Source organism: Ananas comosus, linkage group 21 (genome assembly GCF_001540865.1).
Source record: "Ananas comosus cultivar F153 linkage group 21, ASM154086v1, whole genome shotgun sequence".
In the NCBI taxonomy this organism is placed as follows: domain Eukaryota; kingdom Viridiplantae; phylum Streptophyta; class Magnoliopsida; order Poales; family Bromeliaceae; genus Ananas; species Ananas comosus.
The window spans coordinates 8,396,843-8,468,931 of record NC_033641.1 but is presented as its reverse complement, the minus strand read 5'-3'; the positions used below and the strand labels follow the sequence as shown (position 1 = coordinate 8,468,931).

General features: G+C 35.6%; 4 protein-coding genes across 6 annotated transcripts in view; 1 reads left to right on the top strand and 3 right to left on the bottom strand.

Annotated features, from left to right (window-relative positions):
* Nucleotides 20,378-21,323, top strand: LOC109726233 (calmodulin-like protein 3). The gene has a single exon (XM_020255729.1). The coding sequence runs from the start codon at nucleotides 20,645-20,647 to the stop codon at nucleotides 21,242-21,244; it is 600 nt and encodes a 199-aa protein (XP_020111318.1). The 5' UTR covers nucleotides 20,378-20,644; the 3' UTR covers nucleotides 21,245-21,323.
* On the bottom strand, nucleotides 22,261-24,152 carry LOC109726832 (two-component response regulator ORR41-like). Its single transcript, XM_020256634.1, has 4 exons — nucleotides 23,928-24,152; nucleotides 23,378-23,524; nucleotides 22,844-22,963; nucleotides 22,261-22,607 (listed from the first exon to the last, which is right to left on the bottom strand). Exons 1-4 carry the CDS (start codon nucleotides 24,048-24,050, stop codon nucleotides 22,548-22,550), a joined length of 450 nt encoding a protein of 149 aa, XP_020112223.1. The 5' UTR covers nucleotides 24,051-24,152; the 3' UTR covers nucleotides 22,261-22,547.
* LOC109726192 (eIF-2-alpha kinase GCN2) lies at nucleotides 29,580-57,267 on the bottom strand. 2 transcript variants are annotated; one of them, XM_020255671.1, is made up of 30 exons: nucleotides 56,842-57,267; nucleotides 55,101-55,172; nucleotides 54,926-54,985; nucleotides 54,742-54,847; nucleotides 52,897-53,001; nucleotides 51,408-51,884; nucleotides 50,104-50,232; nucleotides 49,928-50,011; nucleotides 49,750-49,836; nucleotides 49,536-49,650; nucleotides 48,419-48,533; nucleotides 46,573-46,627; nucleotides 45,325-45,491; nucleotides 43,019-43,206; nucleotides 42,145-42,290; nucleotides 40,581-40,827; nucleotides 39,794-40,073; nucleotides 39,211-39,304; nucleotides 38,418-38,498; nucleotides 38,211-38,267; nucleotides 37,313-37,444; nucleotides 37,152-37,235; nucleotides 36,170-36,278; nucleotides 35,950-36,086; nucleotides 32,619-32,717; nucleotides 31,712-31,812; nucleotides 31,493-31,595; nucleotides 31,264-31,386; nucleotides 30,732-30,876; nucleotides 29,580-29,950 (listed from the first exon to the last, which is right to left on the bottom strand). In XM_020255671.1, the coding sequence occupies exons 1-29, from the start codon at nucleotides 56,967-56,969 to the stop codon at nucleotides 30,766-30,768; spliced, it is 3,792 nt and encodes a 1,263-aa protein (XP_020111260.1). In that variant the 5' UTR covers nucleotides 56,970-57,267; the 3' UTR covers nucleotides 29,580-29,950; nucleotides 30,732-30,765. The 2 variants fall into 2 exon arrangements, with proteins under 2 accessions (XP_020111260.1, XP_020111261.1); XM_020255672.1 differs by lacking the exons at nucleotides 54,926-54,985; nucleotides 55,101-55,172; nucleotides 56,842-57,267 and having other exon boundaries at nucleotides 52,897-52,979; nucleotides 54,742-54,813.
* LOC109726880 overlaps nucleotides 68,475-72,089 on the bottom strand; it is a 4,922-nt gene continuing 1,307 nt past the window's right edge. For both annotated transcript variants that reach the window (XM_020256714.1, XM_020256715.1), the window contains exons 3-8: nucleotides 71,809-71,871; nucleotides 71,339-71,405; nucleotides 71,145-71,245; nucleotides 69,827-69,871; nucleotides 69,269-69,739; nucleotides 68,475-69,024 (exon numbers count right to left, since the gene is read on the bottom strand). In XM_020256714.1, the coding sequence (XP_020112303.1) occupies nucleotides 68,854-69,024; nucleotides 69,269-69,739; nucleotides 69,827-69,871; nucleotides 71,145-71,245; nucleotides 71,339-71,405; nucleotides 71,809-71,871 (918 nt within the window). In that variant the 3' untranslated portion in view covers nucleotides 68,475-68,853. The remainder of the gene's footprint in view (nucleotides 69,025-69,268; nucleotides 69,740-69,826; nucleotides 69,872-71,144; nucleotides 71,246-71,338; nucleotides 71,406-71,808; nucleotides 71,872-72,089) is intronic.

The window sequence follows — 72,089 nt, the reverse complement described above, 5'->3', positions numbered from 1 at the left end:
ATCAAGTTAGTACCCTGTAGTTTCGCACTTTATCACTTTAGTACCCTATGATTTCGCACTTTATCACTTTAGTACCTAGTGGTTTAAAAACCACAAGATAGTAACTTGATACAAATATAAAACTACAGGATACTAGCTTGATATAAAAATAAAATCATAGAGTACTAATTTGATACACTTTAAATCACAGGGTACTAAAGTGATAAAGTGGGAAAGCACAAGGTATTAACTTGATACACTTTAAACCACAGGGTACTAAAGTGATAAAGTGAGAAACCACTGCGTACTAACTTGATACACTTTAAACTACAGGATATTAAAATGAAAAAGTGTAAAACCACAGAAGGGTTTTTTGAAGTTTTTCCTTTTTTTTATCCAACACAGCTAAGGGTGGACACGTTTGTTTCACCGTAAGTGAAGAGAAAAAAAAATAATTTTCGGCAAAAACTAATCATTTTTACTGTTGGATTCATCGTATTATTATTATACTCGAAAGCTCAGTTCATTCGAAATATTAAAATTGATTTTGCATTTTCATAGGAGGAACTCAATTTCGATGAAGTAAACAAAAAAAAGATGAAAACTTAATTACAGTAATATTTAGGATTATTCTTTCATGGGGTGATATTCTTGAATAATGCTAGTCATATTTCATCGAAATATATTTAATTGTGAAAGTAAATAATTTTTTCTTTAAATTGTATGTATCACATATGATGAAATTGGGTTAGTTAAGTTTTAATATATTTTTTATTTAATTTATATATTAAAAAAAGATGAAAATTAATATGTTAAATGTTAATAATTATTTGACTTTAGAATTTTTTTATTGCATTATTATAATTTATATACAAAAAATTAATATAATTATTTTAAATTTTATTTTATAATTGTATAGACATATATTTACATTATTTTTTATTTATTATAATTTATTATTTATTAAATTAGAAGAGAGATAATAATATTATCTAGGAGGTAAGTTTACTATGGTGAGGAAAATGAATAATTTTCGGTGAAATAAACAGAAAAAATAAAGAACTGCACTATTTACGTCATTCACTTTCTACCAATAAATAGCAAAATTAGTAGAACTTTACTTCCACAGTTAAAAACTAATAGTCGAGTTGAAATATTTTTCACCTGAACTTTATTTCAATTCAAAATCCACTTCAACTTAAAGTCTACTTAGGTTGAAACAAACAGACAGTATATAAAAAAAAATACGATACGAATACGAAGTGTATCTTGAAAACACTTTTTTTTCTTATTTTGTACACGATATAAAAGTTACGCGCACCGGGTTCACAACGTTAAAATGAATATCCAACTCAGTGTAGAAAGCCATTCGGTTCAACTTTTAAATCCGATAAGTCAAATTTTTTTGATCAAACATAAATCAAAATTGATTTGGACAGCTATTAAGTTCAATAAATAAATATTCATTATGTGTAGATCAAACTCAAACCCTCATTTCGGGTCTCTATTGGATCCGGATCCGGACCCATTGGGAATAAGGTGCCCGGATCTGGATCCGGTTGGACTTGACTTTAGATGAATTTTTTTTAAAAAAAAATTAAAAAAATATAATTTTAAATTTGTGTAATTAAAATGAAAAAAACGTAATTATAGAGTTTGAACCCGGTCGATGAAACCCACTGGTCATAAAATCCGATTGGACTCGTAGGGGCATTTTCGGAAAGTCAATTCAAATCCCCACCGACTCAAAAAACCCTAAACCCCGCTCCTATAAATACCCCCCCTTTTTCTCCTTCTCTTCGTCCCTGTAGCCCCTCCGCTCTACGTACGACGCTAAAACCCTAATCCCATCTCTTTTTTTCTTTTTTTTTTTTTTTCTCTATTTGTTGATTAATTGATCAAGTATTCAGCAAGATCAGCTTCTTGTTTGGATCTCGAAACCCAATCCGATCCAAACAATCCATTTTTTTCACTTGCGAGATCGATCGATCCCAGCGAGACTCGCCTGGATCTGAATCCACTCCGTGATTTTCCGGGTCCTTCTTAGCTGGTACATTTTTTTTTTTTGAAGTAGTAGGTTTTTACTCATTTCTATTTGTTTCGATCCTAATTTCCACCGATTTTTGGGAGGTTTTTTGGGGGATTTTTCTCAATTTCTGTCGATTTTTTGTAAAATTCGGATTCTTTTTCAATCTGCTACACAAATTTGTGCAAATTTGCAAACGCACTCTGTCCCAAAACCTTTTTTCTCAATGTTTTGAGGCAATTTCTACGTTTGCGAGAGGGATCGGAAATTTCATTTCCGATTCCACCCTTCTCGTCCGTGATGGAGTTGTTGCGATGATCTTTGCGGAGGAATGGTTGGATTACAATTTTTTTTGTCCTTCCAATTTTTTCAACTGGAGTTTCTGATTTAGTAGGGCTTTTTTTTAAAATTTTTCTAGTGTTGAAGTAATATTATTTTTATTAGGATATATCCTATATTTGATAAAATTCATTTCTTTTTATTTAATTGAAATTATATATTTAAGCTTTTATTCGTTTTGGCTATGTTAGGTTTGAATTTGATGAACTTTTAATTTATGGAGTAATTAAATTTAATGGAAATAAGAATGAAAGCTTAAATATATAATTTCAATTAAATAAAAAGAAATGAATTTTATCAAATATAGGATATATCCTAATAAAAATAATATTACTTCAACACTAGAAAAATTTTAAAAAAAAGCCCTACTAAATCAGAAACTCCAGTTGAAAAAATTGGAAGGACAAAAAAAATTGTAATCCAACCATTCCTCCGCAAAGATCATCGCAACAACTCCATCACGGACGAGAAGNTTTGGGCTTTTAACCTTAAACAACGAAAATTATAGCTTAAACCATATAATTTTTACAGATATTCATTTTAATTCTAAAATTTTTATCTTTTATTCATCCAAATTAGGTCTCTCAAAATTTTATAAATATCACAAAATTGTCAATATTTGTTGTTATCTTGCAAAATTTACTCTCCTCTCCATGGCAGTGGTAAAATTAATTAATATGTTTGGTGTTAGCTAATTGTAATTAATATTTTTAACTATCTGAACACTGATAAAATTATTGTGTCTAATTGCTCATTAGATGTGAAACGTTGACAAAATTATTTTGCGTCTAATCGCTGATTAGATGTTCATATATTCGTGCCACTGAACTCTAAAATTTAAAAATTTGAAAATCTTAAAATTTGAAAATCTTAAAACCTTGTATAACCTTTAAAATTCTAATATCCCAAAAGATTTTATGCCTTAAAAACTTATATGGCTTAAAAATCTTTTACTTCTAAACTTAACCTGTTGAATGCTTCAATCTAGTGAAAGGGTTTGCTCTGCTTAGGGCATGTTTGTTTTATGAAAACTGAATTTTTGGTTGAAATGAATTTTAAATTGAAGTAAAAAATTAATTTTTTTTTGTTGTTTGTTTTCTAGTTATGTTTATGTAAGTTAAGTTTTATTAGTTTTACTGTTTGTTTGAAAATTTGGTAAGAAGTATATGGTATAAAATTATAATATTATATTAATAATAAATAATTTAATAAATAAAAATAATATATAATTTTATTTTTATATATTTAAAATTTAATATAAAATAATTATATTATTTTTTTATACATAAATTATAGTAATACAATAATAAAATTATAAAACAAAAAATATTAATACTTAATTAATTAATTTTTATTAATTTTAATTGTATAAATTAAATAAAGTAGTAAAATTTAACTAATTAATTTTTATCATATTTTAAAGGCCAAATTGTATAAAAAATTCACTTATTTTAGGTTTTTGCAAATTCGGGCCACCTTTTTCGTTTTTGTAGATTTGGTTCGTTTTTTCGACCATCGGACCAAAATGCCTCTCGAATACAAAAGCTGACCGCGTATTCCTCGACATACGTATACCCTGCTGCCGTACTGTCTAGCGCTCATTAAATGCGCCGCGTTCGCTTTACGCAACCTCTTATCCCTCACTCATTACTCAGAACTCGGACCACTTCCGCCCCCGCTATTCGCCCACTCTGCTATTTCCTCTTCGGTTTTAAGACTTTACGAAATTTTCTGAAGCTATTGAGAATTACTCCGCGCTCCGCAACAGGAATAATAGTGCAACGCGAAGGAGCTACGATAGGAGAAATGGTGCAAGCGCCCTCTATAACAGTACAATAGTAGGAAAAAGAGTGTAACTAAGCTTATAAGGGTACAATACTTTATTTTTATCAGTGCAATGATTTGAAAAAGAGTACTACTAAATTTGTGATGGTACGTTCGAGAGGTATAACATAACGCCTGAAGTAATAAAGAAGATATAAGTCGAAATAATAATATAATGGTTAGAGGAAATGATGCAATGAGAGCTTTGAATATACATGAAATTAAAAATTTCACTCTTTTTATTTCTTAATGTAATCTTAAGCTGAATAGTGCAAAAGAAGGCGTCCCATCCAAATGCAGGCCAAGAGTCGGCGGGGCAGGAACATCGTCGTTAGAGATAGAGTTCGATATGCCGAGATATCTACTAGCTCGGCGGCGGTGTGGAATGGTCGCCGGCGGCGTCCGGAGTTTTTTGACGACTTAAAGTACTTAGGAAAATCTTACACTATTTTTGGATGACTTAAAGTATTTAGGATAATCTTACACTATTTTTGCACTCTTTTATTCAATGAGTTCGTGTGGAAAGGAAAAATAGCGCAACGTATGGTAAAGGTCACCAATTACGAATGTAAAAGTGCAAATCAATTGACATAATAGTGCAATAATTCGAAGAAATTGGTGCACTGTTTAGGACTGTTGCACTATTTTATTTTCATTTCCAAACAATGGGTCTAACCATGCTATACTGTCTGGCGCTCATTAAATGCGTCGCTTTCGCTTTACGCAACCTCGCTCATTATTTGAAAAACGGACCACATCCGCCCCGCTATTCGCCGTACCCGCTGTTTACTGTTCGGCTTTAAGACTTTTAGATATTTTCTGAAGCTAAATGACATTAAGTGCACGCACGCAACTGGGATAATAATGCAACAGAAAGGAGCTACAAGAGAAATGGTGCAACCGCCCTTCTAACAGTGCATCCGTAAACTCGTTCCAGTGCAACCTCTCCATAACCTACTTATTTTATTTCTTAATGTAATCTTAAGCTATTGTCCAAATGAAAGAAAATGGGGGTCGTCGAATAGCAGGGCAGAGTAGGAGGAGGCTCCACCACCTCTTTATCCGCCGCTGCGCTACCTCTAGCCGCCGCCGCCGCAGTGTCGAATTCGCCTCTGTGCCCGAGGGATATTAGTGCAACGAGAAGGTTCTACTGCAGTATATATGATGCAATGACCACTATAACAGTGCATCTGTAGTCTCGTTCCAGTGAAACCTCACTTAACAGTCAATACTTTGAGATCCTCGTTACACTATTTTTTAAATATGTTGAACTGTTATCCTCTATTTTATACTATTACAAAAATTTACTTAATCAAATTATCTATATGTACACTATTAACATTAGCCTCGAACTATTACAATAAGACGTATGGATTTTTCGATGTTTCCTGCGGTGCGCCCGCGGATATCGTCGCGCACGGCTGGTTTACTCTAGCCACAGGAGGGTTCTTGCATGACCTTTTGTTGTGCCCCTATCTCTGGCAATTCCGGCACCGCTTCTTTATTAAGCCGTTAGCAATAGACTCTCGCCGCGAAACCTTTCTTCTGCCCGGTTGTATGCGGACGTTTGGCAGCCGCGGCGGAACAACGTTACTTGGTATTGTAGGCCATTGCTCTTTGCTTCTGGTGGGGGGACGCAATCGTTGTAGGTTGCGCGATAAGTCGAGGTCTTGAACCAGTCATCGACAAAATCATAAGGATCCCGTAGCCTAAATAAAATTACTACCATGGCGTGATTACATGGAATGCCGTCAATGTCCCATCGCTTGCAGGAACATATCTTTTTGGAAAGATTCATAACATCCGTACGGTCGGCTGCAATTACCTGAAAAACAACAAGCCAGTCCAAAGGGTGGGACAAATAGTGTAATGACTACATGTAACCGATTGATAAGTAGTGTAATATACTGATTAAATGGGGCAAAATAAATGATAATACCTGAAAGAGGACATCGGTCGAAGGATTCAGCGTGTAAAAGCGGGACGCTTCCCTCGAGCTCCCTAAAATCTTTTCTGCATAGGGTGTTACTACACTGGTAATATTCTCCCCATTAATTTTCCTCTGGTAAAAATAACAAGCTGTTTTCTTTCGTGTTTCCTCGACGAGGTAGGTAATTGGAAGGCCCTTTAAATGTCGAATTACACTGTTTATCGTCTTGGGACAGTTGGAAGTGAGTATTGAATAACGCCTTTCCAGGAAGCAATGGATAGCCCACCTATGCCGAGGAAGGTTGACTACATACTTGTAATGTTCGGGGTTCAACTCCTTAATCTTCTCCATGTGTTCGTTGAACTCCGCGACAGTGTATGCGCGCGCCGCTGCCCAAAATTTTCTCCACGCAGGTGTATTCTTTGGCGCGTGCAGAAGATTGGTAGACACATGGTAAATGCAATAACCATGAGCGGCGGTGGCGCCGTGGAACTTGAGCCACAACACCCACCAGGCGTAGTTCCTCCGGGGAGAGGTCGAGCCTGCGGCGGCATGTAGTGAAGTTAAAATCCTCCTTCACTCTCGATGATCCCCGCGAACGACGAGACCATCTAATCGTATCCCATCTCTGGACATGAGGAAATATTGCACGACGAAAAAGCAGGGGACATCTATATCCAGTGTGCTCGTATATCCACACCTGAATGTAAAGACAATATTACACTAGAGTTCACACAGTTACTAGATTTAAGCATACAATAGATTATTTTTGCACGATTACACTACAAATCTGTACACGCATGAACAATTGAAAGCACATAATAATTATCTTGCACGATTACTTGAACAATATACACTTACTGGGAGAAGCGGGGTGCATCCAAGAACGTATCCTACCCGCTTCGAATTAGCTTGTAATTTGGCCGCGGCGGAGCATAGGCTGTCAATTATAAGCCGGTATACTGCTTCCGGCCAATTGTACCGTGACAGTGCGGGGAGATAATCTACAATCCCCACCAGTCCTTTGGGGCAGAGATTATTGGTATTGGTAAAAAGAATACAGCAAAAAAAATAAAGAATAAGTAATTTGATGAAGTCGATAATGTCCTCTTCGCCCTGCTTATTTGACATCTCCTTCAACACCACCTCCAGGTTCTTGCGGTCAGCCTTCTTCCCCTCAAGAAACCGATTCTGAATACCCGACCTTAAATTGAGGGTTAGGTCTAGAGCCTGGCCCGACAGGGGTAATCCAAGAAGAACTGCCACCTCTTTGGCCGTGAAGCGTATAACTTGAGGGCCTATTTCGAATTCTACACCCTCCTTCAAATGTCGGAGGATGAACTCCAGCATTGGCTTATCTGAGGTGATGTCGGGGAAGTGTATGATATTACCGAATACCGTCCTCTGAATAATGGGGAGATGATGCGGTTTCACGACAGACGCGTAAGTCTTCCTGTACGCTCCGACGAAACACCGCGAATTCACAATGAATCTATCGGCGGGGCCGCTGGCAACCGGCCGCGAAGGTGCCTTGCGGCCGTCGGAAGCCGATGAATCAGTAGAATGCGACGACTTCGACGCCATTACAAGCTACTTAGATTTAGATAGGTCGTTTCTTGACCGATTGGATTCGAAGCAAAAGATGGTGGTCACAAAGAGTTATGCGGTTGCTAGGAAAAATGGGGGTTGAAAGGCAGTTTGCTTCGCAGTGAAGGTTTAGAATAGGGTAATGGGGAGCAACAGCAGTTTGAAAGTTAGTGGGATGCTAGTATGGGCCAACCTATTCAGGAAACAGTGTAAGAATCCATACAAAGCATGAAACGTAAGCACTACAAACAAACAACAGCGAGAAACGAATAGCAAACACCGGCAATGGCGAATAGCATTTCACACGCCAGTCGCATTAAATATTGCGACAGAGTAAGTACATTGATGTGAACTTTATACTCGAGTGGGTGAGCGAAAATGGCGGTGGCCGGTAAGTGAGGCGAAGGGACACCGGCGGACACAACGAAGTTTCCTCGGGAAATGTTGCACTGTAAAAAAGGTTCGAGTCGTTGCACCATTACTTTAAACCATTGAACGATTACTATGATATTATTGTACTAAAACGAACATGGTTGAGCTCGTTTACAATGCGTTGCACTTTTTAATCGTGTTAAACAGACAAAGAATGGCATATTGGGACGAAAGTAATAGTGCAAAATCGACTGTAATAGTGCAAAAATGCTCAACGCGGTGCAACAAAATAATGAATTATACAGATGTATTTAGATCCACGACGTAACAATGTAAAGAAAGGGATCTCTTTATTAATATAGTATAAAAATATTCATTGATTTTAACGATAATACAAAATGCGGTAAAAGAGTGCATGAAATCTTCCTAATGTAAAATTTTGATTGGTTATTGAAATGTTGCACTGGAACGAGGCTACGGATGCACTGTTAAACTAGTCGTTGCACCATTATCCTGCCGTAGAACCTTCGCGTTGCACTATTATACCTGGCGCGCGGAGGTGAAGCAACACGGCTGCGGCGGCGATAAAGAGGTGGTAGAGCCTCCTCCCACTCCGCCCCGGTATTTTCGACGACCCCCATGCCCTTTCATTTGCACTATTAGCTTATGATTACATTATGAAATAAAATTAGTAAAATTTTGAATGGTTATGGAGAGGTTGCACTGGAACGATGCTACGGATGCACTGTTAGAAGGGCCGTTGCATCATTTCTCCTACCGTAAAACCTTCGCGTTGCACTATTATCCCTGGCGCACGGAAGTGAAGTCGACACGGTGGCGGCGGCGATAAAGAGGTGGTGGAGCCTCCTCCCACTCCGGCCCGGTATTTTCGACGGCCCCCATGTCCTTTCATTTGCACTATTAGCTTAACATTACATTATGAAATAAAATTAGTAATATTTGACTGGTTATGGAGAGTTTGTACTGGAATGAGCTACGGATGCACTATTAGACTAGTCGTTGCACCATTTCTGTTGCCGTAGAATCTTCGCGTTGCACTATTATTCCTGGCGCGCTAAGGTGAAGCGACACGGCGGCGGCGGCGATAAAGACATCGTGGAGCCTCCTCCCACTCCGCCCCGGTATTATCGACGGCCCCCATGTCCTTTCATTGCACTATTAGCTTAAGATTACATTATGAAATAAAATAAGTAAAATTTTGACTGGTTATGGAGAGGTTGCACTGGAACGAGGCTACGGTTGCATGTTAGAAGGTTTGTTCCACCATTTCTCCTGCCGTAGAACCTTCGCCTTGCATTATTATCCCTAGCGCGCGGAGGTGAAGCGCCACGGAGGCAGCAGCAATAAAGAGGTGGTGGAGCCTCCTCCTACTCCGCACCTAGTGTTTGTTGTTCGGTCTCTTCTCCGACGCCTCCGCTTTCTAAAACCATTGAATTATTCTGTCGACCACATTGCACCATTACAATCACAGTTGTAGTCTTTTACGTTACGTTGCACTATTAATCGCCGTACACGTCGCACTGTTAATCCCTGTCGCATTTAATGCTAGTGGCAAGCACGAAGAGTGACGTGTACGTTATATTCGGTTAAGTAAGGCGAAGAGGCATCGGCGGGTTGGTCAGCGGACGATTCGTTTTGTTTAAATATGGGTTCTTCAGATGCATTCCCCTTTACGGAGACACTACCTTTGGTGAAGGAGGTGAATCGACAAGGGCATTCCTCGCAAGAGGAAGCGCAGCGTCGAAGCGCAGTTGCACTGTTAGAAGGGCAGTTGCACCATTTTTTCTGGCGTTGCTACTTTGCGTTTCACTATTATCTCTGTTGCGGGTAGTGCAGTTTTTGTCATTTATCTTTAGAAATTGTATTAAAGTCTTAAAGCCGAACAGCAAACAGCAGGGCCAGCGAATAGAGGGGCGGATGTGGTCCAGGTTCCGAGAAATGAGCGAGATTGCGTAAGGCGGAAACGGCGTATTTAATGCGCGCCAGACCGTAGGACAGGGTAGTATACGTATGTCGAGAAATACGCGGGCGGCTTTTGTATACGAGGGGCATTTGGTCTGGCGGACGAAAAAGCGGACCGAATCTGCAAAAACGAAAAAGGTGGCCCGAATTTGCAAAAGCCCAAAATAAGTGAATTTTTTATGCAAATTGGCCTATTTTAAATATGTCAACGAAATAAAAAAATAATTAATATCATAATTAAATATATTAAAATATAATTATTTTATTTAGTATATTATTTTATTTTTTTATATTTTTTTTCACTGTAATTGACTTTCGGCTTATGCCATATGTCATTTTATGTTAACTCGAATTTTAATCGTAACTTATTTACGGCGGATCAAACAACAGAAATGATTGTTTATGGCGAAATCAATTTTTCTCCTCTCCACTTTCAATAAGTGTTCTTTTGGAGAGGTTTTTTTTTTATATTAATATTTTTGGGAGTTAAGAAATTTTTTTTTTGATAAATAGGTAGCATGGTACTCGTTTCGTTTATTTTATTTAGAAATAAATTTAGCTGAAAATATGAATTAATTAGGATTCAAATTTTAAATTTTGGGTATTAACCACTAAGTTTTTTTTATTACTTGTGCTAGATATAGTAGGTTCTGTGTGGGCGTAGGTTTCGGTCAAATTACATAAATTTTTTAAGGCTAAATTACAGAAAACCCCCCTGTAATAACCCGCTTTTTTACTTTCCCCCCTGATATTTAAAAACCTACACTTTGCCCCCTTGTAAAATAAAAAATGTGCACTTCACCCCTACCGTTAGGGTTCCGTTAGGGGTTCTGTTAAAAAATATTTTTTTATACCGAAAATACCCCTCTGCCTCTTCTCTGATGCTTCGCTCCCTCCGGCTCGCCGGCTCGCCGCCTCGCCGTCCTCCACTGCTTCGCCCTCGCCCACATCCCTTTCGTCCTCCTCCGCCACCTCGCCTTCGCCTTCGTTGTCCCTGCCTACCTCTCCATCAACACCCATCTTAGTATCCTCCCTACTGTCGCCAAAATCGATGGGCGACGATGGTGTAGGAGGAGAAGGGGAGCAGGTGGAGAAGAAATTGGAGAGGAATCGTGGCCGATTGAGGTAGAAATAGCGGCGGATCGAAGGGGCGGCTGAGGAAGCTCAGGAAGAAGACAACAATGGCAAGGGGCAAAATGGTCATTTTACACACCGTGACCTCCCTGTGAACATTTTTCATTTTACAAGGGGGCAAAGTGTAGGTTTTTAAATGTCAGGGGGGGAAAGTGAAAAAGCGGGTTATTACAGGAGAGTTTTCTGTAATTTAGCCATTTTTTAATTATACAAATTGCTATAATTTTTTTTTTTTGAGAGAGATAGGTAGCACGCTGTCCGCTTCGTTTATTTTATTTAGAAATAAACTTAGTTGGAAATGTGAATCAACTAGGATTCGAACTTGGATCTCGGGTACCAACCATCAAATTTTTTATCACTTGCTCTAGGGACAGTTGGTATAATTTTTTTGTGTTATATTATTATCGCAGGCGTGTTATCGCTTCAGTACTCTATTGGATTCTTTTCCCAACAAGTAGTACTTAGAAACATTGAAAAAGTAGGGGTATCTACACAAATCAAACAAGCACAGCAAATGAGTCAGAGAAAACATGTTGCGGTCCTCCGACCGTTGACATCTGTTGCCATCACGGGTTTGACCAAAATCCTTGCAAGTGCTAGCATGTCACAACCAAATTATAAATCACAACTTAAATCATAAATCTAAAATATAGGACGTTTTCAAAAACAAACCTTCATTTTTTAAAAAAAAATGAATTGGAATATGTTCGGTAGCTTATCACGGACTTAAAAAAAAAAAAGAAAAAGGTCAAACTCAACCGTCGACTCGGGGACGATATCTTTGGTGGCCATATATGATTGGATAAATTGTGCTTTTGATTCTCAAACTATAAGTCAAGCGTCTTTAAATTTAAATTTATTATCCTTTTTAGTTTGTATTTTTGTAATTATTGTAATTTAGTTCTAGAGTCTAATTTAATGGGTGAAATTTTATCAAATTACAAATATAGAAGTGTTCTGAAAGAATAATATGGTAATATTTAGTCAAGTAAATTGGAGTGTAGGATTTTAATACAATAATTTTTAAAGTTCGAATTAAAATTATAATAAATTAAATTTTGAGATTTAAAATGTTATGTTAGCTTTCTTATAGGTTGTGGATCAAATATGCTATTTATTTTTAATAAGTAGTGGTCGCATCTTTCCCTTTCTACTAAAGTTGAAACAAAGTATGGTTTCGGTAAAAATGCATGGAACTTTTTTGGCACAAAAGGATGGTGAGGGTGATAATTCGGAATACCTCGACATTTTGAGAACAGATCAGAGTCAAATAACAATGATTCTAGTCAAGTAAATTGAATATGCTTTGATCAAATTTGTTGATAATTTTACTAGTCTTATTGACTTCAGTTATTTTTTAGAAAACTATCTCAACTCTAAATGATAAACAAAAGTTACAAATTGAGGGCCCTATTTCGAAACGGCTAAATATATATTTTCTACTACTCAAAAGATCGATCTGATAGGAAACGAGCTTAGAAATATATGTTGGAACCCTCGCTCACATACAAATTCGTTAAATATCAAAAATAAGAATTGAATCCACAATTTTATAGAACAAGCAAATTTAGAATTAACTCTGACATTATATTGTCTAGGAAAGCGTTTGATTTGGGAACAAGGGGGAATGAGCCCTTGTTCCGCCCTTTGTTCTAAAACGTAAATTTTTGTACTCGAGAATAGTAGTTTTTGGATCTCTAGAATAAACTGGTATAATCTGGTAGTTTTTGGATCTCTAGAATAAACTGGTATAATCTGGTATAAGTTTGGAACTGTCGTTCCACCCTTTTCTCTAGAACAAGTTTGTTCCCAAGTGGAAACAAGATTAATTAAAGTCTTGAATTTAATTTTAGTTTTGATATTAAATCATTAATGAATCTAATTAATATATTTAAATTATTATCCATTACTTAAATAATAAAGTAGTTAATTAATTTATTACTTATAATTATTTATTAATAATTTAATGTGTTTATCCATAAATTATTATTTATATTGATCAATCATTAATATTTTTATTAATCTAATTAATTTTTTTGCTAGTTATCTAACGACAATAATTTAGTAATTAATTAGAAAGTTAAATTATTTTTATAATTAATTAATTAATTAGTATATTTTTATTATCTTATGCAATATTCATAGCTAACGAATTTATTAATTTATTAAATTATTTTTAATTAATATTTTGATGTTAATTAATGAGATAAAATAATATTAATTTAATATTATGATTTTTATTCTTCTTGTTCCAATTTAACAATCTAAACACTATTTACTTTATTCTCAAGAGCAATCCAAGGAGAGAACGCACAAGCTTTTATCTGCATCATGGCCTGCCAAAAGTCGAATTAGAAAAAGCTTTGGGAGAAAGGTTTTGAACGTCAGGGACCTTCTTATCCCGCGACAGGTTAACTAGAGAAATGCAAGGTGATTCAGGCCTCGGCTTTCAAGAAACCTGACTTTTTGAATTCCATATTCGAAGTTGTGATCGGATCTATTCATTAAAAAGAATCGATTCGATACATTTCTTATGTACCCGTACCGTAGGTGCTATATTGGATTTGAATCAGATTTCGGAGGCAAAAGGCATGCACTAGGTACTGCCGATATGAATAGCTAACATAGTAAGAATAAGAACGGTTATTTTGCCCGAAGAGTTTAGGGCAGAGTCTCATTATGCTCCTAAAACAGTTCACGCCAAACGTTGGACTTCCCAACTGGTAGAAAAAAAAAAGAACCAATTTTTTTTTTCAAATATAAAATTGGTCTAATTTTTTTTAATATATGAACTTATATCTATTTTTTAAATAAGCAGTTTATCCATTCGATAAGAGTGGTGTCTAGAAATATATTAACATTTTATATATTTCCCCTGTGATAATGCACAGAGTCAACTCTAGACTGTTACATCTCACACTCACACAAAGCAAAGTTGTCCACAAGATTCTTAATCCAACCATTAATTACAGGTTGCTGCACAACCCTCACCCAGCTCAATTCCAGCTTTTCCAGTTGATATAAGCTTTGTTTCCATTGTCCTTGAAGTATAATATAAGTTATGAAACATTCATATGCATAGAATTGTAGGAGAAGATAAAGCTACCAACGAGAAAAGTTCAGAACAGCGTCGTATTTAGAACAGTTATTTAATATCTTTTTTTTTTGGATAACAGATTATGAATTTGAATCCTCTTTTATGTATGCATATAGGCTTAATTACAAGTAATTTTATTTTTTTTAAAATATATATATATATATATATAATTTTAGGACATCACATAGAAACTTTTATTTTACTGTATGAGAAGTGCTTTTAGTAGAAGCAGTAGTTATCTTGTAGACAGCATCTTGCTGTCTGAAATTATAACCTCAACTTTCTGAACTCAAAATATACATTCTGCTTACGATCCCACAGCTGCAGTGGAATAAGATCATTCATGATTTATTTTACATTAGAAGAAGATCCCTGAGAGAGGGAAAATCCTTTAGACCTTCCTCTTATTGGTGGAAAGAAGTTCTAAGCCAGAGTGAAGTCTTTAAATGGGGAGTATCATATAAGCTAGAAAACGGGAGTAACATTGATTTTTGGTCGGACCGTTGGTGCGGAGAAGTCACGCTACAATCACTATTCTCAGAATTGTATGATATGGTAGAATGCAAAAACATGCGAGTTAGTGGTTGTACGACGAGCGATGGGTGGAAATGGAACAAGATCTTGAGAGGTGTCAACAACACTAGTCTCGGTACGAGAGCTAGCTCTTCTGTACTAATGGATAGGAGTTCGGAGATTAGAGTAGAGCAAAGAACCGGATAGCGTGACTTGGCATTGGGATCCTGATGGTAGATTTACGGTGAAATCGACCTACTTAGGGCTGAACGACGGGGGTACGAGGGATGAACGAATAAGTAAAATCTGGAGGCTTCGTATTGTTAGAAAATTGCGTATGGTAAAAACGCAGTGGAAAAAGAAATCAAACAAATTTGATTTTTGAAAACTCTCGAGATTAAATCTCAAAAACCACGCAATTAGGATCTCTCATGTTCTTTAAGATTAAAGGAGAAAAGTAAGATCGAATCTTTACCTTATTCGCGGATAAATCTTCGCCTCAATTTGATGATTATGGAATTCGGTTCTCTTAAAGCCGCACACGCATCCGGCCTCTATAGGTATCCACACGAGCTTCTTGATTTGATCGATGTCCTCACCGGGGTGCTAGCTCCCTTGCAAAAGGACGTCTTTCTTGCTAGAAGATGGAAGAGAGAAGAGATGATAGATGACGGCTAGGGTTTTCTAAAAACTCCCGTATATTATATATAAGAATATAATCCTATTCCTAATAATATAATGACAATTAAGGATAAGTATAAATCTAGATTAAATTTATCTTTTCCTTAATTGGTTAGATCGATCAAATCCTAATTTGATTCGACTTGAATTTTATATTAATTTGATCTTATCAAATTAATAATGCAACATTTGCACATAAGTCCTCTTATAATTTACTAACTATTAGTAAGTTCTCTATTGTAATATTTGCACTTTAATATCACTAATTTGTAACAATTACAAATTAGTCCAATTATCAATATATTGACAATTAGGTCCTCCGGCGATTCAATAATCGCAATCTAGCTATCCGATCAATCATAACCTCTTATGTGTGTGACCCCATAGGTTCTATTCTATCTGGTAGTGAGATATATTTTGATCACTATCAACAATATCACTGAAACTCCTTTCAATGGATTAGAACAATTCCAACTCAGCCCAATAAGAATTATTGATCATCTAGATAATTTTCATGAGTCTCACAATCCACCAGTGACGCCTAGCAGCATGTAGTGGCATTCCAGTAGAATGGAATACTGAACCTCTTGGTGCAGTTACCATGTGATACAATTCTTCTATCATGAGTCCCGACTAGACGGAAGTTATGGAATAACTCGTCAAACCCCATCGTCTGTCATATATTAAATTTATTCGACTCGAGTTTCTAATATCGGAAACCCTTTTCCGCTATTAACTCTGCCCTGGCCAAGGTCTTCTAAACTCGGTCTCATAAATCACATAGGACTAACACCCCTATCTACCAAGGGAGATAGATTTCATCTAAGTGCGCACCCTATTCCTACTATGAACCTACTGCAGCCAACATGCACCGCAAGGACCCGAATGGCTAGGGACCAAGTGTATGTACAGTCAAACTACAGTAACCTCATTGTGAACAGCCAAGGCACCGCAGGTCAAAGGACCAGTCACACTACTGCAACAATTGAGTAAGTCACTGACGAGTGAGTAGACATCCAAGTGACTTCTCGCGTTGGTCACGCTCGGTACCCTTGTTCTCCAACAACCACCTGCATATTCGCTTCAGTGTTCCCACACTGTCGGCTCGAGACTCGTCTACCCAGAAAGGGAAGCGACCTATGCACCAATCTCACCGGATCAATCACCGTCCCCGTGATGATCCATTGATCGGGAGCATTTAGAAATTAATCACCAACGGCACATGTCTCAAATTCTCAATACTTGAGAATATATGTCATCATCTTATTAATTTCTTGGACGATTCATGGACACATACACAATATGAATGAAAATAATAACCCAAATTTATTCATAATATTTAAAAGTCAAATACAAATTTATGTCCTAAAAAGAATATATGTGTCGGCCTCGTTGGCTTCTAGGGCATACATCTAACAATCTCCCACTTGCACTAAAGCCAATCAGCCATATACCTAAGCCCCATCTTCTCAAGGTGGACTTCAGTCTTCTGCTGGCTAAGTGGTTTAGTCAATGGGTCTGCCACGTTATCCGTGGAGTCTACTCTCTACATCTCGATGTATTTTTGTCGAGATAGTCGCGTATAATATGAAACCGCCACTCTATATGCTTTGACCTCTGATGAGATCTGGGCTCCTTAGCTAGAGTTATGGCACCATTGTTGTCGCAATATAGTGGTATGGCATCCGATAGCATCACACCTAGTTCTGCGACAAATTTCTTGAACCAGAAGGCTTCCTTTGCAGCTTCAGATGCGGCGATATACTCTACTTCCATAGTAGAGTCAGCAATAATTAGTTGTTTGGAACTTTTCCAATACACAGAGCCACCATTGTATAAGAACACACATCCTGACGTAGACTTTCTATCGTCAACATCAGACATAATGTCTGAATCAGTATATCCTTGTACTTTCAACTCTCATCCTCCAAAAACCAAGAACATATCCTTAGTCCTTCTCAAGTACTTGAGTATATTCTTCACAGCAGTCCAGTGCTTCTCGTCTGGATTAGATTGATATCTACTTGTGACACACACAGCAAGCGTGATATCAAGTCGTGTACATAGCATGGCGTACATAAGACTCCCTATAGCTGATGCATAAGGGATCTTACTCATACGTTGAATCTCTTCAAATGTATTAGGGCACATTTTCTTAGAGAGATAAATTTCATGTCTAAGAGGTAAAAGTCCCCTTTTGGAGTTTTCCATGCCGAACCTCTTCAGCACCTCTTCTATATACATTTTCTGTGAGAGGCCTAGCATCCTTTTAGATCTATCTCTATAGACCTTTATCTCCAAAAATAGAATGCTTCCCCTAAATCTTTCATGAAGAACCTGTGAGGATAATTTTCTTTGTAAAACAGGATGTACATTTTCTGTGTGATCTTTAAAAGGATCCAACCAAACCCCCTACTAGCAATCTCCAAGATCAAGCAGTTAAAGAACCTGTGGGGATAATTTTCTTTGTAAAATAACACTAAAAGTCTAATGATTTTTTTAAAATTTTTTTTAATTTTTTATTTATTTTTTTTTTACGCGTTGCCAAAGGCCGTCCGCTACCTCACTCATGTAACCTAATTCATCTATCTTATGAATGAAGCGGATAGTATGCTATCTCTTTCTCAAAAAATATATATATATACATTCTGCTGACTCTTTTGAAAAAGTTCTGTGCGTCTTTTTTTTATAGGGAAAACTTTAAAAACCTTTCATGTGGTTTCGTACTTTTTTATTTTAATATTACGTGATTTATAAAAAATCAAATTTTGAGGAAATTAAATACAAAAAAAAAAAGCCCACGTAAATCGGAAAATGCTCCATAGGAACGTGGTACCACATTTTAACGGCCTTTTTTTTAAAAAAAAAAAGGAAAATGCTCCACAGGAACGTGGTACCACATTTCAACGGCCATTTTTTTTAAAAAAAAGGTGCCCCATCTCCCTGTCGCCCCTCATCTTTCGCCACGTGTATTCCCATCCCACCGACCACTTCAGATCCAACGGCTCTCCGCTGCCGCCCCCTTCAACTTCCACCTACTCTTTCCACCGATCCGCTTCCAACGGTCCCTAAGATTTAGTTCCTTTCATATTCTCAACGCGCTTTCTAAAATGGTCTAGGGAGTCCCTGTACTATCCCAATATCACAACTTGGTTCTGCAACTTTTGCCAACTTTAGAATTCATCTGATTTCATGGATCATTCCGAATCAGCTATTCAATCTCTCAAATATTTCGATTTTACTACTAGAGTGATTTCTCTCCTTTCATATTCTCAAGGGCTTTCTAAAAATGTCTGGGGAGTTCTTGTACTATTCCGATCTCATAGCTTGGTTCTGTAACTTTGTTAACTTTTTAAAATTTACGTGATTTTATGGATCATTTTGAAACAGCTATCCAACCTTTCAAATATTTCGATTTTAGTATCCAACCGCCCAGTTTGTTTGATTTTAGTCGGTCGTTAATGTTTTGGCTTCAAAATCTAGAGTCCGGCTACTATACTCTTATGAGTATAGAGCCTCATGTACTCATAAATATTTTGCCGTTAGATTTACCTTTTAATTATTTTCACCCGTTAAATTATACTATTCAACTAACCACCCACTCAATCCTAAGGAATCCACTATTAACCTAACCATAACCATTCTCATTCGAACCGCATATTTTTTCATCCCAATGGCTGAAAACTTATGAGTATAAAGGGCTCTATACTCATATGAGTATAGTAGCCCCAGCCCAAAATATATACTAATTACTTTAATAAGTGTATAATTAAAAGAATCGTATAAAACATACTAACTAAACTTAATAATATGATAATAACAACTAAATAAAAATTTCTATAATTCACATACAATCCTAATAATTTCATAAAAATTATTACAACCCACATATAAATCCTAGAAATGACAGTAATATTTTAAGTTTTTAATCAGTAATATTTTAAGTTTTTATTAAAAACAGTGAATGATTTATCATTTTTCAATTCTCTTTTCACTGTGACATTGAGTTGGATAAGATAAGATTAGTTTATCAATTAAAATTTTGACAAAATGATTTAGTAAATTATAATTTTTTTTTAAGAATTGATTAAAAAAAATTTGTCTGTGAAATATAGGATAAGAAGGATATAACAAAACAAACCTCCGCATTTTAAAAAAATATCTATATTAATAAGAATACAAAAACATATATACTCATAAGAGTATAATAGCCGAACTCTATAAGTGGTGATACCAAAATAGTACAGAGACTACCTATGCATGTGTGATGCACCTTTTTTTTTATAACTTTTCAAAAAACCTTCGGATACATCTTTGTGGTTTACTAATTTTTATTTTACTTTAGCATTATGCGGTTTTAAAAGTATAATTTAAATATTTTATCATTTTCTTTTTTATTTTTTGCAGTTATCGACATTACTTCTTTCGTTAGATCTGTCATGTGTCGTGTTGTGCAAGTGCGTTTGATATATTTCATAAAAATCAATAAGTTGGACCCTCCAATGGTCAATCCTCATAGAAATCAATAAGTTGGACCTTCCGGCGGTCAATCCTTATTGTTTTCTTAAAAAAAATTTTGCTATCCGATTCGTTTATTTTTTTCAGAAGTAAATTTAACTAAAAATGTAATTCAACTAGAATTCAAACTTGAAATCTCGAATACCAAATACCAAATTCTTTGCCGCTTATACCAAGGATGGTCAGTATGGTGTACACGTTCTTTGGGATAACTGAATAGCGTTGCTCCTAAAATAACAAAGAATTAAATATGCGATAATTCACAGAAAGCACACGAAGTTTTTCCTAATTACTTTTCAGTCCCTCGACGGCTTAACCGCGTGGGGACTGGGGGACGCGGGGAGCTATATATATATATATAATTAACTAAAAACACCCCATCCTCGGCCCTTTCCTTCTTTCTCCCTTCTCCTCACGCGTAGAATCCGCCTCTATTCTTTAATTAAAATTTAAAATTTAAAATTCCCACTCCCTCCTCCACCACTCTCGCCGTATATTTCTCCCCACCGCTCTCTTCTTTTCCCTCACCCCGACCCGGAATTTCCCTTTTCTCCTTCATCACCACCACCACCACCACCACCCCCTTCCTTCGAATTCTTGGATTGATTTTTTTGACATAATCGGCGTCGCCGGTACCGGCCGCTAACGACGACGTCGACGGATGATGGCGTCGTCGTCTTCGTCTTCGTCGTCGTCGTCGGCGTCGTCGACGAGGGATCCGTCGGAGCTGCGGCGGGTGTTCCGGATGTTCGACCGGAACGGGGACGGGCGCATCACGCGCAAGGAGCTGGGCGACTCGCTGCGCAACCTCGGCATCTTCATCCCCGACGACGACCTCGCCGCCATGATCGCCAAGATCGACGCCAACGGCGACGGCTGCGTCGACATGGCCGAGTTCGGCGCCCTCTACGACTCCATCATGGCCGACAACGAATCCAACAACACTAAGAACGCCAACAACGATGGCGATGGCGACGACGACGACGGCAAGGAGAAGGGGGAGGAGGAGGAGGAGGACATGCGGGAGGCGTTCAAGGTGTTCGACCAGAACGGGGACGGGTTCATCACGGTGGACGAGCTGCGGTCGGTGCTGGCGTCGCTGGGGCTGAAGCAGGGCCGCACCGTCGAGGACTGCCGCCGGATGATCCACCAGGTCGACAAGGACGGCGACGGCCGCGTCGACTTCGCCGAGTTCAAGCAGATGATGCGCGGCGGCGGTTTCGCCGCCCTCGGCACCGCCACCGCCGCCGGTAATAACTAACTAACAGCTACATATATACACAACAAAGATAATATGGGGAAAGAGGGAGGGTAAAAAAAAAAACAAAGAATGCATGCAATACATACATGCATTCTATAATATATGCTGAAGAAGCAGAAGAAACATATATAACGGGATCAATATTTTCTTTCTTAAACATAACGAGATTAATATTTTCTTTCTTTCTTTCGTTTGGAGAGAGAGAGAGGTGTGTAGATAGGTCAAAATTATGATGTATGGAAATTCTTTTTTTTTATCTGGTTTTGAGAAATGTGTCCAGATTTACCCATTTGTCTTATTATTATTATTTTTTTTACAAGAAAATCTTTTAGATGATGGAGTGTAAGATGTACGTTCGGACATTTTGTTCGGATAATTAAATTAATAATAATCTTATTAAATTAATCCCCGATTGTTAAATTTCGTGAGTTTTACGATTTGTGGATCTTAATAAAATGTCCAATTTAATCGACTAGAATGATTTGTATTAAAACACATGGGAGTTGAAAGTGCGGCGAATACTTATTTACGAATTATTCGAAAATATTTGGTTTATTATTGAAACAAAAATCGGAATTAGACTCTACGATTTTGCAAGGAGATTTTCATTAAGAGAGAGAAAGGGAGAGGGGGGAGGTGTATATAATAGAGGATTTTGGATGATTTCCTCTGGAATGGATCAATCCGGAGTTCAAAATCAGATTGAGCTGTATATGAATTTGACTATTTCCATTTCGAGTGGAATAGGAATCGGAATCTGATTTCTGTAAAACAAACAACATTTATCGTAATCAACGAATCTCATTTCGATTATAAAATCTAAAATAGGCGAACTAAACATGCCCTTATTGTCCTCTTTTATAAACATGAAAATAAATAATAAAGAATCGTAAAATGTCCGGTTTTAAACTCGGATTCAAGTCATGCTTCAAACATAAACAAAATGTGTACGTAAGTGATAGCCTCCTGATTTATTAAAAAAAAAAATTATATTACTTAACTATGAAAATATTTACATTGAAATGATCAGCCAAAAGAGATTACAAGGTAATTTTGCACATGAGTACCTATACAATTACATATTCACATAATACACAACCTTTACTTTACAATACTCCTTTCCTTCACCACAAAGGTCCAGTTTAAAAAGTCTTTGGACCTCAAAATACTAAACATACACAACCATAAACTTCTTATGCAATGGTTTCTATTGATCTTTAAAAAAACCAAAAAAAAAAGAAAAAAAAAAAGAAATACTTTGCTATGTACTTGGCTTGTTACAATCCATCATAGGAATTGTTGGTTAGTCATAGTCCAATCCATACCTGGAAAAAATGTTGATCAGCTTGTCCCTTGTAAGTGGCTGCTCACAAAGAGGATTAGAAAAACTAGAGTCAAAAGTGGAATCATCTAATACCCAGAGAAGCAGTTACATTAAATCAGAAAAGAAAAACAGAATAAGAGCATCTGACAGAAATGTTCTTCAGATAATGAAGTTACATAGTTATAGATTTGATCAATAATAAAATTCGCAATTACAAAGAAGATGAACTCAAAATTTATGATTCATCATGTATGTATATGGCTACAATTGCATACCTTAGGTTGGAATTCGTCAGCTCCGGCTTGGAGGAAGAGATCTCTGTCAGATTCGAGGCTGTCGCCGGACAAGGCCACGATCGGCGTCGTCACCCCCAGGGAACGAATCTGTCGCGTCGCCTGTCGTTTTAATAACCATCAAAATTAACCAAAAAATAAAGGTTTAAGAATGGCAAAACCAGGTGAATCTGTAAAATTCAGAAAAGTATTACATTTGTGAACAGTTCAATTGGGCATATTGGCTTACAAATCTCTCAAATTTGAGTTTTCAGAATCTGTAACTTAATCGACATTTCCGGTTACAATTTGGCCTTGACAAATCCACTCAACTCAAAAGAAGCATTATATTTCGGCACGAACGAAACTAGTTGAAAAGGATTGAAATGAGAGTTTGTTTTCAATTGAAAGATTGACGACTTGGAGGCCCAACGGTCGAATTTTACAAACTTTAGCTGAATTAGTTTGCGTAAATTGGATTCGAAAGATAAACGAGAGAAAAAAAAAAAAAGGGTGACACAGTGAGAACCGCAATACCTCGTGGCCGTCCACGACGGGCATCTCCTTGTCCATGAGGATGAGATCGTACGTCCGCCCTCCCCTGATCAAGTCCACCGCCGCCTGCCCGTTCTCCGCCTCCTCCAAGCTCACATTCAGCTCCCTCACCAGCCTCCTCACCACCACCTGCATCCGAAACCAAATTCGTACAAACGCAATTAGCGCTCCGCACATATACGCGCTTAGGGCGGTGTTGTTGTACAAAAATTTCTAGCTATTTCAAGAACCACGGCATATTTACGGGATTTGATCTGTACCCTTCTGGAGTACTACTAGTAGGGCAATTTCAAAAAGTGATTGACACCCTCCCAACTTTCAATTCTTTCAATCAAAAGCATTTCCATCAATCACATCAACGGTTTTGCTCGATTCGAGATTGATTTTACTAAGCTTAGCTGTTCCGAACACCTTTTTCCAAGATGATAACTAACCGAGCCATCAATTTCAACAAACCCCGAATCGAAATAAGAAAGAACTACGACTCAAATCAATCAAATCAATCGAAAGAACAGCACAAAGGAGCCATTACCCTATTCACCTCAGTATCCTCCACAAGCAAAATCCTCTTCGCGCCTTCGCCCATCGCAAGACCGAATCGCCCCAAAGTGTTCGACGAAATGATGTAGCGAAAACGAGCACCGCCGAGGGCCATCTTTATAGGCTCCAAATCCCACCACGAAAACACGCAAAACCCCGAAATGGATACACCCTTTCAAAACTCTATCTACTAATAGCAAGGAGTACTTCATGATCAGTGCATTGTTGCATTTATTTTCCTTGCAGTGTACTCAGCAATGATGGGGCGGTGGAGGCGATAAGATGGCGGTGGGGATACCGCACGGCACCGCCGAGCCCCGACGATTCACCAGCTGTGGTGTCAAATGCTGTTGGAGTAGGAGAGGATGCAAAATTTAAGATGATTGAGGGGGAAGTGATGTACATAAATAGAAGTTGGTCAAGGAGGGGAATTAAGAAAATGGAAACCAAGTATTAAGTGCATGCCAATGCTATTTTGAGTTTTTGAGTCTTGAATTTTTTACTTTGCTGGGTCTTTCATGCATGCATATGTAGTTGTGCATGCCCCACCCATGCAGAATATAAGAATCAAAATAATGAAGTTGCACACAAAAGGGAAAGCATGAAATGCCTCCAGGGATTGCTGATGCGCTGGCAATACGCTTTTTAGAATATTGCTTGCGTAAATAAACTCGAAACCGATCTTTACGTTATGTAGCTCGTTTGCTTGAATTTTTACCTGTTGCAACGAATGCATGTTCCACTGAAATTGAAATTGTTAGCACATCAACTGCTTATAAGAATGGTATTTTTTGGTGGACTCGCTGGGGGTAGTAATGATATGTCGTGTTTGATAATATTTGTCGTATTTCGTTATTTCCATAAGTTAGTTTAATTTGCTTAACAAGTTTTTAGATATATATGACTATAGCTTCTGTGATTGATTGATTAGAGTCTTTATTTTGAAGAGCCCTTCATACTTATAAGTTGTTTTCAATGATTCAGCTTCCGAATCGACGATCCACTCCGTTAAATATGATCTAGAGTATTTGAAACATTTAGAAAATAAATTTTGTAATTTTTCGAAATCATAATAAAGTTTATCAAGCGGGTACAAAATGAACGGTCAAAATCGAACGACGTCTTAAATATGGATGATCGGATCCTTCAATTTAAGATCGGAGCTACTGATCTTTATCTATACAGTGAATAAAATTTCTATCAAAAATTCAACCAATTTCGATTCTTTTATACAGTTAAACTAGCAAATATTCCATATCGGCCGTTAAAAATTGTCAATTTTGTGACCTTTTGATCGTAAGGTAAATGATGTCGAAAAATTATAAAATTTTATTTCTAAACGTTTTAAATGCTCTAGATGACATTTAACGGTGCGGATCATCGATTCGGAAGCTCTATCATCGAAAATAATTTATGAGTACGAGGACGATCGTACTCATAAGAGTATAATAGCCGGACTCTTTTATATATNTCGATTTTTTTATACAGTTAAACTAGCAAATATTCTATACCGGCCGTTAAAAATTGTCAATTTTGTGACCTTTTGATCGTAAGGTAAATGATCGATATTGAAAAATTATAAAATTTAATTTTTAGACGTTTTAAATGCTTTAGATGACATTTAACAGTGCGGATCATCGATTCGGAAGCTCTATCATCGAAAACAATTTATGAGTATGAGGACGATCGTACTCCTAAGAGTATAATAGCCGGACTCTTATATATATATATATATATAAACTGAATTTGAATTCGAATATGAGAAGTTCTTTATTGTTAGCATTGAATTCGAATTTGAATCCGACCGAACAGCCAATTTTGACATCCGAATTCGACTCCAACAGAATTCGATTTCGAATCATGCATGAAAAATGGAAGTAGCAGTGGCTAAGTTTATGCAAATAGCATGCAATTATTTGACCTCCTTCTTATAGCTGCATGATCACATGCCTGTATCTTGGGTGGACCAGGTCCTAGGATTGCATTGCCCTAATTGCAACGTTATTCTACTTACTCCGTGGTACGCTACACTAGGATAAGGATATATTTGAATCAAAAGAAAAATGTATAAATAGTCCCTGTACAATCCCAATATTTCGATACTCTAATTTCTGAACTTTCGCACATATTATACTTTAATCCGAACAGAATTGACGAGACTAGTTAACACTAAAATTTAATTTTCTTTTTTATGTTCACCCCCGAGGAACAATGTACGTGAGAATATTCAAAACTATTATTATTATTATTATTTTTATTATTATTATTATTTGAGTTAAAAGTGTTAGATGTGACTCGAAATTGATAATCGACTTCAGTTCGGAATTTCGACTCGCCGATAGTTTCACGGTGCGACCAAATTGAAAAATAAGTTGCGGAAGAAAAATGAATGTCAATGGTGGGTAGCAGAGGGCTCAGGCCAGTGCGAGAGGCGGAGCCCTCCGTGGTACAGATCAGATCCGAAACCCGTTAAGAATTTCCTTTGTCGTTTTTGCCCTAGAGGCGACAGATTGAAGTTGGTTGTACTCGAACATTGTATTTTTCCTTTTCTAATAGTGAAGTTCTCTCCTCCCTTACCCATAGTTTTTCCCTACAAAAGGTTTTCAGCGTAAATCTATGTATTCTTTTTTATTTCTGCTTGTGGTTTGATTATTTCGTGTTTGTCATTTTCGTTTTCGTTTGTGCGTTTGTCGTAACAAAAAGCATGTAGGATCCATTCCAAAAATCCTTCCTATAACAGGTTATAAGATAGAGATAAACACATACAGAACTTCTCTGAGCTATAGATCGTTTTAAATTTACTATTTAATCATTTAAAATTTTGAATTTACTATTCAACCCTTCAATTTGGTTGACTTGAGTCTGTTGACGGTACTTTGACTTCAAAATGTGAATATGTTGATTTTCTTTATAGGTTGAATTAGTACAATTATTCATAAAATTTTCACAACTTAAATAATTAATTAGCTTAAATTGTAAAGTCAAATAGCTATTGACCGACTCAAATCAAAAAATATATATATAGATTGGGTAGTAAAATCAATAGTTTGAGAGTTTACTTAGCCGAATCAAAATGATCCATAATTCAGATAAATTTTATATATTTTTATCTAAGATATATTAGTTTTCTAAATAGTGGGAGGCTTGAAAAGTTTCAATATTAAATGCTGAAATCAAATTCTGACCCTTTAGTCAGCACACAAAGTATCAAACAACTGTACTAGACAGTGGTAGTTCCATTCTGCTAAAATAGGAGAGAGAGAGAGAGAGAGAGATAGAGAGAGAGAGTGAGTGAGTGAGTGAGTAGGACAAGCCACTTATGTGCATCTGTTTCTGACACCATTTATTACTAACAAAACTTGCACCACTACAGCTCTTTCCTAAGTATGTGCTACATATTATTATAAAAAGGAAAACCAAAATGTAGTATCCTCAAACCAACTCCCCAATCCTTGCAACCAATCCCCCTAACTTTTGTTTTTTATTTTTTTTCTTTTATACAATAAAAGTTTTAACTTTTAAAATTAACTGCACGATTTGTTCATAACATTTGCTCATTTTTTTCGCTTTAGTTCCCCACGTTTTATCAGCTCACATCGCGTCAAATCCAATCTCAGCAACCTCAATATCGTTTTCTGTGTTTATGACCATCTCAATCTCATATACGATATTTACCGTCTTTTTTGGAGTATCTAATATTGTGAAAATCGAGTCAGACATATCACCAATTTGTTTTAAAAAGAAATAAAAATATTAATACTAAGATAGATCGACCGATCATTGTGCTATTGAAGTTGACGTGGCCTGCTCCATTAAGACAAAAATATGAAGATTAGAACTTAAAAATAGAAATTAAAAGATTAGGACTAGAGATCAAAAAAGGATAAAAGTTAGGGACCAATCGTACAATTCAACCATTGAATATCACTACCTCATTATCGGTGCATAACATCATGTCCCGGCCCTTAACTTATGTAGTTGTGTGATACCAACACAAATTCTTAAGTGAAAATGTAGGGAGACCCCTCAACTATAGACAATTTTGAAAAGGATCCTCAAATTTTTTAGGCCACTCTGAAGTCTGAAAGAGTCTTCCGATTTTTTTTTTATATAGCCTCTTAACTTTTGATTTCTTTTAAAATTGAATGATTTTTAACCAAATAAATTTGGAGATGTAATCAAATTTTCTATTAATTTCATCAAAGTTAGTAGCTTTAATTATTTCGTAATTAACTGCTAATAGCGAATTGATCCATTAAAGTAATCAAAGTTCTTTCTTAATTAAATAGAAAGAACTTAAAATAAAAAATTTAGAAATTAAGGGAAGCGGACGACAGGAAAGTTTTTTTCTTTTTATTTTTTATTTGAGAGAGAGAGAGAGAGAGAGAGAGAGAGAGAGAGGAGGGGTAGCGAGCTACCATTTCAAAAATTGTCTATAAAAATTTTTATCAAATTTAGAACGTGCTACCCCATTAAATGAGAAAATGCAAGTTAAATAATATCAAAAAAATATATAATTTAATTCCTAAAAGATAACGATTAGATAATTTCGGAGTCCGAAATCTTTTTGAAGTATTCTAGAAACTAGACTTTCGGATTTGTTACGTCAGATATTAATCATTAAGCTTTTAACCAACCGCGCTGCGCATGGGAGCAGCTCGCGTAGTTCGCCGGCAGTCGGCGGGTTCAAGGTCGAGACCTCGTGCTTAGCCCTCGGAGCCAATTCTTTTTCCAATGTTACAGATCCATTTTGCCGACTTTTCATACCTATATTATTCTGTCAATCAGAGACGGTTCACCCCACACTAGGTGCAGTTGATCGGTGGACGAGAAAATATACTATATGACAGTCACACCATATTATTTACATCTAGCCAATCACATCTCTTTTTAAGAGAAAAGTATAATAAAAAGATAATTTTAAAACCTATGATGGGATGGAAAAATATAAAATTTACACATACATACAAGTGTATTGGTAGCATTTTTCAACCTCTTCTTCCATATAAGCATCTATCGCGTCAAGTCCAATCACACCACCCTCAATAATATTCTTCACACCTACAACTACCTCGACCTCGTAGTAAGAACCGACTGTCTCTTTCGAAGCATCCAACAACAAATGTTAAACGAGACTGAACCATCAAGCTCTTTCAAAAACTTACAAACAGTCGGTGTCAAAATTGCTCGAAAACTATGCATACTATGATCATGATCTACACGAGAAAGCTGAGCTTTATTAGTGTTGACATAGCCTACTCCATAGAGAATATTAACACAACTGTTCGAACCAATTACAAATAGAAATCCAATAGTGAAAAGACACATATAGATTAACGACGACCACAGTGAACAAATACGATGAAAAACAGAAGCCAGTAAAGCAATTATAACCCAGCAAGTACCTGAGTACGTATCCCAGAAATGCTGCTTTTTTACCTCTTGCTGATGTACAGGTATTAGATGGAAAAATAGGTTTTCTTTTGGTTTGGATAAAAATAGGTTGGGTCACCAAATATGTCGCTCAAAATATTGTTGTTCATTTTTGGGCTAGACGATGGAAATTATATCTTAATTGAGCCAGCGGGATCCTGAACCGATGACTACTGAATTTCTCCGGGATCCTGAACCGATGACTACTGAATTTGGAGAAGGTTTCTGTCGAGATAGCGCAACAAATTACATGGACAGAGATTGCAACATCTCAAACAACTTCTCATGATAGATAGTAACTGTCCCTAATCACACTCAAAAAGGAGAGCTTTTTGCACCCCATCTACATTGTTTTTAATCGAAACAAAGAATTAAATCACCCTTGTAAATGAAAAGAGCCAATCTGAAGCAGCAAAGAGCATCAAAATTGCTATATCTACAGGAAATTCGATTAGCATCAGCAGAGAAGAAGCAGCAGCAGCAGCAGCAGCTCCTTACTAGGTCTTTGTGTCTCGATTTCATTGCATTCCCGTGTGCTTCTGGTTACATGATTTACAATATTTACAGCTCTGGGCGAGGAATCTGCGAGAAAGAGAAAGAAGAAGTTAGTGCATATTCACTCAAAGAGTTGGGAATTTAATGTTCGATTAAGTTTTAGCTGCTTTACTAAAAAACAGTACTGTGAAGAGAATAAAATAGTTACTGATACTGACGGAAATTACCGACATGTGTTCTAAAGCGAACTTGAAGAACAAATATGCAAAATAACCAATAAAAAACCTTATGTGATTATATATCAGAGAAATTTGTCCCACAGTAAATTTTCTGCAATTAGTCTGTCATCAGTGCAATTATGTCAGGTTATATATCCGAATCAAATCTTACTACCTCCTATACTTCTGCATGAATTCCAATATAACCCCAATAGATGCTAAGTATCAAATGCAACATGAAAAAGTAAAACCATATTGCTCGCTATACCATGATAATTATACTAAAATCGATAGCACCCAATATCATGATAATTATATTCTTAGGACTATCCCTAGCACATTATATCAATACTTAGGACCAAATTTGCCTAATGAAAATGCTCTTAAATTGGTGTTAAATTCCAATTAAAGCACAAGTTGGCAACTAAGCAGTATGACAAGTTGTTAAACACTTCATCTGCGGTCTTCATTTATCCAAAGCGCAGATGAATTGAATAGACAAATAAATAAAGAGTTTGTAAGTGCCGACACTAAGAAAATATCCTAAATCAACATTACACTATGATGTGTAGGATCAATTTTACCAAATTCTTATGCTCGGATTGACAGAAAGGCACGGAAGACTAATTTTAAGGGGTTTAGGAATAAACCTGGAAGAAAACTTCGCCAAAAATGCAAACAAAATCAACTCCAGTTTGCAAGGTTTCTGAATTGTGTTGATATTGCCTCCAACAGAAACTTTACAATGTCCTCTCTCTTAACCTCCTTCTCTTTCTTCAGCTCAAGATGTCGAAACTGAGGAAAAGGATGTATCGTAAAAATGAAAACAAATCAAGCAAGGTTAGGTATTAGCTAGAATTAACATGACGAATGCTTAATGATGGCAATTAACACTCAGCAACTGAAAGATCCATAATATCAGTAAACATTCTCTACATCATATAAACTAATTATTGTCATAAACAGAATAAGCCGCACGAAATTAACTAAAGCAACATATATTACGCAAGCAGGTCAGCTAAGCATAAGCAAGAGAATCAACTTGGACAGAAGTCCTGTTACTTAGCTTTGACCGTTGTAATTGTTGCTGCTGATTATGCTTACATTGGTTATATAAGAATGTTCACCAAGAGTAGATAACTACTCAAAAAAGAACAATACAATTAAGGATAGATACCTTACCTTTACCATTTCTGTTTGAGATAGACTAGCTTCAGTAATAATGATAAGACATTTGATATCATGGTCACTTGCATATTCGTACTGTTCTTTGAGGCTTGGGTCTGGCTGGGGAACAAACTCTGCCTGTGAATTCATCGACTCTTAATGGTCAGTAACCAAGAAGGTTCACATCTAATAGCACTTAAAACTCTCCTAAATATTTTCTTAATACTATTTATGCAAAACAAACCTTTATGTTGGCTTGCCAAAGTTCTGCGACAAACTCCATGCGCTCAAGTAGCAGTCCGCCACTACCTCTTGAACAGACAAGCACACTAATGCTGGGTTCAATCCTGGATAGTCGAAGGAAAATATACAATGTTATTACGAGAAAAATTTATTGGAGATCCTTTTCAAGGATCCTAGTTAGATTAAAGAAGGAAACTAGCCAACAAAATGGAAACTGCACCTTGGCGGCCTGATATCTACCGAACAATGCATAGGAATTTTCTCCAATGCGATGCTAACTCCAACTGCACCCGATGGATTAGTTTTCTGGCCAGATATATGCTGAGGTCCAGTTTAAAGTAAAAATCAATGATAAAAATTATTAAGAAAAGAAAAGAGAGAAAATGTTCTGATGTCTGCACTGAATATTTAATTGATTAGCAAACTTCGTCCTGTTTGAACTGTTCTACAACAAAGTAAAACAGACCAACTAGTTCAGAAACCCCCATCACATTTATTGCAAGAGCAATTTATCTGTTAGTGAATCTGGGAAGACTAGGCAATTTTTTCCCCCCCTGTTCATAAACATTTTTCTTTCTTTAAGAAAGTCACAGCAAAATATTCTATTCTCCCCAACCTTCAATTGTTTATTATCCTTTAGCTAGCTGCTCTATTAGCAAAATTTTTTTGCCATGCCCTAGACTGAAGCAAAACTGGGTCGGTGTTGGTTCAGCCAAGAAGAAGATAAACTCAAAGTTGATCATTAATACTCACTTTTCTGCTTAAGCTTTTCTAAGGTGCATGGCCTAAGACTACTCCAAGTTGTCTGATAACTTGATCACTATACTCTCTTTCAGAAAATGACTTTGGAGTGATCAATGCCGCGGGATAGGACAATCGTAGAAAAGCGATGTTTGTGTATAAATGTTTGAAGCAGCATTAACAATTTTCTCAATCAAAATGTCATAAAAACTTCTTTGTTGCAGAAAATGTAGAGGCTTCAAATTGGAGCTTCTATTTTTAGGACATGCAATATAAAAGCTCGAGACCTTTACTCGCCAAATGGCTGGTAGCTGATCTCCAGAACAGAGCAGCTACTCGGAAACCAGGCCAAAGAGGTGCAGGCGTATGAGTTGTAACTTACATACCTGATCCCAATATTGCTGCATCAGATGATCGTATCGGCCGCCAACAGCTAGCAAGGTTGCCTCAGTACTTGATCCAGGAAGACTCTCTTTTAGGTAAACCTGCATCCGCATGTCACTAGTCATCAATTAAGGTGGCAAGGCGATTGTGATACAACACCAAGAAACTGGAGCTTCTATGTTGCCCCAGCTATATAGTCATTTCAATTTATCCAAAATGTATTTCCAGGACAATATAAACCAACGCAAACACATAAACTTTTACAAATTGTATTTATGCCGTTTTTTTTCAAGTACAAACATTCAACAAATAAACAACGAGCTAATCATCACAGTTCTGAAACATTCCACAAGATACGGGATCAGCTGAATGCGATTGAACACATATGGGTAGTGAATTCTTTTTCCATCGAATAATCGAGTACGTTTTTTATTGACTACATGTCATGCTGAGGACCATTAACAGTGTGCAGATTACCATTAAAAGTGTGTAGATTAAAAAATAATAATAATAAAACTTACAGATGGTCGTAATCTTAACTAGAATAACAAATGCCAGGTATCAATAGGTAGATCACCATATTTGACTTGGTAAAACAAAGAACCAAGGGACCCAGCAAATCAATATATTTCGATCTCATGTTGAGAAGCGATCATTCATATGATATACTTCTTAAGGCTTAAACTAACATAAATTCTAACTCTTTGTTTCAGTGTGAGTTTCATGTTTCTATGCAATTGCTCAATTTCTAGGCATACATGAAACTGAAAAGCCAGTATGGAAGAATCAATCAATAGGACTAGTAATATCTATAAAATACATAAGTAGATGACTATATATCTGCACTTAATCTTTCTATGTAATAACAGTTAGTCCACAGATCAGAAGCCAGTGATCTCATACAGGAAAGAGCAAGGTTTAAAGTACCGTGGCACGGAAGCGTGCCGCTGTCTGCCTAGTACGATACGGCACCGGCACACTTTCGTGTCGACACATGATACGCTTGCATGTCGATACATAGTACGCTTGCGTGTCGATGGATACGCTTGCATGCCGATGAATATGTATGATTTCCTACTAGCACGCTTTGGCATGAACTTATTTCAGTTTTTTTTTATTCCAATAAGTTCTTATAATATTATTTTGAAAGACTTAATCAAATAATTATGAATATTTGCTATGTATAACTTACTATACTCATCAATTAACATACTTGTAAGCTTTTTTATATGTAAAGTATAACTACACCTGATGCAGAATAAAAATTTTTACAGGTTAGAATTTTTAAAAGACAAAAACATCTTTCTTTCTTTCTTTCTTTCTTTTAACCATATTACAGTCTTCCTTTTATAAAATACAAAAAAAATAATTTTTAAAATAATTTGAAAAATTATGTTAAAAAGTATTTGAAAAAATTATTTTTAATTAATTTTTTTAAAAATTTATTAGATCTATCAAAAAAATTAAGCAATAAATTATATGACAAATAAATTAAATAAATTTAAGTATCAATTGATTTAATTTAGCTTTTAATTTTATCGGCATTTTTAATCTTCTAACGCAAAAATAATTTTTTATGTTTGATGTGCCTCAAAATTTGTTTATTGAATTTGATTTTGTTCCCTTAATTCGCCAAAAATTCCGCGGTGCAACAAATTTTGATAAAATAATTTATGAAAAAAAATAGATGTCTGTGATGAAAGCGGAGAGCTCAAGCTGATAAGGGGGGGTCCCCTACGGTATGGATTGGATATGTAATTAAAAATTTTTCCGTATATTAATAAACAAAAAAAATCAAATTATAATTTTTTTTACTTACCTAATAAGTAGATTTTCGATTTGTAATGTCCTTGGAGGGTGTAGGATGCTTCGTGATATCCCAAAGAACAAAACGAAAAGAAAAAAAAAAACAAAAAGCAAAAAAAAAGTTTTTTAAAAAAAAGAGTAGGCCGGCATGGCACAGTGCTGTGGCACGGACCTACATATCACCCTGTCTCGCGCGATACACAGATCCATGCCGCTGCACGGAGAGGGTTACGAGACCCCTCTCCGTGCACCCTGTCTTGCGTGCCGATGGATATGTATGATTTCCTACTAGCACGCTTTGGCACGAACTTATTTCAGTTTTTTTTATTCCAATAAGCTCTTATAATATTATTTTGAAAGACTTAATCAAATAATTATGAATATTTGCTATGTATAACTTACTATACTCATCAATTAACATACTTGTAAGCTTTTTTATATGTAAGTATAACTACACCTAATGCACAATAAAAATTTTTACAGGTTAAAATTTTTAAAATGCAAAGACATTTTTTTTTCTTTCTTTTGACCATATTACAGTTTTCTTTTATAAAATACAAAAAAAATAATTTTTAAAATAATTTTTAAAATAATTTGCACAATTATGTTAAAAAGTATTTGAAAAAATTATTTTTAATTAATTTTTTAAAAAATTTATTAGATCTATCAAAAAAATTAAGCAATAAATTATATGACAAATAAACTAAAAATTTAAGTATCAATTGATTTAATTTAGCTTTTAATTTTATCAACATTTTTAATCTTCTAAAGAAAAAATAATTTTTTATGTTTGATGTGCCTCAAAATTTGTTTATTAAATTCAATTTTGTTCCCTTAATTCGCCAAAAATTCCGCGGTGCAACAAATTTTGATAAAATAATTTATGAAAAAAAATAGATGTCTGTGATGAAAGCGGAGGGCTCAAGCTGATAGGGGGGGTCCCCTACGGTATGGATTGGATATGTAATTAAAAAATTTCCTGAATATTAATAAACAAAAAAAATTAAATTATAATTTTTTTTACTTACCTAACAAGTAGATTTTCGATTTGTAATGTCCTTGGAGGGTGTAGGATGCTTCGCGATATCCCAAAGAACAAAACGAAAAGAAAAAAAAAAACAAAAAGCAAAAAAAAAGTTTTTTTTAAAAAAAGAGTAGGCCGGCATGGCACAGTGCTGTGGCACGGACCTGCATATCACTCTGTCTCGCGCGATACACAGATCCATGCCGCTGCACGGAGAGGGGTACGAGACCCCCCCCACCCCCCCACGCCTCTGTACTGCGCCACCTTCCGCCTCATGCCATACGGCACGAGACAACGCTTTGAACCTTGGGAAGGAGCTTTAGGACATTAAGAAATATATAATTCTTTTGGTTGACATTTGTACTACTTAATCAAAAGATGAACAAATGCAAAATCCAAATATAAGTAAAATCAAGTACTAAAAGTTTTCTATTTACCATTTACACCACTTTATGTTTTAAATAAAATAATTATAAAACAGAATAACACAGACAGATCTTAACCTGGAAAAATAGGCTGCTATGGTAAACTTCTGTAGGAGGCATGAGAACATCAATAGAAACATGCTGCTCAATTGACCACACCCTCAAATAGCTTAGAAGGGCAGACAATTCTTCAAGAGCCTTGCATGTAAGCCTATCTGCAGTATCACAACAATAAAAATATTTTGCTTCTCTTTTGCATTGAATAAAGAACATAAAAATTAGATATTAAAAAAACTACCGAATGAAAGGGCCCCTCTCAATCTAGCAATGGCCTGATCTGCAGATCCACAGAACCTCAAGTCTGCTATCTGTAATCTATCAACAACTGTTTCGGAAAGATTAAGATCCTGGATAAGAATAAGAAATTCATACATCAATCTATACGAAGAAATATAAGAAAGAATCTTTTAATACATCCGTTTCTTGGCGAAGCCCGAACTTATATTTTATACCCTCGAAAGTGCACTTCATTAAAATATACACGTAGGTTGAGGAGTCATTCGATTCATGAGGTAAGTTGTTTCGTACCAGGAAAAGTATTTTAAAGGGGGGCTTTTTTAAGCAGAGCGGTATAGGTAAAAGAACTAAGTTTGCGAAGGGCATGAAAATTCAGATTTTGCAGGTATATACAAGTAAATTGGCAAGTGTTTAAGGATATAGATATGTAGATCAACATAAGGAAAACATTCTTCTTGGCTTCTATGTTACAACTACCAGTACTCCTTAATAATAGGTAGATAACCTGTTAGCCAGCAGACAAAAAGAGAGCATGCATAGGCAAACAAATGTTCAAACAAGGGTACTATAGTAGCTCTGCAGCACTCATTAGCTAGCTGCCTTTTGTAAATCTGGTGAGGGGAGAGAGAGAGAGAGAGAGAGAGAGGTAGACAAGGCCTGTGAGATTAGGAAGTGCTTAAGAAATAACAAACTTTGGATGCTACAAGATTATATTGCGATTATCATCATTTCGCTCAGCAGCTTCTCACTGTAACTTTCAATTATTCTACTATTTATTCGACAGATAGAATATTCAGTTGTGACAACAGTTTCCCATAAAAAAGTTCTGTCTCCACCAGTTATCACTGAAATGTTTGCAGATACATAATATTGATTAGTTCAACCATTGGTTCGATTTTAAACACAGAACTATTCATCCAAAATATCTAAAATGATTCAGAACCAAAATTACAATGGTCAGGGGTACTATTCATTATATTTACCTGTAGAAGCTGTCGTCGAATGAATTTCCAATTTGACTTTCGACCTGTAGAGTGAGGACATAATGGGCCGATCAAGGACAAAAGCTGCACTTGGAGGTTAAAAAAGGGTCAGCCATATTACTATTAATACCTTAACTGAGAAGCAACTTGTAGTGATGTACCTCTGCTACATTCTGCCGAAGCTCACGAGTAATTCCAACCCAAGACCAAATTGATTCCAACACTTGGCCATGATTGAGTCGAATGTCTATTGCATTTGGTTGAAAAAAGCGGGTTGCAATATCCATTACCACCTAAAAGTTTGCATTATACCACCATTAGTTTTAAGAAGTCTGAGGAAAAGATGTAAAATGCATAATTTTATTATGCAATCTAATTAGATGCTGATTAAAATGCGAGCCCATGCATACAGAATCACAGTCCAAACTGACAATACACAAGGATTATTATAGTGAAGCGATTGGTAAAGAACGAATTCCCAGACAATATAGAAAATTCACAAAAGAGAAAAATCATAACATCAACATGTGAACTAAATTCAAGGAGATTCCTACAGATTCATCATATAAACCAGTTCATGCTAAAATTATGGGAAACTACGACAAACTCAAATCTGGTTATATACGGACCTTTGATCTACAATGGAAATTTAAGGACATCAATGTAATTGATCCCAATTATAGTTATGGGAATCAAAGGCAAGAAATGTAAGGGAGAAAAAAATATCATATAAGGTACCATCCTTGTCTATTCCTACATAAAGAGGCCAATCTGCTGGCTCATAAATGCAATAACATATCCAAAACTCATGAGAGCTGCATGATTGGAGCTAGCTACATAATATGAATATAGTTTAGAATGAAAAGACAAAGTAACATACAATACATTTGAATACAATTATCGAAATAACATCTTCCGCTATGGACGGGGGCACAAATGAAAGAAAAGAAAATATTCAAATAAATAAATGGTATATAAGGCATTCTCCCACGTATTCCACCAAACAGAAAATTAACCATGTTGTGAAGATGTTGCTTGGTAATGGATGAAAAGTAATACCTTAATAACTTCAGCCTCTGTTATTGGTGAAGTGCCTCCAATGATGTCAAAATCGCCCTACACAAAAATAAGTATTTGAGACTTTTACAGAAACTTCTGTTATCAAATGTTCCCATCAAAACTAGTTAAAGATAAAGGGAAAACAAAGACATGATAAAAAAGATATGAGAACGAACATGTAGAACTTTTGCAGATAGACAGCTAAACCTGAAGGAAGCGACTAGGAGTTGAATGACCAACTGCTCTTCTATAAACCGAAGAGACTTCGTAACGTTTGAAAGATGATTGCTGCATCAAGCAAGTAGTGACATCAACATATATGCAGGTTATTGCATTTTCACTATTTGTACATGTAACAACCTCAGCAAGAAACAAACAAAAATAATCGTCCGAACAGTGCTTTTCATGCTTAGAAAAAGAAAGAGAGTGTAACTTGTCAAATAGTTAAACATTGATATTTACTTACAAATCATTTATTTGAAATAATTTACTACATGTCATTCCTCAATAAAAGCCCAAAGAGCAGAATGTGGATATTAGAAAAGTGATGACACAGATTACAGACACCACCACATATAATAAAATATCAACATAATCAAGAATTTATAAGGCATGACAATCAAAATTATTTTAAATATTGGTATTTTGTTCGACTTGCATAAATATAAGATATTGGAAATATGTCAACATGAAAACCATTTATAAAGACTCCAACACCAAAGCTCCTCAAACTGAAACAAACTTACAGTATAATACTTGCCACTAGTGAAATCAATAATAATCTATCACTTTCTTATTGCAAAAAAATTGACTAGCTGATTGCAGCCATGCAAGCACAAGTTCAAACTCCATCATGCCACAAGTAAACATGACAAGAGAGTTAACATAGGATGAAAACACTACCGCATCATTTCAAACAACACAGCGCCAGTGTATCTCATGAATTAATCGCATCCCCCTGAAGGTGTGAAGAGAACAAGGCACTAATTTTGTCAAGTACCTGGTTTGTTGCGATCCAAGTAACAAATGGTGTCCGTAACTCATGGCGGAGCTCAAGAATATTTCCTCCTTGGGTTAAAAGCTTCACTGACTTCCTGTTTATTAAACATTAACAATTAGAACTCCCATCATGGAACCAACTAATAATGCCAGGTAAAAATGTACAAACATTATCTGAACTGTAAGCACAATTTGAACGTGTGAGCACAATTTGAATGAGCACCTGCACTTGCTTTTATAATCTAACATTACAGTATATGTGATTTAACTACCTCTCCTCAGAACTTCGGGGTATTTTCACGACAAAATATTCTATAACCTAATAAAACATGTTATTAACCAGTAAAACAGTCTTTAACACACTTGATGGAAAAATAAATAAATAAATAAATAGTCCTAACTCCTAACAGAACTTGATGAAATTTTCTGAAGAGAGTAGTGAAAGATTATGTAGTAAAGTTAAATTTCAAAGTTCAGATATCAATTTCGTAATGCACAACAGTATTGTAAGGTTCGTGCATTTTGACCGAACTTTCATGGAACAATCACCAATAAGGTGATCCAAAGAGAAGTGAATTTCTGACCTATTAAATGGATAACTGCCATCCAAGATGTTCAAAGGTGATATCTCCAATCTCTTTGCACAATGTCTTTTAAAGACTTCCTTGCTGATTTCAACAACAGTGTCTCGGATTTCTGTATCTAGTTCAGTGGATTGTGTGAAGGACTCGTTCATCATCATTTTTGCACTGCTGTCATGCTGACGACTCGATTTCATAATCAGTCTCTCCTCATTAAATATGGTAGATACAACTCGGTCGTAAACATATGTGTCCTCTGCTGCCTGTATGGTTCTGAGTACATCTGCCCATCAAACATTGAGTCTGTGTCAGAAAGAAGAAAACCAACCACATGCTCTGGAATAAAATGCAACTTGATAAGATGAAATACTCAAAAAATGAGGGACATGATTGTTAACAAAAGCTGGTGCCCTCAAACACGAACTAAGAATGTCCAGGTTGACATAATGTTGTGGAAGGTCACAAGATAGCTTTCAGGCAATGCTCTTAAAGACTACTTAAATATACAGTGGCTTGTTCAATCAACAAATGGGATATACAACTGCGAATGCTGATGCCTGATGCCTATTCATCCAAGATTGACGAAGTCAAAAATGTACCTAATTTAGAACCTAATATATGACGAGTGACTAAAGCAAAAAAGAAATAGAGTGATGAAACAAGAAAAGTAAGAAGAGGTTATACATAAATAGAGACAAGTAATTTAGTTTTTCCTCTCTAAATGAGAGAGAGAGAGAGAGAGAGAGAGAGAGAGATATATGCCTATAAGTCAGAAGGTCGATATTCTCACCGTTCAACCACTCATCCTCCATTCTTGGAGGCAACTCATGTTGTAGAAGCTGAATAGCAGACGGGCGGTCAGAGGGGCCCAGGAATGTCAAGCGTCGGAGCAGATTTGCCTGACCAGGATATTTTTCAGCCCAGGAAGGAGGAATAACCTTCTGTTTAAGATCTGAAAGAACAATGTGTCGCTCCATTGCGGTTGCAAAGGGGTGCCATAGCTCGAAAAATATGATCCCTAAACTATACATATCAACCTGAACAACATAATAACGTTCAACGGATGTAAAAAAGGGGCGATAAACACAACAAGAAAAGGAAAACAATTTTATGATCAACATAAGATTATTACAGTGTTGAAAGGTCAAGGATTGCCATGCCACAGCACAACGGCCCAGGCTATGCCAGTGTCGATACGGCCCCCTGTACCAGTGGCACGCCACTGGCACACTGACATGGGTTTGGTGCAATTTTTTTTTTATTTTTTTAGCTTAATGCTAGCTTCTTAAGATATTTTAAGGTTTGTAATGGATATAAACTTGATCCAAATTGTACCTCTCATCTAGTCCAAATCGAAATAGTCATATACAACTCATAAAAGTATATAAATGGTAATATAAGACTAATAAATACTACTAGAGTAATTCAATACACGGATTTAAGTGTCGTGGAAACGGGGTCGTGCTGGAAACTTGCCGATGCATGCTGGTCACAAAAATTATATGTATGCCGACACATAATGGCATAAAATATTTATTTTCTTTAGCAACAAAACATACAAATTATTTACTATGTATTTTTATCAAATCTTTTGAACTTTATTGAGAAAACTACTTACGAATTTAAAGAATAGAGGGTTTTGAGTTGTGCCATCAGCACGGAAGCTGTATCGTGCCGATATCTTGCTGGCACAATAAGGCACGGTGGATACAGCCCGCTGATGGGCACTTAAATCCTTGATTCAATATGCCCAAATCATTAGTCTAAAGTCTAAACTTTTATCTACCATTGCTAGTAGTACATTGAGTTCCTAGGTGGATCATATTTAGTAATTATCATCATCAGTTACTAGATTGATCCCTTGACTGGTGAAAGCTCATTTGGTGCCGATACATCTTGTAATAATTGCAACATATTCATTATAACGAATTGTATCATGATGTAAGTGTGCTACCGTGACCGGCATTGGCACAAAAATAGCGGTGACATTATCAAAACACCTCCTTTCACCCCTTAAAATAGAAAAAAAAAAAAGAGTAAATAAATCCGTGCCACACCATGTTATTTCGGCACTAACAGGCGAAGGGCAATACAGAGCGGTGTTCCGCAATACGAGGCGATATGGAAGCGGCACACCACGATACAAAGTGGCATGCCCACAATTTCTGAGTGCCAAGCAGCACCGACCCGTGCCACACGTCGGTACGCCACTGGCACGGTACGACACGGGTGGCATAGGCCCCTGCCTGTTGTGAAAGGCAATGAATAATGTTTACAATCCTCTAACATCATTATTTTAATTGTTCAAATTTAGATATAAAAGAAATTAGTTATATTGGTGGCATAATTGGAACCTTTTCATTAATCTGTGGCCAATTGTGCTCCACTTCAGGCGCTGTATAAAAATAAGTGCCAACTTGACCAGTTCCATCTGTTGAAACTCCAGTTGCCTCAGTAGGAAAATATTGATCATGATCCAACTGCTCCTTCAGAAACTTCGCTGAAAGCAAATAAAACACAATTAGATTTCTTTAGCAAGCATATGGCCAAATTTAACAAAAAACCTATTACACAAGTAACAGGTAAAATAATTGCTAGTAAACTAATTTTGACTAAGGAAATAACTTCCAAAATGAATGATAAAAGTAGTCTTCAAATAACTAGCTAGAAATCTTTCAAATTTGATGCATGCACGTATTTAGCCAGGTAAACTACATTTGTATTTAAAATTTAAATTTTTTTTTTTAACCTAATGAATGACTGTTATAACAAAGCAAATATATCACTCAGATATTTGGACTGCCATATGTTTCTCCCAACTTATATATCTACCACATCATTTAGTTCGATCCTTAAACAACCCTCCCCTCCTCCCCTAGCCCATGCCCACCTACACATCCGCGACACCCCCCCCCCCCAAACCACCCCCAACCTTCCCCCCAGAGAAAACGGCAACCAAAAACAAGACCCCCCACCCTGCCCAACAACCCACCCAGCACAAACAGAAAACAAAAATATATTAGAGAGACATGTATGATAAATTTAAATCTTCACTAACAAGTACACAATTTTAAATTTTTTTCCCAGGATATATTTTGACTTAACCTCTCTTATAGTACCTTCATAATACTTCAAACTTATAATATAGCATTACAACTCCCACATGCACAAGCAAAAAAAAAAAAAGTTAAATCCAGTATTCTAATATGGCTATATATGTACACTTACCAAGACCAAAGTCCCCAATTTTAATATCATTACGGACATCAAAGAATATATTGTTAGGTGTCAAGTCCCGATGGATGATTCCTTGACTATGTATATGCGCAAGGCCTTCCACAATTTGCCGAAATAAATGCCACACATAGTCCTTATCGAAAGAAGAACTATATGATTCAAAATCTTGCCGTAAAGTCCTTCATACATCAAAAAGAAAAGTAAGGAAAGAAACAACAGAAATTGTATCATAGAAATGTATTATTATAACAACAATAGAGGAACTAAGGATGAGATACGATCTTGTTTTATGGTTAAGACCTATAGTCAGGAGTTAAAGCTACGGTGGATAATAAACTTGTCAGAGTATATAGATATAAAAATTACCACTTTTGAGTCTGATAAGTGCTAGTTCGGCCTCAATATGATAATATTTAAGTGTCATTTGTAATGTTATATAACAACAAAGTAGTTAAGCATTATGAATGTCATGATGGATGTGTCAGTCCCTAACCTCATGATTTTCTAGCAAGTCAATCCCAAAGACAGAAGTGCATTCCATGGGAGAATGATGATCCAATATTACATAACTAAAATTAGGAACCAAGAGTGTTGTGTAATCATCTCACATAATATAAGAGTAAACTTACAAAATAGAATAACTATTCAGCAGACATCAACAAATAATAACGGAGACAAACAATCAGTCACAGTTGCCACTTGTTTTGTCTAGGGATATTAGGATATATAAGATACTGTTGGTACTTGTTGTCGTAGAAATTGTATCAGGCGTCAATATTTGTCCGTGAACACTTAGCAGCACCAGAACGTAGTTGAAGAGAGTAGAAAGAAAGCTGATGAAATTAGAATATTTTGAAGCATTTGTAGTGATTATGATAGATTGTGGATCCGACTATAGTAGAGAAAAAGAATAGGATCCAGTAATCTTTGACATTTGCAGGAGCCATTGATAGAAGTGGTCAAAGTAGAAGAAACAAGGGACAAGGGTTCACACGGAGCAATGACAAAAAGAAAGAGAAGCCTTTGCGACAACGAAAATACGAGTACAAGAGAAGAGAGAAAGAGGGCCAGTGTACGGAGAAAAAAGAGGTGAAAAGAATGACTGCATCTGGCAGCTAGGTTTATACTACGGCTCTGCTGCAAGAAGGTGCTGGTCACCTCATGGTACACTTTCCCACAACACTCCATTTGAAAACAGAGTCACAAAAACTTTCCAATTTTTGTGAGCTTTCCTTTTCCTATTATTGAGAAGAAAAATATATACTACATATTACAAGAATGATATCTAGATTTGGAAAAGAATGGTTAGAGAGGAGGTCTAACCAAGACACAAAGTTCATATGACCTATTTACTATTTCCATGAGGCTCACAACAATTTCATCTTAGAAAAAGGGCCAACAACCCATAAATAGCCTGATTTCAATAACAAAGTGCAGATATTTAGAAAATTAATGCTCAAGACAAAACAAAAGGTTCATTACATTATAATTGATCCACAACATTCTCAGTAAGTTCCAAACTATTAGTAATTTCAACCCAACAAGAAACTCTAACGATAGGATACTTGTTTAGATCATAGATGGTCTTATAAGCTGCGTAGTGTTCAAACCATGCATTGTCTTCTTACTGCACCTATGGCTTAAAGATTACTGCTGTTGATATACTTAATTATTAACAGCTCTTGCACTACAATAGCACTTGCTTCAACTTCATAACTAATTATAGGATATGCAATACACCAATAGTCCCACATCAGATGGTATGTCGATGCCTCAATACTTGAGAACAAACACTTTCGCATTGGTAGCTTGGGCTTAAGCATTTTGAACTAGTAGTTTGGGTCCCAACAAGTTTCTAATTATGGTGGGCTAAGTCAGACAGTAAACATATCATATTAGAGTGCCAACCAAAAGTGTGAAATTGAGCAGTATATAGAACAAAGTGCTGCTCCATGTACATGGTAGGAACCACCTCTTGAATTTTAGAAGTCCTGGGTTGATTTAGTGGGTCTAGCGAGGACGTTGGAGCCTAAACAAGAGTTTGTGACACCCCAAGCCTAAACAAGAGTTTGTGACACCCCAACAGACAGAAACTGGATAGCATAAAGACTATAGTTAGTATTTGAGGACAACACTCTATTATTAGTAACATAGGTTCAAGCATTTTGGTCAGTGGTTAGGGACCAACAAGGTGCTGATATTAGTGAACTGGGATGGTCGTTAAATAGAAGGCAATCATAACAGTAGGCTAAACAAAACAAACTGCAAGACAAAAAAGATGATTAAAAACATTATACCTAGGACAATACTCCATTTGAATGTACAAGTATGTAGATTCCTGCATGTTATCTCCAGTAACATCGTTTGAGCTGACACCTGTGTAGGTTCTACTAAAGCTGTCTGCGGTTCTAGATCCCAAAGCACTCTCTCCATGATAACCACCATATTCGGTTTCAAACCATGCCTAAATTTACCAAATTAGGGCAAAAGTAAGAAGTCAAATTAGATGGTTGTGTTGGCATTTTAGTTCAAACTATTGTTTACAATGCAATTATGCAAGTGTAAGTCGACAATGGCCCTGTAACCATGATTTACTGGTAAGTTATAAATTAGACTGCCAGAGAATAAATTTGCAGATATAAGTTATTGGTCAAATAGACAAGCAGTATATTCAGAAAAAAGAATAATCAACAGCTGTTTGTTCAAGTCATGAATCAAAAACTTGTTTATTACTGGAAATGGGCACATTAATTAAGATTTTATTGACCTGTTGGTTCAGCCATGTGAGAAAGTCAAACTATATATATAAAAACATCAAACGTAGCAACCTTGATAACAAGTACAATTAGAAAACTTTCATTTCCGACAATCTTCCGTTAGTCCAAAAACCTATGTAAATAACTTTTTTGGTCTTAGCATGCTAAGACATTTTTCAGCACATTTTCAACTCTTCCTTTATAATATTTGTAAAAGTTTGCTTAGCAACATTCCCATAATTAAACTTCGAAATCATAAATACAAAATTCAATAAAAGTAGAAAAAGAATGCAAACCTAGGCAGATATCAGCTGAACATCATTATTAACAAATGTCCTATATTGTACAGTATATGTCAGCTTAATCTTCCAAATTAAGGTAGCGTTCATTTGGGCAAACAATTGTAAACATTTCACATTCGTGTATAGGTAGAAAACACAATACCTAGAGAGAGACAGAGAGTGAGAAAGAGATAACAGAGAGCTTCATTAAAAAGATATTTTATTTCCATTTTTTCAATTTAAATTACAACATGCCCTTGGAAATGAACGCACCAGTTCGACCACTTTAACATGTCATTTTGTGATTGCACCAGTTCGACCACTTTAACATGTCATTTTGTGATTGCCCATTATTTATATTACACGGAATTACAGTGATAGAGAAGAGAAGACTTTCTCCATTAAAAGAGAAATCCTTTCTGCTGTGAGTACTAAATGATATTTAAAGACATCAGACAAGAAGACAACTGAAGCATCAAGTAAACCATAAAGATGAAGAAACACTCACTTGATAGTACCGAACAACATGTTTATGCTGCAACCGTGAGAGAGTGGCTACTTCTCTGAGCACCTCGCCAAAATTATGAGAAGCATCAAAATGACAAAATAGTGAACAATCAACTCCAAAACGAAGAAACATGTTGTCAAAAACTAAGAACAAAGAAGCTAGTAGGTTTTATAAATTGATACAAAAAGTAATTTTAGTTCAAGACATGATGGTGGAAGTACTTCTTCACAAGAATAAGAGAGTATTAGAATTTACAAATTAACTGAGAAATATCATACAAGTGAAGAAATATGGAGTCAAAAACTAAGAATAGAGAAGCCAGTAGGTTTATTAAACTAATATAAATGGCAACTGCAGTTCAAGACAACACAATAATAGCACTACTTCACAAGAATAAGAAATTATTAGAATTTCTGAAGTAATTGAGAAATGTCACAGTTGCCATATATGAACATATGAAGGGCAAAACCCACAAGCAACTAAATCCATGAAAATCCCGAATTGAATAGATAAGATCTTGTATAACAGGGTTTACTTAGCGACACTAACTTAAATTATTATATTAATTCCGTCAATGTATTTATAACTTCACCATTTCAATGCTATTGATTTGATTGATATGATCTCCCAACAGAAGATTTGATCAATATGTCATGGAAACTCCTAGCTAAGAAATTTTGATAAAATTCCAACGTGTGGTCTTCTCCACCTGGTATCGGTCCATATATTCAACATCATAAATGTGAAATTGGTAATTTAGCTACCTTAATTCACTCAATAATATATATTGGGTAAACTTCAAATACCCCCCCTGTGGTTTCACACTTTCTCACTTTAGTACCCTGCGGTTTAAAGTGTATCAAGTTAGCCCCTGTGGTTTCGCACTTTCTCACTTTAGTACACTGTGGTTTAAAGTGTATCAAGTTAGTACCATATGGTTTCATTTTTCTCTTTTTATTATCCATTTCATAATTTTTTTCGTTAAATCAGTGACAAAGTTAAAATTAAAGGGTACTAAAGTGAATATTCAATAAACCTAGGTAGGGTATATGAAGTTTTTTGTATATAATTTAACGAAATATTAACGGAGGAAAAAAAAATCAGTGACAAAGTTAAAACTAAAGGGTACTAAAGTAAATATTCGATAAACCTAGATAGGGTATCTGAAGTTTTTGTATATAATTTAACGAAATATTAACAGAAGAGCCGACAAAAAGAGAAAAATGAAACTATAGGGTACTAAATTGATGCACTTTAAACCACAGGGTATTAAAGTGAGAAAGTGCGAAACCACAGGGTACTAAATTGATACACTTTAAACCACATGGTTCTAAAGTGAAAAAGTGCGAAACCACAGGGGAGGTATTTGAAGTTTTCCCATATATATTTTTGCTATGACAGATATAAACATCTTTTACTAACCAAGTTGAAGCTTACTAGTTTAATCCTAAACAAATATAATAAAATAAAAAAACAAAATAGTCCTTGTACTCGACAAATGGGAAAATTTAGCAGGTCTAACAGCAAATATCTAATTTTTTAAAGTTAAACGATATCACAGTAGTATCACTAGCTTGCACCAAGTGCCATTACGGTGCAAGATCCTGCACAGTATCATTTTCTTGCAAATTTGTGCTCAAGGTGTACATACAAAATGCTTCTCACAAGAGAAGTTGCCAAACCAAGGCTAGTCTTTGAAACAAGATTCTTTACTGTGTGAATAAAGAGAAAGATTGAAAAACATTCATTAACAATATATAAAGAAGAAGCTGTTCAGTTGCCCAGGCCGAAGATACACAAATAGAAAAATCAATTAAAGAGCAATAATGAGGCAAAAATATAAGACCTCAAAATCTTCTCATTAAGAGGGCTTCTATCCTTGAGACGAATCTTTTTTACAGCATATTGTCGTCCATCTAGCTTATTCTTGCATAATGCAACACGGCCAAATCCCCCATGTCCTACCAAAAGAAGCATTACAGACACATCTGAAGTTAAACCATCATCCTACAGCTTAAACTTCAATGGTACTCCAATCCTCAAACAACAAAAAGCGTCTGGAAGTTTAACACTGAAATAATATGATTTCGCTCAAAGATCAACTACGATCTTTTCACATAACACTATCAAGGCTGAAATGACATGTCATATGAACCAACATGTTTGGTATAATTTAACGGAACATATCGGTGATATTTCCCACTATTCTTCCATTCTTCTGTGTTTTGCTTTCTCTTACTATTTTTTTTCAAGAATCCCCTTCGTGAAAAGCATCTTTAGTCAAAGAGCATTATATATACATATATATATATATATATATATATATATATATATATATAAAGCACTCTAGCCATGCATGGGCAATTCTCTATCGCAGGTGATTGGAGGAATTTAACTCACAAAAAGGGTAGCTGAGGAATTGCACAAGAAGTCTTTAAAGAAACAAACCGAACACCATTCCTCAAACATCAATAACAAAATCGCGCTCTCCTTATATTTCCCCCCTAAACATCCAAATCACATCAATCTTAATATCTTTCTCTAACCACATACAGCTCCTCCAGAGAAGTAGATTAATTCTTCTTTGGCCTGTTTTATAAAAAATCCAAGACGATTTTCAATGAATTTTCATTCACTAAGGCAGCAAAATGATGATATCAGACCCTGGTATCGTTATTTATTTTGCATTACATAAAATTTCTAAAGTGTTTCGAGATTTCGAAAGGCCTTAGACAAATGTTTGAATCTATGATCTTTGTCCTATATTATCAGCTTTTGCCTCGAAAATTGCCTCTTATAGTTATTTAGAATTGTCTGATCAACTATAGTTCAACTGATTTGTAGATTGAAAGTTATGTAAGCAACTCAGTTGTTGACTAGCCACAACCCTTCAGGTATAGTACTCGAAAGCATCAGATAGTACCATCAAAATAAGTAATGAAACTCATAAGTGAACTCCTTACCCAATGGGCGGACTTCCTCAAAGTCATTTAGATAACGAGAATTTGATCTAGATGAAGCAACATCACCAGTAAGACTACTATCTCCTTTCCAAAATTGAGAGAACTGTGAAGAGATCTATACAGCAGAATCAAATAAGGAAAGGGCAGACAAGTTAACCAGAGAAGTGTTCATAGTTGAAAGAAGAGAAGTACATATATCAATCCAGAGACAAACCAAATGCTGTTCAAAAGCATGATCAAAAGCTTTATCAAAGTTGGAAGAAGGTGCAGCAACTAAATCTCTAGCCCATCCTGAAAGCATCTGTATTATGATCAAGTTAAGCAGAATTTACTGCAATGATCAATATAGAAGCGAAAGCAAATAAAGATAACATAAAAATTCCAGAACATACCCCAAATTTGCATAACTCTGAGGATATTTCTGGCAGAGAATTAGAATATGATCCTTTGGAGCAAGCAAGACGGAGTAAGTGTACCTAATTCAGAAGGTAAAATACTTGATTGCAATGAAAAGCTCCATTGAAATTATATATATATATATATATATGTCATAAGCAAATGTTCATACCAAAAGAAGATCTTTTTTCTTGTTCAGAGATGCATCATCACATGCCACTGATGCAAAAGATGACATTGAAGAGCCATTATCTGAAACAGAGCCATCAGCTTTCCATACTTGTTCCTCAATGTCAGTGTCCTACAAGAGAAAATAAATTATGCCATGCATATTCTGCATATAATTAAAGATTATTCTGCATATAATCGAACATCAGCCACTCATCAACATTAGAAGAAATAGTGATCTATTTTTCTTAATGTATTTCAGCTTAAGCTGCACAAGAAAGGACGTATGTGCCAGCTTCCAAATTCTATGATTGTGCAGATTCAGGATAATAGGTTCCAAGTTATGCCTTCAGGTGTTCTATAAGAAAAATCCATAAGCCAAACAGGGCAATGTTAGGGCAACGGAAAATGTACAAAGGAACATTCCAGATTAACAATTTCTATTTAACTAAACAAAATAATGCAGAAAAAAGAAGGTTACATCTCTCATTTATCCTGCTCCTGAATGGTTGTAAAGAGATGACTCTATATTATAACATTCAAAGCGTGAAACTTTTACATGCTAGTAAAAATATTACCACAAATATGAAAAACAGGAACTGTAGCTTTCTTCTGCATCAAATGTAAATAAGATGATATGTAAGTAGCTTACATATTGTAAGGAACTTGGACAGCATATGCAGAAGGTCGGTACATGGGTGTTATAATGTATGAGTTATAGGGAAGTTTATAAAAATAACAAATAAATCAAATAAGATGATAAGTAGAAAGTCAGGTAAATAAAAATATAGAAATGACATTTTGAAACGACACAAGTGGCTATTTGACCCACTTACTGATTGAATCTACAGTAATACTTAGACTCAAATGAGTAGTATGCGATTTGACCCAACAACGGCTTAACGCAATTGCGTTCACTGAGTTCTACAACAACATGATAAATAAGGCTTTGGACTTGTTGTTACCATAACCATGTAGGACCCACTTGGTATTGGGTATCATCTAACACTATTAGGCAAAACAGAGTTGGGATGAAAGAATATAGGGATATGCTACTCCGTCTTCTGGTGGAATCGTAGAAAATATATCGCAACCGATTCATTGCGATATATGCAACGTCATACTACATATGGAAACAAATGGGATAGTTTCCCATCGTACTTTCTCACTGCACAAAACACAATCTACCCACAACCCCAAAAAAAGCTGTAACCAATGAAAGAGTTTCCAAATAGTTGAAGGCCATTGTTCGTTGAACAGGTAAGAAAAATAAAATACTGATGAAACAAAAAGTACTTCCTCTCTTACCTCAAGCTGATATTGTGCACTGTCATAACTCTTCTCCGACGTATCAGCAATTGAATCTTGATCATTGATAGAAGCTAATTTGCCGGCACTCTCAGTTTCCTCCTCAACCGCATTTAATTGTGTCTCAGCTTCGGGTGTAACACCATACTTCGCACCAGGCAACACTTCAGCTAGCACATTTTGGAAGCGTCTCTCTTTAGCAATATTCTGAGCAGCAGTTGAAATTTGGGATTGCAATATGATGTTCTTCGCCTTGCTTTTATCAATTGGTCGACTTTGTGGCTCAGAAACTTTATTAGAGCTCCCATTTGCTACTTTTGCACCGTGGCTGCCCCAACCTGTGGTATCGCCAAAGAAGTCACCATAGAGATCGATTGAGCTAGTAACACATGGAATCTCAGGATGGGAACCCTTCTCAAGTCTAGCATTTAGATCACCATCAAATGATTGATCCTTGTTTTGAACCAAATGAAGTACCTGCATATATTAGGCACTTGATAATTGAAGCAGTACCTCAGTCCATCAAGAAAGCTACAAAGTTATCAAATAGTTACGTAATGAAAAAACAGTAGTAGTTCGTGGAAAAATGAAATTTACTACCAGGCAGGATAAAAGAATAATAGAAAAGCAAGAAAATTAGAACAAGTATACTAACCATGGACAAGAACGAGCACGTTCATAAGAAAAAATTGGGAAGTGGAAAGGAGAAAAAGAAGATGATAAATTTAGATGATCCTAAGGCGGAATGATCTTAGCTTCCCTGACCTAGCATTCTACAACTCGTGAGACCTCCATAGTTCATTAAAGAAAGTGCACAAACAGCTCAGGCATAAAAAGGCTAGTTTGTCCTGATCTTTCAGATTCTTGAACAGACCATAATAAACTCAATACATCCCATCAGTTAGTGTATAGCGGTGTGATGTGTAAATAAGCTTAAAATGTTTTCCATCTTAATTTAACATTTGATTGGCACTCAAAGACGTGCCACAATGCTTGTCCACTAAGGTAATAACAGCTGTGGATGCAACCCAACCAAGAGAAGCCAGACTGAGTGGGTCTTATTTGGGTTTGAGTTAGGCCAAGTTTGCATCTAGCAGACTAGTTTGATTTTGAACGGCCTACTGGTCTAACCTAGACTAAGGTGTCTAACCTAGACTAAGGAATTAAAATTTGGCACTAAAATGTTGACCAATGTGCATATTACCCACAAAATTATGCTAACTCAAAACTAATACCGGACTAGGCGACTAGCTAATTAATTTCTGCATTATATTTACTCTAGAACAACATAGCAAAGAATAAATCAAAAGGGAAAAGTATCAAACCTGAAAAGCACTAAAAAGACATGATTAAGCCTTTAAAAGTAACTCCAACTAATAACATGAAAAGCATCAAGAGACAAAGGACAAACATGGGCCCTTATGAAATCAAATACATAAGCAGTAATGTGGCACATGAAAAGAAAAAATTAAAAAAAAAGCCAACTTACAGATTTCAGCTTGTTGACTTTCGGCACAATTTCAGATAGAAATTCTTGAGCAGCCTCTACCAAATTGAATATCATCACACGTCCTTCTCGCGCATTAATGTTTGCCTAGACAAAATTAATCAGAGAACGAAGCATCTTGAACACATTAAAGTAAATTTCAAACAGCACATACGTGTAGGGTCTGTTTGTTTCCCCAAAGGCGAAGTCCAGGTCGAAGTAAACTTTCAGGTGAACTAGAGTTCAAGTGAAAATTACTTCTCTTCCAAGTTTGTTTTTATAGCTGTGGAACTGTAGTTCCCTCAGTTTTGTTATTTGTTTGTTTGGAAGTGAATAATGTAAAAGCTGAAGTTATCCATTGTTAATATTTTTTTTTTCCTTACTCTTTTTCTAGCAAATGACTTTGGCCCATGGTGGGCCGAAGTTAATTACAGTATTTTGGGGAGTTTGAGTTTCGACTGAAGGTGAAATTACGATAAACCAAACAATGAAAGTGGGCATTTATAGCCGAAAACAACTTCACCCCTCTCCATATTCGGTGAAACAAACACACCGGTGCGACAAATGACAATGCTTAAAACAAATGAGGAACACAAAAGGCACGAACTTCCATTGTTTCAGAAATTCAAGTTGTAAGATTTTTTACGGCCACCAAAAATATAATTATCAACTTAGCATCCATGTAGCCCTGCAGTAAAAGATGAAGGCTAGGAACTAAAGCTGGAAAGCATGTAATCATTCTTGGTATAAGATCCTCACAATTGCTAGCTCCTAATTGGAGAAAGGGCGTGACGCCCAAAGGGGAAGCCCATCACTGAAGTTAGGATATAGAAGCAATGAAGATCATTCAACGTATAAAGTTACAGTATGAGAAATAGGAGATATTTTCCTCTATTCTCTGATCTTACTAGTTTAGTCACTCAATCTCAACTCTTTTGTACTTCCCTGGCAGCAAGTTGAGATTGCGGGGCATTTGATTAAATACTTGTTTGAAGGATTAATAGGAGGAATGAAGATCGTTCAACAAATAAAGTTACAGTATGAGAAATAGGAGATATTTTCCTCTATTCTCTGATCTTACTAGTTTAGTCACTCAATCTCAACTATTTTGTACTTCCCTGGCAGCAAGTTGAGATTGAGGGGCATTTGATTGAATACTTGTTTGAAGCATTATTTATATTGAGCATGGTAGTTACAATTCAGGATAATACTCAGATATTATTGGGAGATCATTTTTCATCTTCAAACACCAGCAAACTTTAAATGGCAAGATCTTTTACTAGCTTAATTGTATGGTTAACTAGCACCAACAAGATGAATCATAAATTCTCATACACAACAATTTTGCATCATATGTAAATACTAGGACGACGTGTAGTTATGTCTCATAATCTTGATCATTAAAAATCTAGGTTTCAGTATCATTATGTGAGTATTAAAAAAACTTAGAAGGTTCTCGAACATTTTTCCTTCATAGAAAATTGCCGATTAAGACAAGTAATGAGCCAGAGTTGTTCAAATTTAAAGTTTGAACCATGACTTGAGCTCAAGAAAGAAAGGTGCAAGGTAGAGAAACAAGAAAGGAAAAGAACCAAATTTTTTTATATATGGAAACAGAACCCATGAACAAAATCAAAACTTGGAAAGAGGACAAGAATAACTCAAACAGAGAGGAAGACAATAATATAATGTAAGGTTTAACTCAGACACAGTTCTGTTCACATTATGGGAGGCAGTTAAAAAAAATGTGAAACTGTCATTGATCTTTTTGAAGATGGCTGAAGATAATTTAGTAGTTAACTTCACCTGATAAATAATGGTAACTTGTAAACAACAAATCCCTCTAACCTGGTCGACAAGAAGAGCTAGTAGCTGATCAGCATCCTTCTCGGATAAGCCTTTTTCTGGCACTATTTGCAACTTTGGACACTTATGAGGATACCCAGGTAAGCATCTGATGTGACTCAAGAAAGTGTCAATAGAACATGAAAGCAACAACTATCAGAAAGTAACTTTGAAATATGACACTTGCCTAACATGAAGAAGAGCCGAAACATTAAGATCATCGAAACCAGTGTCATCAGAGTAAGGCCTGCGCTCATTGTCATGTCAAGAATCTCATGAAATGAAGGGAAGATTATCTCCAACAAGATGAGCAAATTAAAATATATAAAGAAGTGAATTAGTAAACCTATTACACAATGTACCTGAGCTTTATTTCAAATTGCACGTGAGGTAGTTCTGAAACAATTTTGAAGTCCTCTTGAAATATTGCAGCCCTAAAACAAGTAAGGAAAAGCAGTTTAAAGACCAGAAAATGACTTGCGAATGATTAAAAAGATATGCAACACTATTGAAAAATAAAACAATGTCTTCTCTGATGTATGGGTGAAATAGTGAGAAATAACAGTCAATGGACCTTCAATTTAAGAGAGAAGAAGGTAATATTTTCGCATAACTGTCATAAGAAAGTATGCCTGGAACTCATTTCAAACATAATATATCTGTTAGCCAATAAATGAGGATTAAAGTGCAGTAAATAATTCCTGTATTAAACACTATTTCACTAAGATGTTAAAATTGGCAGATGCAGACCTCTAGAGACTTCAGATTTATTATAACAAGAAACCAATCACAAAAGAGCAGGGGAAATAACACATCATGAAAGGATNATAATATATCTGTTAGCCAATAAATGAGGATTAAAGTGCAGTAAATAATTCCTGTATTAAACACTAACCAAATAAGATGTTAAAATTGGCAGATGCAGACCTCTAGAGACTTCAGATTTATTATAACAAGAAACCAATCACAAAAGAGCAGGGGAAATAACACATCATGAAAGGATAACAAAAACTGAAAAAACTGCAGTCAATGGCCAAAGACAAGGAGGAATGATCCCCTGCTTTCTCCTGACACTTAAGAGGCGTGATAATTCATTGATGAGGACAATTTACATGTTAGAATAATTAAGTTATCCCAGTTGTTCCAGAATAAAGTAAATCGGAATATAATGTCCTAAAAAATAGGAATTATTAGGGTTAACAATCACTAAAAGTCAATCACCTTAGATATAACTTTAAAAGAAGCTCCATCTGATATGAGCTATCACAAGATAACTGCTACGAACATTCAAAAAGGCTTTTAGTGATAAATATATTTCAAATAGCAGAGTGACATGGCAGGTTTTAGTAATAGGCTTCACATCATAGGATCTTCAAATAGGCTTGGAAACTTTAAAAGCAGGTTACGAGGCCAAGGTTGAATCTTTTGGTACCATTTTGAGGCTTTCCAATGACGTCAGAATTTTTTGAGCCGAAGTCAAAAGAGTTGAGTTACAACTCACCCCACCAATCCACATTTGTAAACTAATTTTTTTTATATTCACTTTCATAAACCAAACAACCGAAAAGACGCCACTTTCTAATAGTACTAAGTTCAGCGCTTCACTTTCCGCCAACCAAACTTCACCTGAATAAATTCTATCAAACAACTCCACGAGTAGTACTCGTCTCGTTTCCACACCCTCAATGAACCATGAATAAACAGATAAAGAGTTAGGACGTGTTGGGCTGCTATAGGGTACACTGTCGTACAAGTAGTGCTATTAGCCCACCCCGACAGCTTCTTTCTGCAAATTCTGCTTTTGAGCATCAGAATCTCCTTTCTACTTCCTGCTGCAAACACTTACTAGAGGCTGCTGCTGAAAGCAGAAGCAGAAGCAAAAGCAGGGGAATCAGGCCTTTGATTAATGGAAAGACCACTCATATACCAGAAAATTCACAAATACTTAAACAGAAATAACTGTCCTTGCTTCATTCCCGTTTCTTAGATATCACAATACAAATAAATTAACATTTTTACCCCCCTGATGAGCATCAATTCCTGTAAGTAATCGAGGACAAATGCATCATAAATCATAAAATGACAACAAATTTAGAAGCTTACAACGCGGTTAGCTCCTCATTTAGGGCATCCTGATCGTCGTCCAACTGCGACGCGTGATCCTTCGACGGAGCCCTCCCTCGGCCCCTTCCACCCTTACTCTTCTTCTTCTTCTTCGAGCTGTGCCCCATCGTTCCCACTACCTCTTCTCACCACGTCTCGCGATCTCATAACACCGATCCAGGCTAGGGTTCCTCGCGTACTTCCCAAATACGGATCAAAAATCGCGAGAAACGAAGCAGGGATCGATCACAAACTACGCCGCGGGAGCCGATCGAGCTGGATCAGAGGCGGCGGCGAAGGGGGAGGAGAGCGATCGATCGAGAGACGAGGGTTTTAAGACGAGGATCGAGGGGGGTTTTGGATCGGGAAAGAGCGGGGGTGGGAATTGGGAGAGCGTTGTGGAAAAGCGTTAGTAGTCGCAGAGAGATGATCGTAGTTAGGGGTGGCAATCCAGCTCGCTGTTCCCGAGCCGGTTCGTATTCGGCTTGAAACGAGCTCAAGATCGAATACGAGTTGAATTTTTGAGCTGAATAACCAGCTCGAATACATATATTTTGTATTTATATATATAAATAAATAATTATATATATAATATATTTATTTTTATTATTTTATTTTTAGGAAAATAAAAATATAAAGTCAAGCTTAATTATAAAAAAAACTCATTTATATATAAAGTTTCNGTTTCGCTCGTTATTAAACGAGCCAAACACGAGCCGGCCCAAGCTCGCCCGTGTTCGGCTCGTTGACACCCCTAATCGTAGTACCGGGGGGTTTTAGATTTGGTGTACTTGTTACGACTTACGAGTCGCGCTTGGGTACAATTTGCACGGAGACCCATCAACTATACTCAACTTTCAAATGGCGCCCTAACCTTTTTATTTATTTATTTATTTATTTAATGAAAAGATATTATTATATTTATTTGAGTAATACTTCAGTACACCATATAAATCTCCACTATTTATTTTTCTTAATAGATGGTTTAGATTTAATATAAATTTAAGGATGCGTTTGGTTCGCATTATGAAAGATTACTAGGAATAAAAGATATCCGAGAATCTTATTTCTATTCATCCTATTACTAAGAATGTGNTTTTGGATCGGGAAAGTGCGGGGGTGGGAATTGGGAGAGCGTTGTGGAAAAGCGTCAGTAGTCGCAGAGAGATGATCGGGTGGCAATCAAGCTCGCTGTTCCTGAGCCCGTTCGTGTTCGGCTTGAAATGAGCTCCAGATCAAATACGAGTTGAATTTTTGAGCTTGATAATAATTCGAATACATATATTTTTTATTTATATATATAAATAAATAATTATATATATAATATGTTTATTTTTATTATTTGATTTTTAACAAAAAAAATATAAAGCAGAGCTTAATTATAAAAAGACTTATTTATATGTAAAATTTTAACTATTAAATAAAAATTTAATCAGTAAGATTTTATAAATTTAGTTTTTTATATATATCCAATTTAATCCATTTAGTTTACTGCTCGTTGGCCAGCTCGTAAGCCAGCTCGTGTTCGGCTCGTTTATTAACGAGCTGAACACAAGTTGAATTTTTCGGCTCGATACTTTAATGAACCGGCTCATGTTTGGCTCGTTATTAAACGAGCCGAACACGAGCCCGCCCAAGCTCACTCGTGTTCGGCTCGTTGACACAATGACACCCTAATCGTAGTAACGGGGGGTTTTAGATTTGGTGTACTTGTTTACGACTTACGAGTCGTGCTTGGGTACAATTTGCACGGAGACCCATCAACTATACTCAACTTTCAAATGGCGCCCTAACCTTTTTATTTATTTATTTATTTATTTATTGAAAAGATATTATTATATTTATTTGAGTAATACTTCAATACACCATATAAATCTCCACTATTTATTTTTCTTAATAGATGGTTTAGATTTAATATAAATTTAAGGATGCGTTTGGTTCGCATCATGATACCATTCACCATGTATTTAATATTCAAAAGGTTATTTTATTTATTTATTAATATATTTAATCTAGAAAATCTAGTTTTATCCAACTAAGAATACTGTGACATTTTTAAATACTACAACAAATATACAATTTATTTATTTATTTATTTATTTATTTAATTTTAGATAATGTTACCAAAAGTTTCAACATCTTTTTAGAAAAAAGGGGGAGCGAGTATAAATTAGAGAGAGAGAGCATAATTAAAAAAATAGAAAGAAAAATATAGTCAAAATTAGAGGGAGTGAGAGAGTTGAAATTTTAGAAAAAGAGAGAGAGAGAGAGAGAGAGAGAGAAAGCTTAGTTTAGAGAGAGAAAAAAAAGTTTAGAGAGAGATATAAGGTTAGAGTGTAAAGACAACTAATATCAATTAGCCGGCGGGTAGGAAGAAAGAAAGAGATTAGATATATTATGATTACTCAAATCCATTAATATGAGGATATCCACCATCCCTCAAGGGAATAAGATTAGTACTTTGGGGTGAATCTTATTCCCAAGTGAATCCAATATTACCAACTAGATTACTTAGTGCGTTTAGCCAAACACCGTCATATTTTTTTATTCCCATTGGATTACTAGGAATCTTTAAAAGATAGCGCGAACCAAACGCACCCTTAAATCCTTGCATTGGGCAACCAAAAGAGGCTAAAGTGCAGAAAGTTCCTATAAATAATCCAATTTCTACTAAGCCTCCTAAATTACTAAGGACCTAAATACCACCCCTTTCAACTACAAATACCAGTCCATACTTTGCTTATAGGCCAACAAGGTTATCATAAAATGCATTTTTCATAATTTCTGGGTGGAGCAGCATGAAATCTCAAAACTTATATATCGGGGTTTACAGGATTTTAGCAACCACAAAGTATAAAAGATTGTAGAATAGAGTGAAAAGCAACTCAGTCACAAAATACCTGGTGAAGGTTTCTTTGCCGACTCCTGTTGAACCAATGACCACTCAATCTCCAACCTCTGCACCGCCTCTTCCAGTAATCTCTGACAAAAATAATTATAATTTTAGTCAAACCTGCCACCTTCTTTTAATAATAAATTAAAGGAAGCAGCGTACCAACTCTTTCTTTCTTTCCTCTAAGTCTTTTAACTTTGTAATTCTCGAAGATTCTATCTCCAGAGTAACATTTTCCAAAGAATTTGAAGCAGTTGTCGATGATTCAGGTCGACTTGCTTCTTCCTCCTCCTTTAGTGCTATTTCAAACTCACCCTTAAATTTCTGCGCAATCAAGTTGAGCTCCTGCAACCATTATAGTACATGGAAACAAAATTTCATAATTTTTCCACAAATTTTAAGGCNAAATACCTACAACAATAGTTGGATTTCAAATTACAACCAAATTATAAATTTAAATTCAAAACAACATTTAAAACTTAATTATAAATCAAATTCAATTTTTTTAAAATATAAAATACAAATTTAAAATAAAACTTTCAGTTCCAATTCAAAATTTAATTTAAATCAAAAATTAAAATTTGGCTTTAAGATTAAAAGTTCAATTTAGATTCAAATTTAAAAGTTTAATATAAATTTAAATTTTAAAATTTTACATTACAATACCAACTTCAAAAATTAAATTTAAATTTAATATTTTTTTGAGCCGGATACTTAACAAATTGAGTATTATCTAATTTGGTAAGTTGCTAATTTGGTAAGTTACCAAAGTAAATAAGATATTTAATATTTATAGGATGCTGACAAATTTGGTATATACTNCTACTAATTTTTTTTCCAATATTGTCATATTAACTAATTCAAATCGATAACCTATTCAACAAGTTATTTCATGTAAAACTCAATTATACCCTTTACTAATTAAGAATTAGATTTTAATATTTATGGTGTATTGAAGCGTTTCTCTATTTATTTTAGGGTTAATTTCATACAGGTCACTGCAAATATAGTGAATTGCAAAAATATCTCTACAAAGTTCAACTTTCATAAATTGTCCATAGAAAAGTTTTAATATTTTCAAATATGTCCCTCTGGTTTATTATCGTTAAAACACTGTCTATTTTATAAATGAAATGATATTTTTGTCATCACAAATATGTCCCTCCAAAAATCCCAACTGTTAAGTGGAGAGGGGTAAAAAGGTCAATTCACCTTATTAACTAATTAAGGTTAAGTATTTAGCTTATTGTTGATAAATTATTCTAACGGATTCTTACTATATGAACATGTTTGAAAATATCAGAACTTTTGTAGGGATAACATATAAAAGTTGAACTTTATAGGAATATATTTACAATTCACTATATTGAAAGAGACCTGTATGCAATTAATTTCTTATTTTATGGCTTAATTGCATACAGCTCCCGGTAAACATATCGAATAGCAGATATATCCCTACAAAGTTTAATATTTTATATTAATTCCTATAAAATTTCTAATATTTTCAAATATACCCCTTATTTTAGGATCTACTAGAAAAATATAATTAACCATAGATAAAATATTTAACTCTGATTAGTAAATTAGGTAAATTGATATTTTTGCCTCTCTTATATATTTTTTTTATGGTGGAAAAAAAAAGATGACCGTCGAAAATTTTTGAGAGGATATTTCTGTATAATTCTAATAGTTGGGGCTTTTGAAAGGACATATTTGTTATGGCAAAAATATCATTTTAATTATCTTCTGTTAAAAAATAAAATAATGCTCTAACGATAACAAATCACAGAGGCAAATATGAATATCACCGGACTTTTGCAAGGGTAAATGTGAAAATTTTGAATTTTGTTGGAAAATATTTACTACCCAATATGTTTACAAGGGAGCTATAAGAAATTAACCCTTATTTCATTTTTCTAGTATTGAATAATTTTGGTCAGTTATTAGAAGTGAGATAGTTATAAAATTAACGGTAAGCTTTAAATTGCCACTCTTGTGGGTTACCTCATTGTCACTACGTCATCTTGTGGATAAAAAAGTTATACTCAATTATTTTATAATTTAGCTCTTTTCTATTTATCATTCTATAGGTTAATAAATTATACTTAACTATCACACGGTTATCAAAAAATTTTAATTTCCTATTCTATATAATAGTAGATTTTTTTTTGTGTTGACTAATTATATGAATATCTTATTCGGTATATCTTCTTAATTTATTCAAAAATTTTGTATATGTGATTGATAAAAAATGTGATAAGATGTTTAAAACTGAATACTGCGTTCAATCTTCAAGTTATTTTTTGGATAAAATAAATTACTTTGTAGTTGAAATATGTTATCATACTAAATTATGGACAACAAGATTTTTGAAGGAGTAAAAATCAAGCTTTTTATTTACGACCATACTAGAAAATTATTATACAAAATAAGCTATTTTTGAATAATTTATTCCGACATCCAAACAGAAGGTTAGATAAATAAAAGATGTCATTGAACTCTACTTTAATAAAATGCCTATGGCTTTTTCAAGAAAAAAAAACAGTACTATTTCCTTTAGTCATCCTCATTCTGTCGGATCGTTGAGGCTAACCATTAATCCCAAAATCTCGAGCTGTTAGAAATACGCAATCAATTCACTTAAAATGTATAGATACAGCGCCCACAAGGTCTCGATTGTGACCGGGCCCAACCAGCTTCACGCCACTTCGAACATGACTCGGTCCCCCCAGCCTCATGCTATTTCGAACATGACTCGACTCAACATGACCTACCGCTACAGGAGAGGATACTGGCCCATTTAAGCCAACACATCCATCTTTGTGTTCTTTTTTATTTAATTCTTGTCTAACAATATTTTAAACCTTTTTTTGGTGTTTTACACTCATCATAAGATGATCAAAAATAAAAAAAAAAAAAATGGTGGATGAGTTTCTACAACTCGATGTTTTAGCAAATGTGATCATGATAACTTTTTTAATCTAGTAAAATAAGAAAATATTTATAAAATTACAAACGTTACACGATAAAAAAAAATGTCTAGGGTTAATTTAGGGGTGTCAAACGGGCTGGGCGGCCCGCAGCCCACCCGGCCCGGCATGAGAGTGGGCTGGGCCAGGCACGGTACGAGTACTGTAGCATGCTGTGCCAGCCCGGCCCGGCCAGTTAAATCGGGCCATGCTGGGCCTTGCTCCTGCGGCCCGATGGCCTGGCACGGCTCGGAACGACATAAGCCTGGGCCGTGCCGGGCCTAGAGAGTACCCAGGCACGGCCCGGCACGGCACGACCCGACCCGTGTGGCCAGGCCCTCCCGAGCCGGGCCCAGGCAAGGATCCCAAGACCTGCGCCACCCAACTCCCAATACTTTGGGAGTTGGGCTGTTGCTTTGGGACTCCCAACACTCAAGTGGCTTTGGGAGTTGGGCTTGGACTAAAATGTGGAGGGTATTTTGGTCCAAAAAATTTAAAATTTTAAAATAATTTAAAATTTTAATATTTTTATAAATATATTTTAAAATTTTAATTTTTTTTTACTGATATATTATTTTTTAAAAAAATTAATATTTTTATTTTTATTTTTAAAAAATTTAAATATTTTTAAATAAAATTAATAAAATAAAAAANCGAGCACGGCCGGGGACGACGACGTCTCTGGGAAAAGAAAGAAAAAAGGAACGAGAAAAAAAACGAAAAAAGAGAAGAGAGAAAAAAGGGTCCGCGGCGACGAGATCGAAGAAAGGAGAGAGAAAAAAAAGAGGAGAGAGAAAAATATATAAGGGTATTTTGGTCAGTTTGCTGAAAAAGTGGACCGAATCTGCAAAAACGAAAAAGGTGGCCCGATTTTGCAAAAACCCAAAATAAGTGGATTTTTTATGCAAAAAGGCCATAAATTATACTTTACTATCATACAGTTATCAAAAAATTTTAATTTCCTATTCTATATAATAGTAGATTTTTTTTTGGTGTTGACTGATTATATGAATATCTTATTCGGTATATCTTCTTAATTTATTCAAAAATTTTGTATATGTGATTGATAAAAAGTGTGATAAGATGTTTAAAACTGAATACTATGTTCAATCTTCAAGTTATTTTTTGGATAAAATAAATTACTTTGTAGTTGAAATATGTTATCATACTAAATTATAGACAACAAGATTTTTAAAGGAGTAAAAATCAAATTTTTTATTTACGACCATTAGATAAATAAAAGATGTCATCGAACTCTACTTTAATAAAATGCCTATGGCTTTTTCAAGAAAAAGAACAGTACTATTTCCTTTAGTCATCCTCATTCTGTCGGATCGTTGGGGCTAACCATTAATCCCAAAATCTCGAACTGTTAGAAATACGCAATCAATTCACTTAAAACGTACAGATACAGCGCCCACAGGTCTCGATTGTGACTGGGCCCAACCAGCCTCACGCCACTTCGAACATGACTCGGTCCACCCAGCCTCATGCTATTTCGAACATGACTCGACTCAACATGACCTACCGCTACAGGAGAGGATACTAGCCCATTTAAGCCAACACATCCATCTGTGTTCTTTTTTATTTAATTCTTGTCTAACAATATTTTAAACCTTTTTTTGGTGTTTTACACTCATCATAAGATGATCAAAAAAAAAAAAAATGGTGGATGAGTTTCTACAACTCGATGTTTTAGCAAATGTGATCATGATAACTTTTTTAATCTAGTAAAAGAAGAAAATATTTATAAAATTACAAACGTTACACAATAAAAAAAAAAATGTCCAGGGTTAATTCAACCAAATAAAGTTGAGGGGTCCATTTCAAATGACTATTTGTTGAGTGGATCTCACCATATTTTTACTCTTTTTTTCCCCCAAAATAACTCTATATTCTAGGGTGGCCAATTTGCATAAAAAATTCATAAATGTTGAGCTTTTGCAAAATTGTGCCGCCTTTTTTGATTTTGCAGATTCGATCCGAATTTTCAGCAAACTGACCAAAATACTCTTATTACTTTTTCTCTCTCTTTTTTCTCTCTCCTCTTTTTTTCTCTCGTTCATTTTTTTTTCTCTCGCTGAAGAAAGCAGCAGAGGCAGTGGAGAAACAGTATAAATATCTCTCAAAGAGTGCAACTTACGTTTAAAGTGTATAACTTTCATCTTAATAGATGTAATTTACATCTGAAAGTGTGCAATAAAGGAGAAACAGTATAAATATCTTCCAAAGTGTGTAATTTTTGTTTAAAGAGTGTAATTTTCATCTTAAAGCTACAGTTTAAATCTTAAGTAGTACAACTTATATCCATTATAGTGCAACATTTTTTTAAAACAGTGCAATTTTATTTTAACGGTGCAATTTCATCTTCATCTTTCTTTTTCTATAATTTTTTATCTTTATTTTTCTTTCTTACTTCTTCTATAATTTTTTTTTGTCACCCCTCCGGCGACGACGCTGCTAAGGACCCCCCGCTCCGAGGCTGCAGCGCCGCAGCGACCTCCACGGTGTCGGCGTCGACGAAGATGCGTCGTCGTCGAAGGCGGCAGAGGAGGAGGGAGAGGAACAGGATGAGAAGGGCGAGAGAGGCGTCGTCATCGGAAACGGTGGAGGAGAGTCAGAAAGAGAAAAAAAAAAAGTCGCGACGCGGCCTCGACGGAGTCGGAGGCTACGAAGGTGGGGGGTGCGCGGGCGAGGGCGAGAGCATGAGGGTGAGAGGCGAGGCGGACCGTTTCCGCTTCCGCCTCTGCCTCTGCTACCTCTTCAGCGAGAGAAAAAAAAAATGAACGACAAAAAAAAGAAGAGAGAAAGAGGAAAGAGAAAAAATAATAAGGGTATGAAAATCCGGTCCGAATCTGCAAAATCGACAAAAGTGGCCCACTTTTATAAAAAAAAAAAAAAGAAGCAAAACTAGTGGATTTTTTAATGCAAATTGGCCTTCTAGGATTGATCCAATATAGTTTTATTATTACAAAAAAGAAGAAATAATTAAAAAAGAAAATGTAACACGGATTACAATCCTTTTGGGAAAAATGTATGGACACCCCCTCAACTATAGGACATTTGGAGATGGCGCAATCTTTTGAATTTAATTAATTTTAGGGAAAAAATTAGGAATTCCCTCANTGGGCCGTGCCGGCCCGGCACGGCCCACATTACATCCCTAGGTTAATTCAACCAAATAAAGTTGAGGGGTCCATTTCAAATGACTATCTGTTGAGTGGATCTCATCATATTTTTACTTTTTTTTCCCCAACAATACTCTATATTCTAGGATGGCCAATTTGCATAAAAAATTCATAAATTTTGAGCTTTTGCAAAACTGGGCCGCCTTTTTTGATTTTACAGATTCGGTCCGAATTTTCAGCAAACTGACTAAAATACTCTTATTACTTTTTCTCTCTCCTTTTTCTCTCATCTCTTTTTTTCTCTCGTTCATTTTTTTTTCTCTCGCTGAAGAAAGCAGGCAGTGGAGAAACAGTGTAAATATCTCTCAAAGAGTACAACTTACATTTAAAGAATATAACTTTCATCTTAATGAATGTAATTTACATCTGAAAGTGTGCAATAAGAGGAGAAACAGTATAAATATTATCCAAAGAGTGTAATTTTTATTTAAAGAGTATAATTTTCATCTTAAAGCTACAGTTTAAATTTTAAATAGTACAACTTATATCCATAATAGTACAACGTTTTTTTAAAACAGTGCAATTTTATTTTAACGGTGCAATTTCATCTTCATCTTTCTTTTTTTATAATTTTTTATCTTTATTTTTCTTTCTTGCTTCTTCTATAATTTTTTTTGTCACCCCTCCCGCGACGACGCTGCTAAGGACCCCCCGCTCCGAGGCTGCAGCGCAGCAGCGACCTCCACGGTGTTGGTGTCGACGAAGATGCGTTGTTGTCGAAGGCGGCAAAGGAGGAGGGAGAGGAACAGGACGAGAATAGCGGGAAAGGGCGAGAGAGGCGTCGTCGTCGGAAACGATGGAGAGTCGGAGAGAAATAAAAAATAAAAAAGTCGCGACGCGGCCTCGACGGAGTCGGAGGCGTTGAAGGTGGGGGGTGCGCAGGCGAGGGCGAGAGCATGAGGGTGAGAGGCGAGGCGGGCTGTTTACGCTTCCGCCTCTGCCTCCGCTGCCTCTTCAGCGAGAGAAAAAAAAATAAACGACAAAAAAAAAAGGAGAGAGAAAGAGGAGAGAGAAAAAATAATAAAGGTATGAAAATCCGGTCTGAATCTGCAAAATCGAAAAAAGTGGCCCACTTTTATAAAAACGCAGAAGTAGTGGATTTTTTATGCATATTGGCCGTCTAGGATTGATCCAATATAGTTTTATTATTACAAAAAAGAAGAAATAATTAAAAAAAGAAAATGTAACATGGATTACAATCCTTTTGGGAAAAATGTATGGACACCCCCTCAACTATAGGACATTTGGAGATGGCGCAATCTTTTGAATTTAATTAATTTTATGGAAAAAATTAGGAATTCCCTCAAATTCATTAATAATTTTATTAAATTTAACAATTTCAAAAACTTTTTAGCTAACAAATTCAAAATAATTAATGATTAATGGAAAATAAAACTATAAATTTTAATAAAATCCTAACTAGAATAATTTATTTTCATATTGTTGAAAGATAAAAAGTTCTATTAAAAAAAAAAGAAGGCTAAATTACATAAAACCTTCATGTTAAAACCCGATTTTTCACTTTTCCCCCTGTCATTTAAAAACCTACACTTTGCCCCTTCGTAAAATGAAAAATATTCACTTCGCCCCCTGCTGTTAGTAATTCTTTAGGGTTCCGTTTATAAATATTATTATATATTTTTTATGCCAAAAATGTCCTCAACCTTCTCTTCTGTGAATATAGTGAGGGGTAAAATGGTTATTTTATCATTACAGTTCACACCGTATCCCCTGTAAATATTTTTCATTTTACAAGAGGGCAAAATGTAAGTTTTTAAATAACAGGGGAAGAAAGTGAAAATTTGGGTTTTGACAGGGCGTTTTCTGTAATTTAGCCAAAAAAAACCCCTAAAGTTGAGGAGGTAATTTCAAACAGGAATTTACTTGAGGGGTCTCCATACATTTTTAGCACGGCTTTTGGACAGTACGATGAAACCGGGTTGTGAACGTGCTAGATTTTTTTAAAATTTTTTTTTTGGAGGTAAAAGTGCGTGGAGACCCCCTCAACTATTTTTTTAAATAATTGACGCCTAAATTTTTCACTCTTTTGAAATAAAATGATTTAGACCGAAAAATAGAAAGCTTATCAATTTTTTTTGATAATTTTATTAAATATAATAAGTTTAACCACTGTTTGACTTAAATACTAGAATAACTGAAATTTTTTTAAAAAATATATATAAGTTAAAAAGGGCTAAATTAATAAAAAATGAAGTTGAGGGCTGTGTTTCAGAATTGCCAATAGTAGAGGGGTCTCCATACATTTTCAGTTTTTATATTTGGTAAACTTCAAATACCACCCCTATGATTTCGCACTTTCTCACTTTAATATTCTGTGGTTTAAAGTGTATCAATTTAGTACCCTGTGGTTTTATTTTCTTTTTTCGTCAGCTTTTCCGTTAACATTTCGTTAAATTATATACAAAAAAACTTCAGATATCCATCTAGATTTATCGAATATTCACTTTAATACCTTTTAGTTTTAACATTGTTACTGATTTAGCGAAAAAAAAATTGCCAAAAAGAAAAAAAAGAAACCATATGGTACTAAATTATTACATTTTAAATCACATGGTACTAAAATAAGAAAGTGCGAAACCACAACGGTGGTATATCAGTTACAATACATACAAGTGTACAATCACACAATGCAACATTTCTCATTGTTTAATCTCTCTAAAAAAAAAAAAATGCATATGTAAAATGTAAAAATCCTCAATAAATCTGTGTATAATATCAAAGTAATATCAAAGTATAAAAATCACAAAAAAAAAAAAAAAATAGAGAAGAATCAAGCTCAATGTTCTAAAATGGTAGCAAAAATTTGGACCTTATTACCAAAAAATAAAAGAAGAGTTTTTTATATATGAATAGTATATTACACAGTATGAAAGAGTAAAAATGAATGAATGCTTTTGGTGTTGGGGATTGATCTTGTATTATTAGCTGCTTTTAAAATGCCTCATTTGAAGAAGAACTTCCAAACTTCCCTGTCGGCGAGCTCGGCAACGAGATGGGCGCCGAAAACACCTTCCTCGTCGACGAGAGCTCGCAGTTGCCGCGCCCCGCAGTTGGATCCGACCAGGTTCTTCTTCGCAGCGAGATATAGGACGCCGTACGGCGGTCGAAGACACTGCATGAGAGAAACTTCAGTTAAGAGCTAAATATAAGTAGTAATTTTTTGCAATGTCGAAGCACTCTTTATGTTTTCGCAATTTTCGAGTGAAAAGAAGAGAATAAAAAGCTGAAACTCTTGTCATTGATCTTCAATTAACGATTCATGTAGTTTAGTTTTGTTGTTCTCCAGCAAAAATAAGAACTGAATACCGACATTACGAATTCGACTTCTGAAGTTAGGGATGTTTGAGGATTCAAACCTTGGTTATAAGCGCGTAGAGCTTCTGCAGCGAGCTGGATGAAAAAGGGACTTCGGATATTAGAATAACATCGTAGCCACCCTCTCCCTGATCCACCTCGCTCGCTCTCTCCCACGGGCGGCTTCCCGAGAGCTTCCTCGACCTCCGCGAGCAAGAGTCACGGCTAGCAGTGCTTCCGTCCTGGCTGCCGTTGCAATCCATGAAATCGTCCTCGGAGAAGCTGAAGTGCGCCGGCGGAGTGGCTGATAAGATGTCCGTTTGAACCACGGAGAGGACGGTGTGGAGCTCATCCCAGCTGCCAGCGTAGAAATGCGTGTCGGGATCCAGTTGCTGCTGAGACGGAGTTACGGGGCTCTCCGTCGGCCGGCTCTGCCGGTCCCGTGCCTGCTCGAGATTCGCTAACACGTTGGGTATTGTGCGGCATCTTAAGGTTTCGGCATTTGAGTCCTGGAAGTGCACTGTGGAGGCTCCCTGTGGGAGATTTGGTCAAGAAATCAGATAACATAGAAGCATATGTGAAGAAAAGCTAATTTCCGATGAATAAGAAAGGAAACATACCTTCAGGCAAGCAAAAATTCCAGCTAAGCCAGACCCGCAAGAAAGCTGCAAATAAATAAATAAGGAGATTAAAGAGGTTGAATATTACACAGTGTCGGATGTTCAAAGAGAGGCTAGTTTTGGGAAAATGAGTGAATCTCTACATAGAGATGGTTTTATGCAACGATTTAAGTGCCCTTTAACACGGATCGTATCCACCACGCCGTATCGTGCCAACAAAATATTGGTAATATACAGCTCTCATACTCAAAACTCTCTTTTCTTCAAATTAATAAGTAATTTTCTCAAGAAAGTTCAAAAGATTTGACAAAAATACATAATAAACAATTATAATATTTTATTGCTAAAGAAAATAAATATTTCATGTCATTAAGTGTTGGCACACATGTATTTTCTTGTAACCAGCACACGTCGGCACTACCCAGCACGCACCATGCCGACAAATTTTCAGTACGACCCCGTGCCATGGCACGTAAATCCATAGTTTTCTGACAATGCAATTAGTGAAATTAAATTTTGCAAAGAATCCATGGGTATTACAGCACGAAAATGATTAAAATTAACAAGTTATAGCAACTTTTGGAACCATCTAAGAGTTAACATAGTTTAGTGAAATCCTATAGCTTTTAGAGCATGCAAAGCGAATTGAGCCCCAAAATTACGAAGAGCTAATGAGACAACTGTTCAAAATGTACAACGAAAAGTGGAAAGGGCATAAACATCATTTCAATTAGGAAGTAATTGTGTATGACAATAAGGTCATCTAGCAACAGTGCGAACAATGAAGCATCAAACTAAACAAGCAAAAAGAGAAAGATAGGTCAACCACTAGTAATAATTTCCGACTGAATATAAGCAAAAGATGGCATGCATAACAGGCCAAATTTTCAGATGTCATATGTATCTCGGACTAGAAAAGGAAGGTATTCTTGCAAAAGAATGCAGTCTGAGAAGCTTATAGAGTACTCACAGAAAAGTAATTATGGTAATTGTGCAGAGTTAAATCCTTGATTAAGATCAGGTGATGAAGAAGAACTAACAGGCAGATGATTACTAAGCTAAAGTAGTACTTTATAAGGATATATTCTTTTCCGTTATATCTCATTGGAATAATGGGCACTTGATGACATTTAGAAGGAAGAATTTGGAATAGCGAACCTACACTCGGTTTACCTTTTTTTTTAAAAAAAAGAAATTCAATGATGATCGCTCAAGTATGGTAAGAAAGGAAGACATAAAACTTGACTGTGATAAATTAAAAACCAAGCAATATAGCAAGCATAAGGTTCTGAGGCGATAACTTTTGGCAAGAAGTTACCTCTAGAATTCTTTTTCCCCTAAAACTTAACAGCCCATCACGAATCTCGTTCTTAAGAACGTTTACAAGAGCGATCGAACTTTCCCAATACTTCAGAGACCCTGAAAAAAGCTTGTATGATGAGAATTTACTTCGAATGATCACTGCTAAAACTTTATACTATGAAATCCACTCCCACGGTCGTTTAGACTTACCGTCCGATTTTGATGGTACTGCGTCTGAATGTGAAAGCCCAATCATATCAGCGACACTAAGTCTTCCCTGAAGCACAAATAAAGCAAATAAAAAAACAGACAGAGAAAAAGGGCTTGTTTGGCCTAGCTAGAGCTTCCGTGGAAGTGTTGATTTAAATAAAGCTGTCAGAAGTAGTACTGAAAGACTTTTTTTTTTTCATAATATCCTCTACGGCTTCTTACTGTCGGAGAAGCAGAAGAGTGAATTGAAGCTTATGTTTTTGGGCCCAAAAGCTAATTTTTACCTTCTTGCCATGGCCACAAATTTCAAACTATATGAACTTATGGCGTAGAGAAGCTTTTTAAAAGCTAGACCAAAAAGGTACTAACATGTGGCCACATTGGTTTAAGCAATAGAGCAACTACAAATGTCAAAACTAAAATGAAAAACAACAAAGCATAAGAATGAGCATCTAGGAAACACCCTTCACCTTGAAAATATTAAGACCTTGTACATCAAGCTTCTCTCCGGCATACTTGTATGGATGGGCATTCTGCAAAAGTCAAGGGAAAAAAAAAATTATTAGCAGCTTATTTACAGGAAAGGAACAAATTATAGACTAGCTTTCAACAAAACAAACATGATACAAAGAAAGTAAATCATTCATGATCAAGACATGAGAAAAGAAGAACAATCAGAAAAATAGATGCCCATTACACAATTTTCAAAATTATGTCGCTAAAACTTCGCAGAAAAAGACAGTCTCCTTTT

Bases quoted from the DNA above. Each gene is read 5' to 3' on its own strand.
- LOC109726233 (XM_020255729.1), top strand. From the start codon at position 20,645: ATGATGGCGTCGTCGTCTTCGTCTTCGTCGTCGTCGTCGGCGTCGTCG.
- LOC109726832 (XM_020256634.1), bottom strand. From the start codon at position 24,050: ATGGCCCTCGGCGGTGCTCGTTTTCGCTACATCATTTCGTCGAACACT. The intron at 23,525-23,927 runs GTAATGGCTCCT...TTTCGGATGCAG, and splicing joins AGGATACTGAGGTGAATAGG to GTGGTGGTGAGGAGGCTGGT. The intron at 22,608-22,843 runs GTATGCAATTGT...CTTTGTGAGCAG, and splicing joins CTGACGAATTCCAACCTAAG to CCACTTACAAGGGACAAGCT.
- LOC109726192 (XM_020255671.1), bottom strand. From the start codon at position 56,969: ATGGGGCACAGCTCGAAGAAGAAGAAGAAGAGTAAGGGTGGAAGGGGC. The intron at 46,628-48,418 runs GTCTTATATTTT...CGAGGTGCTCAG, and splicing joins CTTAATGAGAAGATTTTGAG to AGAAGTAGCCACTCTCTCAC. The intron at 31,813-32,618 runs GTATGTAAGTTA...ACTGGACCTCAG, and splicing joins TGCAGCAATATTGGGATCAG to CATATATCTGGCCAGAAAAC.